The sequence below is a fragment of the Sitodiplosis mosellana genome, unplaced genomic scaffold, assembly GCF_009176505.1.
Source record: "Sitodiplosis mosellana isolate CC-2019 unplaced genomic scaffold, AAFC_SMos_1.0 Smas_scaffold_30, whole genome shotgun sequence".
Lineage (NCBI taxonomy): Eukaryota > Metazoa > Arthropoda > Insecta > Diptera > Cecidomyiidae > Sitodiplosis > Sitodiplosis mosellana.
Window position 1 is genome coordinate 1407532 of NW_022595272.1, and position 70882 is coordinate 1478413.

The window sequence follows — 70882 nt, forward strand, 5'->3', positions numbered from 1 at the left end:
TTGCAGGGCGAAAAAAAAAACACGAATGGAGAACGGAATTGGTTTCTTTTGTTCGTGAAGTTTGAGTAACGCAAGAAAAATAAGTAGCAGGTGTGAACATTCGTTCTGTCAATTTCTGGAGCGTTCTTTTTTTTCATTTTCGTTAGAGTTGCAATTTTATGACATTTCATTCCATATGCTGGCTGCTTTTTTTTTCGTCTTCCATTCTTCCCCAAAAACAATTCAATCCCCTTTTTGCATAAACTGCGATTGTGATTCAACTTGACTCCTCCACACATACACTTTCTCTCTTTCACCATATGTGCCACACTAAACACTGAAGGAGAAGACAGCCGAAGAACGTACACACAAAAAAAAAACAACACCATCAACAGCATACGAACGATCCAGAGATGTTTCGCACACGATTCTTGCTTGTTCGTTTATCACACCATGCTCCATCGTTCACTTCTTTCACATCCATCCATCTCATTTGCATTATACGTACATAAAATCACGGCATACAATGGCTAAAAGTGGATGCGTTCTACGATTTCGTTTGCTGAATGCTTCTATTGTAAAATCGATAACGTTTTCTCATTTCGCACTTATCACATTGAAGATTGCATGAATTTATATATATATATAGCGCTCGTACGCGTTTGCTAGTTTTCTTGTCTTGCTTCGGTGTGTCTGCATATTTTATCCAGCAATCTAATAGCATTCTAGTCTAGTGAAAAGCGAAAATGTATTGGATTCGAGGAAAATACAATAAAATAAACAAAATGCAGAAGCTGCCTCGGATGCAATTGTTTTTGTCGTTACTGCTTTTGTCTTCTTTTTTTTCTCTCTCATCTGGTTCGCTTTTTGCGACGACAGAAATGGGTGACAAAAGCGGCTCGAGAATACCAGAACAGTCATAAAATAGAAGCGACAAGATATATTCTCCATGATAAACACATTATTCGGTCGGAAGCGAGGATTCGGCATATGCTAAATCACAGCACACCGCTCCATGTGCACACCATCCACCGGCAGTCGATAACGCGCTCAACTGTTTAGCATATAAATGTTAGCATTTATACGACGAGCATTTTTTTTGAAGTAAATTTACGCAGTACGCATTTGGCTGGCAGTGAAGTACTCAATTTTTCGATTGCATCATTTGAATTTTAATGTGACCGCAACTTCGATCGCTTTGAATCTTCCACGCCATGGCTCCCTTGCACATCGCATTCGATACACTTTAACGACTTGCGAAAGAAAAAAAAAACAATGAAAATACTAACTCGTTTTCGATCGACTTCCTCTTCGCAGAATCCGCCGCTAAATCATTTCTCCTCGAATTTTCCTAGATGCTACGGCTTGCATTTAAATTCCATCATCTGTCGGATGTGTCATACATGCTTCAAATTCACTTGTGCCTCATTATATGTATCGAGGGATGAATTGGTTTTTGCTGCAATATTTTAACTTTTTTCAAGCAGATATTTTGAACGCGTGATATTGTCTAGTTTTTCAAAGCGAACAAGTACTTGAAATTATCAACGTAATCGTCTGGCACCTGTTATGCTAATGCACTAGAATGACAATTACATATCTATTCGTGAGACGTAAAAGAACGTATGTTTTTTTCTCGATTTATATTTTTGAAAAGGAAAGTATGTTTTCTGTTGATTCTATCTGCGTTAAAAGAAAGTATGTTGTAGTACCGTCTAGCCTCCGCGGTCTTCACGGTTTTCGCGCAACTGATAAGAGATATCAACATGGTGTCTTCGACAAAGTTGTAGTACTCGAGGTCTCCTATAGTATTGCTGAAGACAGGTAACTCTTATCTCTTATCAGTTGCGCGCAAATTGCGCTCATGAAAAAGCAAATTTTATATAGAACTTTTTTTTTCTTATCATTATTCGCGCTTTTCGCGGAACTGTTAAGAGATAAGAGATAACTGTCTTCAGCAATGTTATAGGAGAACTTTGCCCAAGACACCATGTTGTTATCTCTTATCAGTTCCGCGAAAACCGTGAAAAACCGCGAGGACCCACCAAAAATGAACATACATTCTTTTAACCATTTTTAGTTGCAATGAAACATACTTCTCTTTATTGCTACGAAGTTGGACAAACTTGCGTTCTTTTACGTCTCACTAATAGATATGAGAGTCATAAAATTCAGAAGAATTTCAGACAGTTTCGTAAATTAAATTGATGGGGGCTTTTTGACTTGTTGAGTTGCTAGCACATTGATCATTATCGGTGTCACAATAATTATTGTTCGTATAGGTCGATTATTTCTATACGGATTTATCTGGACATTATATTTGTATTATTAATAACAGTGGGTAAAAATATTGTCTCGTTCACCATCTATATTGCCAATAATTTGCAAATAATGCACAAATATATTTGTTGTCGTACTGATTCGCTAGATACACTGATACGGCAATAACCACGGTCATCGATAGCGTATTGTAATAGCGTCTAACACTATTCGCTTCGCTCCGCTCTGCGTTCTTGAGATTTCAGTTATTTATTCTTTTATTCTACTTTGTTGCTTCACAACAAACTACTTTTTTTGCGCACTACATGAAATGTATTTCATCTAAGTAATTTTGCAGTAATATATCATTAAAAGGCGTTGAATAATATTATGGATTAAAAACATAATACGAAAAATATATATTTGCAACAAAGTTGATACAGAAAAAAGATTTTCTCAGTTATCTCAAAAATGAATTGCAAGATCTTGGTTTGATTTCTTTTTTGAAAGATACTGCCACTGTTTTAAATTAAATAAATAATATGACCATAGAATCTAAATTAACTTTCATCATGCTCAAGACTCGGAGAATACTATACAAAAGAAGGAAAAAGTAATGTAAATTTTAAACAACATTTGATAATAAAAATTTGATTAGCGTTTCGAGATACTATGCACTTGTTTGTCGTTACTGCCACTAGTTTGAATTGAATACAAAATATGAGCATAAAATTGAAAACCACTCTAATTGTGTTCATGGCTCGAAAAAGTATTAGAAAAAAAAAACGCAGATTAGTAGCTCTACATTTCATGTAGTGCTAAAAAATCCATTCTGCTACAGTAAGTAGTTGAATTGGAGTCCAAACTATCGATTTTATGCAGCAGTTTGTCGATTTGGCCTCGTAGAGGTGGAATGCGGACGCAAAATTCACTTGGAAGTGACGATATACGGCAATCTTAGAAGGAAAAAAAAATTAGAATAATTATGTCGGGAAATCTGTAAAGCAAGCAGTGCGTTATTTTATCGTACTAGTATGGATATCTATAGTACAAAAACTATATTTCTGTTCTTATTTCGGTTCTCCTTCTGGCGCCTAGATCAATTCAATGGCATTCATTGTTCTTCAGCCTAAGATATTTGAGCGAAGAATTGAAATACTAGTAGTAATATAATCAAACTGAGCGAATTTTTCAGATATTATCTTTGAAAACAACACATTTTTGCTGTTTGTACAACTTGTCAAAATTTCTTTATAGCAGTAATCGATTACAAATCGCAATCCAACTTGATCGTCCACATGTCAAACAAGCTCCAATAATACAGTGAGACGTGTAAATAAATCAGAAAATGTGATCGATTGCACGCAAAGTAAATGACGGAGAGTTTATGATTTTCTAATAACACGATGAAATCGAGACAAATGTTAAATGCTTCCGTTGTTTACTTGTTTGAATGTCACGGTAATGCTGCAAACCGAAATAGAAATGATTATTGACGCTGCAGCGTCTAATGTAAATATGACGTTGGTGCTTTCAACAAGGTGTGGAGATCAATCGGATTTCTGGCTAAAATTAGAAGTAAATTACCGTCTAAAATTCAAGTGAAAGAAAAGTCTCTGTCTGAACATTCCCACTCTCTCCGGCTGTGTGTGTGTGTTCCGAAAAGGAGTGAAAGAAAGAATAATGGAATATACGATTTAAGACTGTTTTGTGTCTGACATTCAGTGGATTTGTGTACAGTCTATTTTTCACTCGAAACATGTAATATACAAGTGATTTTTCTGACGAAAAAAAAGTAAAGAAAAGAAAACAATCTCCTAAACATTCGAGCGAAGAACCGTTTTGTAAACAGAAGAGAGAAAAAAAAAACCTCAGCTTATACTAAAAGTGTTTATAAATAATGATGACTGGGAGTTGTAATCGTAATTCATGGTGTAGAAGTTCAACGGTAGAAGCGGCATCAAAATGTTCGCATGAAGGGCAATCGAGTTGAGTCACTTCGGCCAAGAACATTAGATTCATAAAAGTCCCATTCACTCAACGGTAGCGGATTCGTCTTTTTTGTTGCCGTTTTTTTTCTTCTTCTCTTCTACGCTGTTGCTTCTGTTGCTGTTCTGGCGGTCTTTTTCTTTTTTGATAAACATAACGCACTCTTTAAACACATATCAGCAGCAGCACATTTGTTTAACGTATACAGAAGAAGAAAAAAAAACGCGAGCAAAATGCTTTAGTCTATGTTTGTTGCGCGCGCAAAAATGTACACAAATCGAACGGCAAGACATTGAGCATTCTTAAAGGCTCAGCAGCCGAAGCAAGCAGGAAGATATGTGAAATAGCGCACTGAGAAGAAAATCAATGTATAAATAAGAGGCGACGAACAAACGCAAATAGACTCGAAACGAGTAAAGATTTTTGTTTTGTTTCACAAAAGAAACTACGAAAAAAGCACACACACACTCAAAACAGCAGTGCAACAACAAAACATATCCTGATCTAGCTAAAAAAAAAAATCACGCGTATTCTCTTTTCAAACTCTTTTCGTCTTGTACTCGTTGGTTTTGCCACTGCGTATGCTTGATCGCAAGCACCAATCGACCGACCGTCAGACGCACTGCACCGAACATGCTGCAAGCCTATGGCCGTGCTCTCGATCACATTTTCTCGCATTCAGTCTTCAGTGAGTTGTACTTGGTGCCGGTTGCGTTTGCGCATTCGTATTGATTTAACGTTGTTTGGATTTGCATCGGTTCTCGGTAGTGTACGGAATATGTGTCCTTTTTTAATCGTGACCGATCGATTTCGCTTCAAGCAAACTAAATTTATTCTGACAGTGGTTATAAAGTTGTTTATTTAAGGAAGTGGCGATAATGCGATAACTTGCGAAGAGAAACAGAAATGTGTTGCAAAATCATGTGAGAATGGCCCATTTTTTGGACGTATATCCTAGTGAATTCGAAGTGAATTCAAAGTGATTGTCAGTGCAAAAGTGAAAACACCTTGAATAGTGATAGAAATTAAGGAATTTTTTTTTCATTTTGAAAATATTATGAAAATAGCGTCGAAAAATTTTGTGTGAAAATAAAATGCATGGCTTGAGCGAGAAGATGTATTGGAAGTATTTTTTTGTGTTTGTGTGCCTGTTCGTTGGTCATTATTGTGAAAATTCGTGGGATAATGATGAAGTTGAAAATCAGCAGGTTGAAAGCCGTAGACTGAATGGCCATTATTATCGGCATAGTTTACGAAATGATGTTGAAACATCAAACCATCATCAACTTCGTGTGTTATCCGATGAGCCATCGAATGGTGAGTCGGTGCCTTTTGGTGCGGTCGATCGAAAAAATGTGCGTCGTACAAAACTTAGACGTCGTAAAATGGGTAGCAGCTATAAAAAAACGAACACATTTCGCCGGGGTCAACGTAACCGTCATAACAAAAATGGTAACTCATTCAGTCAAGACAACAAATCAATTTTTTTTTCTCTTTGCACTCTTTGCTCATTACACAATCAAAGGCAATAACGAACCGTTTTAATCTGCGCGAAATGAGTTTTTGTCCTTCTCTTTAACATTGTGTGTTGCTGTTTGTGACGATGACTAAGGAGACGGCAAAATCCCAATGCATCCAATGATTTGGATGTGCTGTGTGTGTGTTTGTGTTTAATTTCGCATGGGAGAAAATAAACTGAATTGTCGACAATATATAGTATGAGCGTGTGGAGCCTCGCAATTATGCGTTTTTCGTTCGGCATGTGCATTGTGCATTGGCCATATACGCGCGCGCACTATATATGTTTGCGTTGCACTTTCAGTGGTGGTACAAATTAAGAAAAGCGTATGTTATGTGTGCATATTACGTGTGAGTACTATGCGATTGCATGTATCTTATATGGGCACACGAGCAGACCAAGAACAGAGCAATAAGAAAGTACAAGTTCATCATGCCGGCTCCATAATCATAAATTCTTGGAACGTAGAAAAACCGAGTTGATTGTGAATTTGTTGTGCCAACCGAGAGTCGATTTTCCTCATTTAAGGCAATTTCTCTCTTTCTCTCGCTATCGCTCGCTCGCCTGCTCTGACTTTGTGCACTTTTGCTTCTGCAATCGGACACAGCCTCGTCTAATCGCACTGTTTTGCTGCATGTAATAAATAAATTGCATAGAAAATCTCAGCCGATTTTAGTCGAGACGTTTGCGTTTATGATTCTACACAATAAACATTCAAAGCACTAATTTTGTGTTTCGGCAAAATGTGTGCACCTTCTCTGTGTTCCATTTTATCTATCGATTCAATGCAATGCTTGCATCCATTGCAAGAGCAAGCAAGCGAGCGCCTTCAAATGCAACCAGCCGGCCGACCAGCCAGCCATACAGTTCGCTCGCTTGAACTTTCTGTGTGCACGCTGCACGATCCAGTTTCAATTAAGAACATTTCTTGTTTGACTTTTCCATTTTTGTATTTTATCAAGATTGCTCTTTGCAAGTAAATATTTACATATTAGATAGAAAAACAGTTGTTTGAGCTCGACAGAGAAAGAGAGAGAGAGAGAACCAGTTCACAAGAACTAAAAGCAAACAAAGAGCAAAACACCGTTTCACAGAGTCAAAACAACTGAACTCGATAAATGATTTAGAGACAATTCATTTTTACATATTTCTCGCATTTGCAAAGAGATGCAGAACAACCCGAAAAAACAACAACAAAAACCACTACGCAAAGAGAGAGAGAGAGAGAGAGAGAGAGAGAGAGAGAGAGAGAAGAATGAAAATTACATGCCCCGAACATTTCACAGTGTGTGCATTAACTATTGTTTGGATTGGTTTGCAGTTGCATTGTTTCTGAATGGTTTGCCTTCGCATAACACACATGGGCAAAAATGCACTCAAAAAATACCAAAAGGTAGAGAAGATGAAGTGTGTGTATGTTTGAAAGCCATAAAAGTGCTGTTAAAAAAGGTAGTGGCAATATGTTTTCGTTCCTTCTGTCCTTCTCTATTTCTCTTAACACCAATTACGGTGCGATAAGACATCAAACGTTCAAACAAAAAAAAAGTGTGTCAAAAACAGGAGATACAACATTCTTCCCATGTCTTTTTCTTCTTCTCTCTCTCTCTCTCACTCTTTCTTTGCCGTTCTATGTCGAAACATGGGAAAATTTCATTTGAAACTTTATTTTGTCGTCTAACAACGAGAATGCACTAGAGATGCGCAAAACTATCAAATTTTTCACAATTAGTTGAGTCTCTTCTAAATAGTTTGATCCCTTCTTCATACAAAGCGCTTGATAACGAAAGGAGAACAAAACAACTATGGATTGGTTGTCGAGGTAATCGAGTTAGACGCAAACCTGTAACGAAAGTGGCGGTGTGCATCTCAAATTTCATTGAAACTTCGGGCAATATTGAATAAACTGCGCAGCGAGAGTGAAAGAAAGAGAGAGAGAGAAAGAAGCGATCACCACCGAGCTGCATCACACAGTCAAGTCGACAGTTCGAGGCTCACTTCATCTTACTCTCTCAATTTTTGTTTTGCGTTCGTTATTCGTTTTTTTTTTGTCGATGAGTTTTTTACGCTCATCTTTTTTTCCTGTGTTACACCGAACGTATTCGGTCACTCTTATTATTTTTATTTTTTTTTCTGTTTGAGGCAATAAAAATTTCTATAGAATATCTTGTTCGGACCGATATAAAAGTGACGAGCTCAGTGGGTTTTCGTTGAAATTCTATAGACATACATGATCCTCTCATTGAGAGAGTCTGTGCCACACAAACCGAAAATGAGTCTTTATCCTCGTTGCGAACAAAAAAAAAAACACACATTTTCCAAGAGTGGGAGAGAGAGAGAGAGAGAGAGATCGAAGCATGAGATGCGTTCACGTGAACATGCAGTTTAAAGCAAACCGGTAATATTATAACAATAAATTGAACAACAAAAAGAAGCGCCAACCTTTTAGAACGAGACGTATGTCTAATTGATATTTATTACAATTATTCCTATCGAATTCGACATCTAACGACTTTTTGTGTACATTGGCGCATCGGATCGAATCTTCGGCACGAAATAGATGTTTACTATTTTATCGATTTTTCTCTGCCTCCGGAAATCGTTGAATGTTATAGGGATTCAGTATCAACGGAGCAACGTTCACGTGGAATTTCTTCAAATTTTAAAAGAGTTATTTGAAACGATCCAGAAACAGGATTTCGTTTCTTCTTTTCTCACTCTTTAAAATTGTCTTGTTTACATCGCATTCTATGGCATTTGATTTGCTCGTGTTCAATAAAATCGTGTGTTCATAGAGTGTTGCAGGATTGTTCATGCTTCCCGTAGATATTGAAGTTATAATTATAGAACACAAGGTGTTCATGTTGCATACAATCGCCAATTCATATTTATTGAATGTTCATCGTGCAACGAGGCAGAAGATTCTTCGAAGCCCTTTGGCCTCTGGCCATCAAACGAATTCCTTCCAAAGTTGTGATCAATTCAAGTGCGGTGTTCACCGCAATATTTGCGGCCAAGTGTGTTCGCCTCGGCGTGGCGGCACTCAAGATTTATTTTAATTGCGTTAAATTACATGATTGCGTGTGAAATTCGATTATTTAGTCAGCTTCAATCCATCATCAAATTTTCGTTTCACAGTAGTTTGTTCATAGCCACATCGTTCGTATGGTGGAAAAAAATAAGGCGCAAAATAAGTTATTTTTCATCCTCTTTTTGAAGTGCTAATGCGGCATATCGAAAATAACAAAAAGAATCAGAAGATGCCAATCAATTTAAAAAAAAAATGAAGTCAATTTGCATATCTGTAACATTCGGCCCGTTGATCTATAGCCACTCAAAACATTGAGACGTAACATTTCAAAGCGGAACAGTAAACGAGGCAAATGTAATGTTCTGTCGTGTTATTTTCTCTTTCGATACAGAGAAAACAAAAAAAAAAGAAGAAAATTCTCAGCGCTACATTCTCGAAAGCTGCAACAGAATTTTGATAAGATGTAAAACTTGAAACGGATTCAGTAAGTGTTGCACCAATGAATAATTTGTATCTTCATGTTTTCTTATTGCCAATTATCAATTCAACTTAAATAAGTTGAGAAGTGGAAGTTGGCATTGCGTTGAACAGCTTTTAAATAGTGATTTGTTAGCGCCGAGGTTACAAACACTCAATGCTCTTATCGACAATACAATTTACGGATTCCATTACATTCGACTCTGTAAATGTAAGACGCTTCATTTAGGAATCACAATTATGCTCATTTCCCGCATCTCTTTACCGTCTGTAATTTTGCTACGACTATCGTGTACTACTTGATCGCAGATTGCGATTCAATTATGCAGACATTTCAAGCAATTTACTTTAATCACAGGCATTTGCCATCGTTGTTTCTGTCTCTCTACCTCTTGCTCCTTCTCTTTGGCTCTTTATTTTACTAGTTTTATCTAAAATGAGAAAAATGTGAACGAAAAAAAGAAACCGTTCACGACTAACTATCTATTGAAATAAAGAAGGGATTCAATTAATTTTTACAGGATTTCAAGTAGTGTCCGACGCGGATTACACATCCGATGCTGATAATAATAAAGACGATGAGGAGACGAACGAGGCTGGCCTCTGGCCACCAGTCGTGAACGTTGCACCGAGAGCTATTCTACATGCGAATGCAACCTGTGGTCAAAGCCATCGTGAGGAATTTTGTCACACAATCGATGCACATCCCCAGCGGCAACGTAAGCCAAAATGCAGCGTTTGTGATTCGCATGACGCTGATCGACAACACCCAATTGACTATGTTATTGATGGATCACAGAAATGGTGGCAAAGTCCGACTTTAAATAGCGGTGCAGAAAATGAATATATTACTATTACGATGGACTTAAAACAGGTTTGTAGGGATCAGATTTTACATAGATAAATTGGATTGAATGCCAAAGCCCCGATTAACTGTATACCGTGTTACACGGGTGACGGTGACGGCGACAGCAGCAGCAGCGGAAGGTGAAAATAAAATAAATGACTGCATCGAAAAACAATCGAAAAAAAACAGCGTAGAATAGTCAGACAGAGAAAACCGAAAGACAATCTCTGCTACACACCGACTCTCGACACACCGCATCGAAATCATAACGATTTCAGGTTCTCTATTTCACCGAATGCTGCTGCTGCTGCTGCTCGATGTCAATGTGCAGTATCTGTGCGTATTTTAATGTTCAATCCGTTCGCCGGTTGCTGTTTATTTTTTCTCTCTGTCTTCATTCTGCCCATTTCGCTGATGTTATTTTCGTCTCCGTTTTTCGTTGCTGCTTCGCCATTTGATTTGCAAACGTAACATATATCTGAGAATTTGCATGTGTGTTTTTAGTAATTTGAATTTTTGCAGAGATTTCTATAAGGAATGGAGAACGGGCAGAAAAAAAAATTGCTTTCCGACGACCAGATGTTAGACTTCGCTTACTCATTTTCACAATTTCCTTTTACACCTCTTCTATCTTTCTCTACCGTGGACGAATTAAGGCACGCGCTTGCCATATTAAAAAAATATCAAATTGCGTGATTTCGAAATGTACGTTCATTCGTTTTTTTCATATAAACTCTCTCGATCCAGCTGAAATGGCCTATCGCAAATAAAATTACTCGTCACACACACAAGCACAGGCACAGCGGAATACGAAAAAAAGAACATCTGTAATGTTAAGTGTAGTGAAGCAATTGATTGAACTACTACTGAATGGGATTCATCATTAAAATTATCAGTTGTCGCATTGAATCACTCCCATAACTACTCTCTTGCTGATAGCATTTTAGTCGTTCACGATTGCATGAACATCAATTGCTTTTAAAATGAAAAAGGGTTTTCTCAACATGAATGCAAATGTAAGGTTTTGTTTTTTTTTTTTTCTCATTCATATGCAAACGGAAGTCGAAATACTTATGAACAATCATATGTCACTCATTTTATGCCGCTTTCATTCTATTCGAAATGCTTTTGTGCGCACAAGAAATGATTATTTCTTACACAAAGGACGCAAAATAAGTACCCCGTTGCTTTCAGATTTCAATAAATATTAAGACAGCCCAAATGATCATTTCGTCTGTTGACCGACGACTGAGGATCATGTGGCTCTGTATGTTTTCGGATTACCAAACGTTTTTAAGCGAATTTATTTTGAAATTGTTCAGATTAAATCTACAACCTCCACGTCGATATTCGTGAAATTGGAATTCTCGAATTCGAATCTCATTTCCAAAAAAACTGATCACTGTTAAATTTATTCGGATGAAGAGAAGATTGTGCGCATTGATATCGTAAGTCGTTGCATAAAAAGAAACACATTTCAAATGTCCATACAATGTTTATAAATACTAATTGCAAAATTTTACGGCTCTTGATCATTCATGGCACATAAGAGAGTAGGCATTCGGTCGTAAAATAAGTTTTGAATTGATTGCGCTGGTAATATTCCGACGTTTTAAATGCTTTCCTTCTGTATTGGACAGCGTGGCGATCTTGCAAACATTCGTATGGAATGGATGCCGGCCACCGGTACGACGTTTGAAATAAAGTCCCAGAGAAAATTTCCCAGAAATTACTACATATATTTTTAGAACTCAAATGTGCCCATTGAAGAAGTGATAACGCCAAATGCAAATGACACTGAACATACATACACTCGGTTTATACCTTCATAATATTTATGGTCATTGGCATATTTGTATTGAAGTAGGCAGTTTTTCAAGTAATTTAGACAAAAAAAAAACGCGAACATTATATATTCAAAATAGGCACAAATGGATCGCCTCGGATACGTTGCTATTCTCCGTTTGCGAGAGAGAAGAAAAGGCCATAAAAAAGGGAAATATTTCCAATGGACATTTATGAAAAACATATTTCTGCCAATTCGACATATTATTGCTAACCAGTAACCACATGCCAATAGCAACAATATGTTCTTGTTCGTTTTTTTTGTTGTTGTCGAATCGGGCCGTGAAAACATTTGTCGCATTCCGTCGAGCAGTTTTTTTGCTCTTTGGTTCACAATCTTCGTGCAATTGATATTATTGTTCGGTTTTTTCCCTCGCCATAATTCACATTTTGCCACATGTCATTTTTCATGGCAATCAGAACAATTCGAATGAAGATATCAGAGACATGTAACCATTCCATTTGGCAAACTCTAAGAATTATGAAAAAGCCGCATATTTTTCCGTTTTGTCGGTTTTCAGCCACTTCTGAGATGGGAATATCCCGGTTGATGTGTCGGAATTAGTTTGTCATCATAAAAATGGAATATGTGCACTTAAATCGTAAATTATTTTGTTTCAAATGAAAATCAGGCAATTTATTGCCCTGTAAAAATCCCGAGATTATTCTGGCATGGCATTTTAAATGAGTAAATGATCGCATTTGATATTGTAAAATATTCGTGTTCTTGGGATGTGATTACTATTGTGTGTTAGGCATTTAGAAAAATAGAAACATCTTTCTCATTCAATTCTATTTTATCTTCTCACCTCTCTCAATCTCTCTATCTCTCTCTCTCTCTTCCTCACGTCGCTCGGTAATTCAACAGACGGAAGATTGAATTATCTGTTTGTTTTCTTTATGTTGCCTAATATGGGCTACGTGAAGTAAAAATGAAACCACTTTTTTGATCTCTTATTCAGTCCAGACTCTTTCGTTTCGTGTTTATGTACGTGTGATTGTGTGTGTTCCTCGTTCAATCTTCGCTCGGCTCGAAATTCCTGTATGCCAATGTATCAAATGAGACCGCGCGCGGTCCAAATAACAATGCGGCGAACGTAAACGCCATATATGCACTTTTTGTCATTTCCCATTCACTGTGTGCCTTATTGAACTTTAAAATTACATGAATAAATACGATTGATGTGCTAAACGAAAAGCAAGCAGCACAAAAATCAACAAAACTAATGAACACAACGACGTTGCAAGAGACGAAAGACAGCAAAAGAAGAAAAAAATAAGACGAATAAGAAAAAAAATGCTCTTTTCTTCTTTGGCTGAATATCAAGCAAATGAAATGCGATGAATACAAATTTTCTCTCGCGAGCGCACGAGTACAAAAACGCTTCCATACAATGCGAGAGAGATATTTTCATGTGTCCAATACATCAATTGCATGTCGTACAGTAAGAGAAATAACATAAACGTGGACAATAACACAAGCGCAAATAAAAATAATGAGGAGAAATATATCACTGGTTTTATTTCATAAGAAAAATGCCGTGCACAACTATACCGTGCAGTGTGTGTGTGTGTGTGTGCACGTTCAGTTTGGCTTTTTGGTTTGAATCTTTCAGTTTCGTTACATGCGTCAACGACAATAACTTTTGAAATCACGTTGATTATGCTCGTTACATTCTGAATGCGCTGAGACATCGACTTGCGCGCTCGAGTGGACACACGGGCAAATGAAGGAAAATAAAAAACAGTTCAATGGTTTATATTTGGTAATGCAACCAAAAATGGTACCGTTCGAGACAAATAGTTTACTGCGCTTCATCGTTTGGCGACGCAAACACACTCAAAGCGAGCTGACGGAAAAAAAAACAAACAAACTTTTACAGTTGCTGTGTCCTAAGAAAAGAGGTGGATGGGTTTACTTTGCATTGGATTTGGTTTTTTATTCTGCTGCCACTGGCGGCAGTTTGCGTGTTCGATAATTGCACAACTTTATCGACGATTCCGTGTATTCCGAAATTGGATGTGCAATTTAATCCACTGCACTAAGATCGATCGTCTACTTTGGCCAAACGCAACGAACATTCTGAAGAAAAAAAAACATTCCATAAGAACAAAGCGCACGCATCGAACCAGAAAAGAAGCGAATCCTTTTATTAAAACCACCAATCCAAATAAATATTATAGGCAAACTAATAATACGCACTGCTGGAACGTCTCCGCTCTACTTACCTACGCTCTGGATCACAGTATGATAAAATACAATCTGAGATCGTTGCTTATATGGCGTTTCATCGCCGCCTAGTTTATGTATTGTACTTCAATACACATTAACGACGATAGCACACAATGTATTCGGTTGGATCCTCCGTTTTATATCTCTCATATCGACGTAAACAGGAAAACGATCTTCAGATCCAAGCCATTTGTTAAATTATTGGCTTATTCATAGCCCAACATAGTCCGGACTGAAGTGTAAGCGAAGGAATTTGTGTTACACGGTCAATTCATTAAAGTCGGCGTCTTAACAAAGCGGAAAATTAAAGAGTCACGTTCGATTATTATCTCAGTATAACAAAATTAATTGATCCAGCCGTACATTATTTCCCCATTTCTCTATCAACATCTTTCTGGCTGCGTTTGATTTGTTTTTTTTTTTCAAAAGGGGTTCCATTGCACCTTATCGCTGCTCATCCAATTTATACAAACGATCTAATAAATAACCAGTTTCAATGAAACCATCCGATTTCGATTGATTTGTATAACGAAAAGAAAAAGAGATCGGAGAAAGGATTTCATAGCTGATAAAATTAAATTGATTTGAGAGAAAAGATTTCATAGGAAATTAGTTATGTACACTTTTTATTGCTTCAATAGATTTATCGATGTTCAATAGAAACTTCGTGTTAGGTGAAAATACTTTAGTTTTACCACGAGTTTAACATTTTATTGATATGGCTTTGTTAGTGTTGAATACAGCCGGTGCTCGATAGTTGATAGAATTCACTTTCTGAAGTCGATAAACAATTTTATAGCACAAAGTTCTCAAGTCGATAAACACATCAATTGGGGAATTTGAATATATTCCATGAAATTACATTGTGAAGTAATAAAAAAACACAATCCACCAATTTATCTAAACGATTGAAATATTCGGATTTTTTTAAAATTTTGTATTCAAAACAACATTCGTATTTCCAGAACTTCCAAGTGATATTCATAGCGCTCAAAGCGGCAGTTTCTCCACGACCAGCGTCTTGGGTTCTGGAACGGTCATTTGATGGATATGAGTATTTTCCATGGCAATACTTTGGCGTGAATGACGATGACTGTCGAAAACGATACAACCTTCCGGGTCAAAATGAACCATACCAACTCGAAACAGATGATCAAATCATCTGTTCCACACAATTTTCGAAGGCGGTACCCTTGGAAAACGGTGAAGTATGTTTCGTTTTCATAATATTTCAACATTTTTTTTTTAAATAGCTTCAAGTCAAATAATTCTCATTGAAAAAAATTATTTTTGATCCAACTATTGAACTCAATAACACCATTTTTTTTTTAATCTTTCCATTCGATTTTTCTTGAAAACATTCTCATCAAATGTAGATTCACATAAAAGTACTGGAAGGACGACCAGGAACGAAAACAAAAGTGATACCAACCACTTTGCTTGATTTCACGTTGGCGCGATATTTAAGATTTCGTTTCCAAGGAATGCACACAACGCTACAATCGTCCAATAGCATTCAATGGCTTGTCGATCGCGATCAGCTGAATAAACGAAGCTTTTACTCGTTACGTTATATCAAGATCGGCGCTCGTCTTGACTGTAATGGACACGCAAAACAGGCGAAGCTATATAACGATGATGAGGTAAATATCAAAAGCCATCTTTTAAAGAGTCATAAAATAAGTTTTAATGAAAAATCCATCACTGCTAGGTAATTGAATGTGAATGTGCCCACAATACTTGTGGTGTAAATTGTGAAAAATGTTGTCCGTTGTACAATCAAAAACCGTACAAGCAAGGCACATCAACTGATAGAAATGCGTGCGAAAAATGTGAGGTTTGTAGTTCAATTCATATTTTTTTTCGTTTCAAATTAAGCAATCTGTACTTCATTGAAATTTTATTTATTTAGTGCTATGGACATTCCAACGAATGCTATTATAATCCAGAGGTCGATCATCGTGGCATAAGTATTAACACAGATGGCGTTTATAGTGGAGGCGGTGTTTGTCTCAACTGCACGGTACAACGGCTGACTAGTATAAAGCTTACGATCACTTGTCAATGTTTTTTTTCTTTCGTATTTTACTTTGTACAGGATTTAACGAGTGGAATTAATTGTGAAAAATGTATCAGTAGCTATTATCGGCCGTATGGAGTTTCGCCCAGTGTAAAAGAACCATGTATTCCGTGCGAATGCAATCCAATCGGTACGATTGGAACGTGTGCAGGTATCGGAGGCGCATGCACCTGTAAACGAGGTTTCGCGGGAAAAAAGTGCGCAGAGTGTGCGCCAGGATTCAGTGGACAAAATTGCACACAATGCCCTTGTAATTCTCGTGGAACAATGCCCGGCGGTGAATGCGAATCGCATTGTCAGTGCAAGGTAACTTAATTCTCATTAAAACGTTTATTAATTTGTTACAAAATTAATATTTCAATTTCGGAACAAATTTTTTTTCATCGAATTGTTGTTTCTCGATTTCAATAGCTCTACGTCGAAGGCGAACTTTGTGACAAATGTATGCCAGGATATTTTGGACTATCAGAATTAAATCCTGAAGGTTGTACGAAATGTTATTGCTCGGGTGTTGGTAATATCTGTGAAAGTAGTAACATTGTAACGAACACGGTAATTTAAATATGAGCCTATTCATTGTCGTTCACTACCGAGCCATCGAAATGATTTTATTTTCAATTCTATTTTTTCAGTATGAAACAATGGAAGATTGGAAAATAACGGACATTTCGCGTTCTTACATTTTGTATCCTTCGAAAGATAACGAAACCGGCTTTCTGGTGTTCAACATGTACGAAATGTCGGAATCCATATATTGGCTTGCACCTGATTTGTACTGCGGCAATAAGTTACAAAGCTATGGTTCCAATTTTGTTTTCACTATCTCTTGGGTAAGTTGATTTCTTTATGTAAATAAGATGTAGAGCTTAAAACACAAAAGTATGATTTAATTTTTGAAAAAAATGTAATCAATAAAATTTCATCATCGATCCCTCCCTTTTTCTATCTAGATTGTTGTCCGAGGAGACACTAGTGGAAAACCAACTTTCTGTCCCACATTAATCATAGTCGGTGTAAATGGCATGAAAATTGCCATCGGAGATGAAATTTTTTCGGAAACAAACTCAACGATCTCGATTCAATTAACAGAGCATGGATGGTATCAAATGCCACAGACAATATCGGAGAACAGCGGATTACTTCGACAGAATGAGTATCGTGGTGATCATGTGTCTCGATCGCAGTTTCTATCAATTTTAAGTAATATCGAAAGTGTCATGCTACGCGGATCGTTCCACACGGATCAAGCGGAAAGTATTTTGATTCGTGCTTCGTTGGAATTTAGCAAAGGAACGAAAAATGAATTGCGATCAAACTTGGTGGAGCAATGCACTTGTCCGCAAGGATACACTGGATTGTCATGTGAATCCTGTGATTTTGGTTATGTGCGGGCATATGAGAACACCACATCGATTCAACTGGGTATCTGTTTGCCATGCTCATGCAACGGTCATGCTGAATCTTGTGACTTGACAGCGAATAAGTGCAGCGAATGTACACATAACACAACGGGTGAAAGGTAAACTTGGAATTGCAATTATTAATTTGTCAATTTAATCATTTATTATTAATCAACAGCAATAACATTCAATACATTTCGATTATTCAATCATTTTGGCATTGAAATTTATTTTCTAAATAGATGTGAATCATGCGCATCGGGCTACTATGGTAATGCCAAACTAGGAACACCGCTTGATTGTAAACGATGTGCCTGTCCGTTGCTCAATGACGAAAATAACTTTTCACCAACTTGCCAACTGAGAGACTCTACGTTTGATCAACAGAACGAAGTTACCAGTGACTACAGTTTGATTTCCTATCAAAACAACGACTATGTTTGCACTGAATGTCCAGAAGGCTACATTGGAGACCACTGTGAAAGGTATACATTTTTCTTAAATTACGACTGGTCAATTGACTTGTCAATACAGTTGGAAAAGAATACATCTTTTAACATCACATTATGATCGCAGCTCAATCCGCAGCTTCAAATTTTCAATTCGACTTATTTGTGCTTTTCAGTTGCGCCGATGGATATTATGGAGTTCCAACGAAACTATCTTCACAGTGCTTAAAATGCCAATGCAATGGAGGACCTTGTGATCCTATTACCGGTAAATGTGTTACGTGCCAGTGAGTATTAATTTGACAAAGCTGTTTTAACAATTCTCAAGAATTTGTGTTATGAAATAACTTAATTAATCTAATTAAATAATAAATTAATTTCCAACATTTTTTCAATTATTCTCACAAAGTAACTGCTCAATTATTTGAATTGTATTTACTATTTGTTTCATTTGTGTATATTTTCAGAGGAAACACGGAAGGGTGGCGATGTGAACAATGTAAGTCAGGCTTCTTCGGAAATCCAGCAAAGGGATGTGAACTATGCCGTTGCCAAAGCGAAGGATCAGAGGATAACAATTGCGATAGAGAAAGTGGTCAATGCAAATGCAAAAAGAACTATGATGGATATCAATGTGACGAGTGTGCGGTATGTATCGTTTTCGTTCATATTATTGTGATGTTTTCCGATATTGATCCACACACAGATATCCTGTTGTCGATCTCATTTTTTTTCTTCAATTTCAACTTTGATTTTATCAATCAGAAATTTTCATGAACTTTCTTTTCTTTTATTAAAGCAAAATATTTTAAAATGACTAACGGCCAATGGCTAATATTCCCATAATTCATTTCTTTCACAGTTTGGATACGCAAACATCTCGCTTGGTTGCCCAGCGTGCAATTGCAATAGCAGCGGTTCGATTGAGAATTTCTGTGACACTCACAGCGGCCAGTGTCCGTGCAAAATGGGTGTCGAAGGATTGCGGTGTGACGAATGCGTGGAGGGATTCTATGGTCTCTCAACGGACGGATGTCAAGGTAAATTGAATATTTCAATCGTTTCCGTTTTAAAGCGAGCAACTTGTATATCAATGCGAAACGAAACCATACACTGAAATGAGAGAGACTTAATTTACCATCGTGATATACTGAGCTTATAAAACTGACAAATTTATTTGAGTGTATGACAAAAAAGTGCGGTTTTATGATCTGAGAAAGTGGAATCGATGCCACTTGAAAATAGCGAAAATGTTTGGGAAGCAACAAGAGCTGTGTGTGTGTGTGTGTGTGTGTGTGTGTTGCGGTAAATAAATTAAAGTAAATGCAACAGACGCTTGGATTCATGTAGTCAAAGACTGTCTAGAGACTGAAAACCGCTGATGCGTAATTCTATGCGTCGTGAAATGTGGCTGGGCTGTTGGTTGGCTGGCACGAGTAGGCGTTGTGATTTATTTTCGCATCCATATAGTAATGCACGGTACATGAATAACGATCGTTTCGTTGGCAAAAATTGCAATCCGATCTTGAATTACTTTTTCAGCAAATCGTATTTGTCGTGTGAATGAAAGCGAATTAATCGCCACGAACAACGAATCTCTCTCTCTCTCATTCATAAAATAATATATTTTTAAACAATTCTTTTCATTCATAATTGTCTTTTTCTATGAGCAATTTTTGCCTCAATGAAACAGCTGTGATTGCGTTTACTTTGTGCCCGGTTGACAGATGTTGGCTAGATCAATCGATGACAAAAATAATTGTTCTGCATGCATAATTAGACATTTCAAAACGCAGAAGCCCACAGTAATTTATGAAATTGGATTGCAGTATTTAAATGAATGTGTTCGTCATTTGTGACGATGCTTTGTGAATAGCGAACGGAGAAAATCCAGAAAAATGAGCAAAAACTGAAATTGCTCATCGTCTGAGTCAACAGTGAACATTTGTTATGCTTCATACGATCGAAGCATGAAATCGACTACTTACAACGTCCCGAGACTGCGGCTGCAGCACGCAAAAACTTACCAAAGATTCTAAAATTCGACCAAAATTCCTGTGTGAGTGAGAGAATCCGAATGATATAAAGGCATGAAAAGAAGTACGGTCGAATCGTTGTGTATGAGCGTATTCAAGTGAACATTCGTGCATGATTCAATACCCAGACACATATTTAAGCCGAGACCGATCGCCTAAAAACAACTACACTGAAACGCAAGCGAATTTCAGGCTGGAAACATAGGAAATGAGTGCAACATAATGCGCAAACATACTATTGAAATAGTTCGTGCTTGGATTTTGCCGAACGCGCATCGCGTTTCGCTTTGCACTCTTCGCGCTCCAATAAAAATGTGAGTCGACGTTGTTTTCGTGCGTGTTCTTTTCATTTCATACGTCGGCCGTTTCTCACAGTTTTTGACAATAGAACTGTTTTTTTTGTTTTTAAATTCCTTCTGTCGTCTTCATGTGTGCGACAAACGAGAAAATATTCGATTGGAATTCCGTAAAAGCAGCTAACATCGCCGATAAAGCAGCGAAATACAGCGAAACTGAATAGAATCATTCTTAAATGATTGTGAGACAAATAACACAATAAAATACGAATAAAAATAAAATAAAGTGAAAAAAAAAAACAACGACACATTCGATTACAAGTGTGCAGTTATTGAATTGAGAATAAAAGGTTATTGCCTTTTAATAGTTGTGATTTAGAGTGCAAACATACTTGAAGAGAGGTGCTCTGAAGTGTGTGTGATTTATAATAAGAATCCGAATGTACAGTTGTCTAGTTATAAGTGTAAACAGCAGAAACATCAAAGTGAACAACCAAAAAAAAAACGGCGTGTTTTCCGTGTCTAGACCAAATTAAACAGAGACAAGATCAATCGCAACAATGAAATTATGTTTGTTGGGTCAAAATTTAACACAAAAAACTGTATAATTAAATTATCGTGAATTATATGCATTTTTTCCAACCAAATCTCAAATTCAACCGGCGCTGCAATTTTGTTTCGATCGTGATTGTTTTTCGTCTGAAATTCAAAGGCGACCAAACGTGAAATTGTCGCGACGTTTATTCGCTTTTTTCTCTCTCTCTCTCTCTCCTCATTTTCCGCCGAAATTTTAGTGAACAATCGAAAGAGTTTTGCTGCAAGCTATTGAACTGTTTATTATTCTACAATGCGGCTCCATGATTTATATATATTTATTTATTTTTTTCGAGCAATTTTTGAGTTCATGCATTTGTTGCATGCGGCTATTGTTATCACTTACAATACATCTTCGCCTTAACAGTTTGCGAACGAGTTGCAAAATAAAACATGATTGTGTGAGGCAAAATTGGCGAAAACAAATCATTTGCATTTCAAGTTAAAAACCGAAGAAAATGAGATGTGTAATCTTGAACGCATTTTACACGTGGTTCAATCAGTAAAATGTTTTAAATAATGATCGATTGATCGTTTATTCAAATTTCGAAACAAAGTAAACAAAGTCATAAGAATCCCTGAAAGGTTCACGTTCACCGCAATAAAATTGATTTATTGTTCAAAGTAGGTCTTTTTTTTCTTAAAAAAAAGAAAAAATGAAAATCGACGCTTTGAATTCATCAAAGCATGAAAACTGGATCAGAACAAGTTCATGTTCACGTTCAATTTGAACGAACTACTACTATTGATGGCCCATCGTCATACATTTGCCAAACAACACTCTTTCTAACGACAGGCTTAAGGTACTACGTACTATTACATCCAAATGAATTATTGACGTCAGTTTTTTATTACGTCTTACGCCAGTCGATATTGACGACTAGACACGAGATTAGAATGATCGCACTCGCAAATCAGTTTTGTCTGAACGAGAGGGAGACGAATGGCTTAGGCTCAAGCACGGTTCTGAATGTAATGACTCCTTGTGCAAGTGAAAGAAAAAGCAATCTCGTTTCAATTGTTCCACCGGCAAAATGCTCTATAATTTATTTATGCAAACACGATGTTAGTGAAAGAGTGCGTGGTAAACATAAACAAATATCTCTGAGGTTCGTCATGACTTTCGAGTCTTGCGAGATTTTTCTCTCTTTTTCCTTCTCTCACTTTTTGTCCCATCTTCCAAGCAGCACCAGCTCGCGCGCCGTTCAACACGCTACGACAGTACAAGCGGGGAGTATAAGCGAACGGGAGAGAAAGAAAAAAAAAAGAATTCGCATTGGACGATGTAGTAAAGGAAGACATCCCACATTAATATTTATATGAGATGTTGTTGTTTATGTTGTGATTTTTTTACCACACACAGTGTAATATGGTATGAAATTCTTGGCTGCATTATGCAGACATCCGATGCTTGAGCTGTGCTGCATACGATTTAGGCTCTGTTTATCATCGTTTCATCTATATTTCTACGGACATGCAAGTTATTACCAGAGGGAAGAGGTAATGTGCCTGTTGCCGATGCCCGATTCTCTGATTCCACAGCAACCAACTCAATCGTCAATTTTGGTTAGAAATGCTCACAGAAAAAAGAACACAACTACCAAGACAACGACGAAGAGAGAAGCATCTATTTCGAATCAAAGTAGTAAAGTCATTTTATATTTTGTTTAAATCACTCAAGATTTTGCTGATTTATCAATACGAACTCCGCCTTTGACCGAACCAAGCATTAAACATGGGCAAAAAGTAAATATTTAAATGAGCCATTTCGGCACGAAATGTATGTATTTGCGCATAGCGCGACTAAAGACACTTTCCATGTTATTTATTCTGAAAGTATTTATAAATCCATGTTTATCCTATTTCAAAAGTGGTTTCACAATTACAGTAAGTGTTATTGAAGCGTAATTGCATTGGCGTGAACAGAGATTTTTCTCTCTCTCTCTCTTTCTCTCTCTTTCGAGGCTCTGGAGTAGCTAGCCAACGGTTTCATTTTAATTCGAAATGACACGAAGTGTTAAGAAATCTTCATTATGAACGTTCGATTGGCCAAAGTGTGGATATGCTGTGAGGGGAAACTAGAGAGAGAGAGAGAAAAAACAAGCGAAAAGAAAAACGTTGTAGCACATAGTAATGTAACATAACACCGTACGTAAATTCGTAATTCAACCTGAGTTCCGATTTGCATGAGAACTTTCGTGCTCGTTTCTGCGAATTGACCTCAGAATGAAACAAAAAACCACGGCGCACATTTATTTTACTATATTATATATGTATGTTGTTATCAATTGGGTATTTGAGCTGAACAGGAAACCCAGTTTGGCAACAACGAAATGCTAGAATAAATGGCTATCGATAGAAAATAAACAGACGATTTCAAATGAACCAATCCATAGTGTGAGAGTGTTAAAGTATAAACATTAAAAGTACGTAATGTATTAGATCTTATCGCGAATGAACTGAGTCGTCGCGTTTGCAAAGTGTTCCAATCGATAAAAGCATTCGCTGTTTTCTCATCGTATTTTGTTCACACTGAATATACATCTTGGTCGGCTGTGTGAAACTCTGTGAATTTCGTAAAAAAAAAAAAAATGCTCGTGTAAAAATAAAGGAACTGAAGAAATGCTATTATTGTTATGATAATAATTGAATAACGATGTTTTGCACTTATTCATTTCTGTTGTGTGCAAAAATAGCTAGAGTTTCACATCGATGATGGAATAATGGTGAAATGGAAGATTTAAGTAAACAAAGGCCGATGAGCATTCGGCTCGTTGCAATGCAATGCCGTCATCTTTGCACTTTAACGGCATTGATGGTGATTCTCTTAGTGTTGGACGACTGTTACGGTGATCAAATCGAAGGAGATCTGGACGATATAAATAGTGGCACAAGTCAAGTTCAATTTAAAAAACACCATCAACGTCAAGCACTCAACTTTAACGTGACATTGCACGACAACCGGCTACTGCGTGATGAAACTATCAAAAGTGATGAGGCGGCAACTGCAGCAGCATTAGAAGCATCACCCATCCAAAATGCCCATGTTTTAATGAACAAATCAGATAGACGCGTTGAAAGAAACGGCCAAACAACAGCAAGTGCAGTCAAAACAACAGCGAACAATCGATTCGATCCAAAACGTGATTCACATCGCAAAGCTTATCAATCACGTAATATAAATGGAAATCCACTGGCAATGGATCGTCAAAGGCTCGTACACGAATTTAAAAATACAAGTGACGTGAGTGGCGGTTCGAATCGTGACCATAATTCATTCAATCGACCACTTGAAAGAGTGCCCAACGCTAAACCAAAGATAACTTCCAAACTTTCCGACGCCCCATCGTACAATGTCCGTACAACAACTTATTTATCTTATAATTTAGTTCGGGATAATGTGCAAAAAACCGAAAGATTTATGCCAACTTCCTACCAACGGCCACAGCCCAACACAACGCAAATCAAACAAACTAGCACAAATTATATTTATAAAACCTATTATCGACCGACACAACGAAACAACTGCAATAAATGCCGAATCATACCAGGTGCACCAATACGCCATAAATCGTATTTTCCAACCAGAGTTCGATATCACGGTATGTAAAAGTATACAGTGTACACTCGACACTCGACACGATAGATGATAGACGCACTGACGCAGAAAATTTTATAATTCAAGTTATGTACGATACCAGTGCTGGTGTGATCAAACAAAAAGTCAGCCGATAAAGCTAATGTCTTTCAACAGTTTTGCATTTTCATAAGCGTTAAGTTTTGATGGATTGTATTTGAAAAATCGAAATCGAAAACGGTGCACTGCGATAACTCAATCGCGCATACTTGAAATCATGCTTTGATCTCTTGATTGTTTAATTAACATGTACGCTCAGCAAGTATTTCGAGCGATTTTCTGCTTTAAAGTCTGTAATTCGAAACGCATTTCATGTCCTGCTGTGTGCTCTGTGTATTTTCACAGCGTAAATTTAATGCGAATTGTCAGTATTTAGTATATGGCATATATAGTCTTCAAAAGAAATCGTCGAATTCCATCGAATGACTCAATTTATTGCATCGTTTTAAAATATGTACAACATTGTAAACATCGAAATCCATCAAATGTGGTTTAAACGACTTATATGGGTTTATTGACTCGTCAATTACTATGATAGATTCTAAAATTGAGCGTGTCAAACTAAAATCGTTATTTTTACGTCAAAAAGTATCTCTCCTTAACTCCATTTTCTTTCTCTTCGAAATATAAAAACATAACTGAAACGAATGGTCTCTTTCCGCACACAAATTGACCTGAATTTTACTCGAAACAAACATGTTTAATTTTGCTACATAAACATTTAACTAAATTGATTAGCAGTCGATAAATTCATGCAATTTATTCTTTATTAAACATTCTCGAGAGCTTGTTATCGTTCTTTTTGCCATCTCTGTCAGAAGCTTATTAAATCAATTGATTAAATTATGTAATTAAAGTAATTACGTTTTATCTTTTAACTTATAATTTACAACTAAATACGTGGATGGTTTTTGCTTTCAGAATGCCACTGCAATCCGTTGGGTTCGGTTGCGCAAAATTGCAACAAACACAATGGTCAATGCTACTGCCGCGAGAATGTAACAGGTCGTACTTGTGATAAATGCTCGGAAGGATTTTGGAATCTTGAATCTGGGAAAGGTTGTCAAAGTTGCGCCTGCAATGGCATCGGTAGCATCAATTTCAGTTGTAATGCATACACCGGCCAGTGTAATTGCAAGCCCGGCGTTGGTGGTCCGAAGTGTGATTCATGCCTTGAAGGCTACTATGGATACTCGGCGATTGGATGCAAACGTAAGCAGAATATTTTTAATTTAATCATTAAATTAATGTAATGTAACGGCAAGATTGGTGGAGGTGAAGCTATAGGTTGGCTTGCAGTTTTGATTAAAATGTTCATAGTTTTTAGCTCAAGGAAATATCTCTATTTTAATAATATAATCAAAACGAATCTTATCTCATCGAAATTAATCCGATAATACTTGCAGGCTGCGATGAGTGTTCAAACTCAGCTTATAATTGCGATCCAGAATCAGGCCGGTGTATTTGCCCACTGCACAGCAAAGGAATCGATTGCAATCAATGTATGCCAAACTCATACGGATGGGAGCACAAAAAAGGTTGCAAATTATGTGAATGCGATCACACCGGTTCGATTGGTCAGTCGTGTGACTTGTACACGGGCCAATGCTTGTGTCGTGAAGGCTTCACGGGACGTCAATGCAACCGATGTTCAATCGGATACTTTGGTTATCCAAGCTGTGAACGATGCAACTGTAATCGTGATGGATCGATAATTGCAAATGATACCGAACCAATTGCTTGTAATGAAGAAGGGCAATGCTCGTGCAAAGCATTGGCGACTGGTAAAAAGTGTGACCAATGCATCGAATCAACATTTGGACTATCGAAACATAATGCGGACGGTTGTACGAGATGCTTCTGTTTTGGTCGATCCAATGAATGTACGCAAAGTGACTTCAGCTGGGGATTGATTAGAGCCACCGAAACACGATGCGTGACCGTTGAATATCAGAATATCGAATATGTAGCACTTCAAACACCGGATAACAGTCTCGCAATTAACTACGAAACCAATTTTCAAACATTTGATGGGTTGTCGGTTATTCCTGGCACAAATGGTTTGTTCAAACTACTTTTATTTTCATAGATTTAATTCGTTTCACCGTCCAAAGATTTGAATGAAGTACAAGAAATAATTTTTTTCCAATTCTAATTTTCTCCATAGGAAATGTGTCGATGAAATCATCGCGTGGATTTGAGACGCCTCTCTATTTCGAAATGCCCAAGCAATTCATCGGAGATCGATTGCTGAGCTATGGTGGTCTTCTCAAATTCAACATCGAAATGATGGAGTGTAAAACCGAACTTGATCAAATAACACTGCAACACTTCCCATTGATTCGGATTCACGCCCATAACTCATTGAATTTAGACTATTTTGGGGTATGTAGAAATCAAAATACGAACCAAAAACGAAAAATTTTTAAAAAAATTCTTTAAAAATTAAGAAATTCATAAATTTTGATTTCCATTGTAATTGGAAAGTGTTCAATGAATACAAAGATAGACACGTTTTGAGAATATTTGAAATATTTTCTTCCCGCTTTAAGCCGGAATCATTTGAGACCACATCAAACATCACGCAAACAATTCAAATGGTTGAAAATAATTGGAAGCTGCATCCAAGCGGCGAAGTAGCTTCAAGAGGAATATTCATGACTGCCTTACAGAATATCACATATATTTTGGTTCGAGGAGCATCATCAGTTGCTTTCACAAGTCTCACGTTAGTATTTCCTCTAATATACTGTGTAAAAGTTGCAATTATTCTTCACTTACAATTAGACGTTTTTAAATTGTCTTTCTTTTAATGTTTAGTCTTAGTAATTTTGGAATATGTTATGAAATCGATGCGTTATGTTCAATATACGTGAAAAAAGAAGATTGTTATCAAAACCCTTTCTTTTAGATTATCAAACGTAACATTGGAAACGGCCATTTTCATATCGGGATCGAAAAATAATTTGGCCATTGGAGTTGAAATGTGTCAGTGCCCCGAGATGTATGAGGGATCATCGTGTCAAAATCCAGGTGATGGATACTATCGTTACAGAGAGACGATAACTGAATCATCTCATCTGCACTACGAACATTTTGTCGGAATATCAAAGCCATGTGAATGCAACGGTCGAAGCAATAGTTGTAACAAAGAGACTGGTTACTGTGAGGTAAAGAACGAAAAACATTTGTTACTCTTTTTCAATGAAAGACCTTTTTTCATCCTTTTCATTAGTTTTTAAAGACATTCACGATTTCTTACATTTTACTTCAAATTTATTTTTAGATGTGTGCCAATAACACCGGTGGAGCTAAATGTGAAGTATGTGCTGATGGTTATTATGGAGATCCGAAAGAATTCGGTTGCCAGTCATGCCCATGCCCAGAAACTCATCGCAACTTCGCTAAAGGATGCACATTTCGCCATGGAAGAGTCAGTTGTAGCTGTCGACTTGGGTACATTGGCGATTTTTGCGACAGTTGTGCACCAGGATTCTATGGATCGCCAGAACAAGAGGGAGGTGGGTGTATCGATTGCAAGTGTAATCCATACGGTTCCGTTTCCATTGAATGTGATGCATTCACTGGAGATTGCATGTGTAAGGATGGCATCATTGGTGAACGGTGCGATAAATGTGGTCAACCTACGGCAATTTTGGAAAGTGGCGGTTGTACAGGTGAAATCAAGAGAGTTTCCAATAAAATTTGTCCAGAGATGTGAAAGCTTTAAATTTGCTTTCATTTCTTTTTCAGTTTGTGACAACTGTACACTTACATTACTCGAGAGCTCAAACGACCTTGGTTATTACATTCAAACGGAAACTCGTCACATCGATTTGGACTCCATTCCAGCGCCATGGTCACGACTGTTATCGTACGAAAATACAACGGAGCATCTCATCATAAGGCTAAATGACATTACCAAATCAACGGAAAAAATAGAGAATTACAACGATTTGCAAATCGATAAGGTAAAAAAAAAGCATTTACCGCAAATTACTCGAAACTAAAAGTTTTTCTTTCGCTTCAGTTGAGTTCAAAGGGATCGAATTTGAATACACGATGGCAAAAAATGTTAACAAAAGCGGTGAAGCGAAGCCAAATATCGGATAACTTGAGAACGATTGCGATTACATTCTGGAACGAAATGGAATACGTTCAAAATGAAACGCAAGAGCATATCAATGTGCTCAACGTTTTCGGAATTGGCAGTCATCATGTCAATCTACCGATTGCGCTGGCTGAATCACAACAACTGCTGAAAAGTATTCTCGGTGTCGTCGATAGTCATAATGTCGCCCATCGTGCGCATCAATGTGCGGTCACTTTGATCGATCAGTGGTCCAATACGTCATCAATTTTAAGCGATCAAATGCTTGAGGCGCTTCAACTCAAATACGATATAATTAATGCGAAGAACCGACTCTATGATTTGATTCAAAATATTTATAAGACATCGGATACAATTACCAATGCAAAGGGCATTCATGCTGCTAACGAGAAAAACTATGGCAAATTGGTTCACCAGCAGCAGAAAATAATGCAACTGCACGGAAGTATCAATGACATTTACAAGGCAAATATTATACCTGAAACCGACACTGTGTTTAACATGATCGTTGACAACCATCAGAAACTGAGACAGGATCTCGGCACAATCATTCAATTGAAGACGATTGTTCGTGATGCAGACGCCAAATCCACTCAGCAATTGGATGGCATACGACAAGAGTGGCTACCGTTGGCCCAGAACTATTCGAATAGTTTGATGAACATCGCCAGAGAATACGTCGGCCTTTTTCAAAATACGAAAAATAGCGCCGAAGCGGCAATGGTTGCAAGGTAAAATTTGGTTTATTTAGAATTTCGGATCGGATCAATTGGAATTGAAGGATTCGTGTGGAAGAAAAATCCCATTTATTACTGTTTAATTCTACCAACTTTTAATTGCAGTACGGCATATAAAAATATCACCGACTCAGTTACAATGGCACGCGATTTAGCAACTCGAGCTAGACAGACAGCCATCGAAAGTGAGAATGAACTTTATCCAAAACAAGACGAGTCAATAATTGAAAAAAGTACAAAGTCATTGAAGAAATCGCAAAAAATCCACCAACATTCATTAAAAGAGATGGAAAAACTGGATGGTAATACCTTTGATATACGTTAACATAAAAATTTGACTTGAGTTGATTAACAAAAACATATGATACTTTCGTAGATTTGGAACATTCACTGAAATCACAGTGGCGCAAGGTCGACTCAATCAAAAATACCATATGGCAAACGGGCTTGAGAAACAATAACCTCTCACTGACCTTGAATTCATTTTCAAAGAATGACACACAAGAATTTTTAAAGCGTACTATTGAAGTAGCCCAAAGAGTATCGGAACAGATGCGTGAAGTACGTCGTAGTGCAATAGCAATTACCGGCACCGATATTTACAAATTGAAATTGAAACTGGCTTCGCTAGAACCACAATGGGCTGTCAAATTTGGCTTGGCTGAGGAAAATGGTAATATATTTTAGTTGAAATCATGGAAATAAGAAAACTAAAACGAAATTATTTGCAGTTTCGCAATCGATGAGAAATATCAAGGATATCAAAAACACTTTGAGCAGTATTGAGACGTCTTCAAGGCGGAATGATGAGAAATTCAACAAATGGAATGAAACCATGTCGGTGTTGATGCAAGATTTAAAAGCCAAAATCGCCAAAGCACGACACATTGCCGATGGAGTAAGTTTATTTTCAGTTTTAGCTTGCGTACTCTTGAGATCATCTTTTTATACTTACATCATAATCAGTCTTTTGGCTTGAAAAATGTTTTTCTATATTTCCAATCATTACATCATTTCATTTGGTTAAAGTTCATAATGAGAAAATCAGTTTAAAATGATTGCATTTTTTTGACCAGAGCTTAAGAATCGCACTGAGTGGACGCTGCGAGTAGCGCACACACTCACTTGAATGAAAGACGATAAATTCGTGTGCGCTGCTCGTCTCACGAAAATGAGTTTTTATACGCACGTTATACGTACACCGCACACTATGTTCTGCTTCTCCTTCTTCTTCGTTTTGTTCGTATCTGCTATAGCGAAAAGAAGAAAAAGAAGAAGAAGCGGAAGACTGGAGAGTGAGTGAGGCGCACATGATTCTTTTAGATGAGTAGAGTATCGCACAGAGCGCTGTGGCTCTCATTAAAATGAGTTGCACTGCGAACTGAGTGTGCGATTCTTAGCCCCTGTTTTTGACATTACTTTTCATTTGTTTTAACAAACTTTTAACGTTAAATGTTCCAAGACAAAATTACTTCGACCAACAGATGAGTGCCTTAAAAATTACAATTTTTTGTAGAAAATCTTCTTTCTATATAAAGCAATTTTGAAGTGTTATCAATAATTCATTTCTAATGTATTTTTCTACTAGATTCGCGTTTCACTGGCGTCGAAATCAGTGAAATGTATCCGTTCGTATTCGTTGCCAACATTGGGATTGGCTACGGCCAACAGCATAAAGCTATCGATTGCACTGAATTCAAAAATGGCAACGACACCCATCTTGTTTATGCAAGGAGAAGATAATCGCTACTTAGCCATTGAATTGGTAAAAAGGAAGATACGATTTGTATGGAATTTGGGTGGAGACACCGCATCCATAACACATCCAATGGAATTGCATAAGAAAGATTTGAATTACGATGAGGCATGGTATCAAATCGAGGCGAACCGAACAATGAACGTTGGCAACTTGATAGGTAAAGTGAATTCTATAAAAAACAAAAGAACTTGAAGACATTTAAAAAGAATGCGACCTGTCTTCGAGCCATTTTCTTCATTGCAGAAATATCGGTCATTTCAATTGATGAATTAAATTAGTATTTCTCTAACACTGTTGATTTTCTGCGTGAATATTCTTTTGTAGTGCGTCAAATGGGTACGGGCTGGACAAAGGCAACATCAGTACAAAGTACAGCATCGCAACCAGAATCGACTCGAATCATATTTACACCGAATAAGCGTTTGTGGATTGGCGGAGTGCCGGATGAAATTCGACCGCAAGAGCTGCTGGCACAGGAAGCTGGCCTCAACGCAGTCTTGAGTAATGTTTACATCGATGAAAAACGGATTGGTTTGTGGAGTTTCATGCACACCGAAGGCGAGTGTGATGGTGCAACGTTGGGCGCTCGCGAAATCACATCCATCGACAATGCGCGCCATTTTAATGGCCAAGGATATTCGGTTGTGAAAAAAGAGCGCTCAAAACCGTACAAGAAAAACTTTTTCGCCCTGCAGCTCACATTCAAAACTTTGGACGAAAATGCGCTACTTTTCTTGGCAATCGACGAAAAAAATGTAAGCACCATAGACTCTTTTTACACGCTAATTATTCCGCTAAATTTAAGCATCAACTTTTTTTTCTCTTCGTTCACAGAATCGGTCCATTTCGCTTACACTTTATGATGGAAGAATTATGTTCCGCATTGATTACGGAGGCACATCAAAGCTCGAGATTAGCACTGCCAAGAAGTACAACACGGGACGATGGACAAGTGTTGAAGTTGCGCGTGAATTTACATCAAAACGAAGTACAGAGAATGGAAACCTCAAAGTGAATAACGAAGAACCATTGACGGGCTCACCAACGACGCCAATCACGTCGAGCTTGTTGCCGGACTTGTCGCGAGCCGTTTACTATTTGGGAGGAATTCCGCCTGATTTTAAATCGGCCATAAGCAAAGCACCAGGAGCTGACAATGCCTATTTGGGATGCATGAAAGATATCCAAATCAACGGTGAAACATACGATCCACTCGAGACATCACTGCGCAACGGTGTCGAAGCATCTTGCCGAGAGACCATAACACGGTATGCCATTCGTCCACAAATGAAAAATTTATTTGCTCTTTTCATTCTAATCATGTTCCGTATTTTTTGTGCGTTACAGTGCTGGCTTTTATGGAAATGGTTACCTTGAACTGCCGAATCATTCGCTTCGCAAGCGGGCGAATGTTGGATTTGTATTTAAGACGTTACAGGCCGATGCATTAATACTGTTGTCGGTGGTGCCTGCTGTGGAAATAGCCAATAACTATTATGACGAAAAAGATTTGCGCTCAAATTATTCATTTGCACTTGTAAATGGTCGAATTGAATTTTGGGCAGATGCAGGCCGTGGTAGAATAGAGTTAAATTCGAATAACACGCTCAACGATGGCGAGTATCACACCGTGAATGTACTGAAGATGGGCCGGAAGTTTGAGCTACGAGTCGACGATGAATATCAAATGAGCCAATCTTTATCGGCACAACCGTTTGTAATAAATATGATTGAAGGTTCCGGTGGATTTTACGTTGGTGGCATTCCAAATGTACCGGAATACTTGAATTTACTCCAACGAGCCGATCCATTCCATGGAACAATCAAAGACTTCGTAGTCAACAATCAAACGATATCATTTAGTGATTTGGTGAATTCGACTTCGGTTGATGTTGGACGCGATGGACCGAAAATGGGTCAGCATGAATTGTATAATGAAATGTTGATGAAAACGGAACCGATTAGTAAAAGTTTCACTGCCGCGCCAGAGGGTTGCCATCGAGTAAATATTCCACATGCATTTCAATTGGAATTAAAATGTTTTGTTAATGTTTTTGCTTCATATTTTTTTATTCTAGGTTGGCTCCTATTCATACGAACCGAATGCATTCAAGTTTGGCGACACACCACAGAGTCACTCCATCATAAACATTGGCAAGCATTTGTGGCAAACAAACTTTGATATTCAGTTCGATTTTCGAACCTTTTATCCAAATGGCTTGCTATTCTTTGTGCCGGTAACATTTTCGAAACCCCAATCAAAATAGTTTTGAATCTAGCTTACAGCATTTTATATGATGTTTTTTTTTCAGGGTACAAAAGAGAAGCAAAAACATTTTTTCACATTAATCCTACGGAATGGGCAGCTTAATGTTGTTGCACGCGGTCGAAAACGTATTGAAACCATTATGTCACGCAAACTGAATGACGGTCGCTGGCATCGAATCACATTAAAATGTGTTAATAAGGTGCTGACAATCCGGATTCAGAGCGATGGCAATCTCAATGCGATTGATGAAGAAGTTTTGAAAATGCCGCGTCGCATCAGCGCATCGAATATTATGTACGTCGGTGGCATTGTGGACAGTATGCTCACATTTTCGGCCGAATTAACGTCGAAATTGGAACAATTCAAGGGTTGCATTCGACGTCTCCTCATGAATAATATATCGCAGGATTTGGCAAGACCCGGAAAACACTTCGCCATCGGCCAGTGCTTCCCAAATGTTGAGAAGGGATCGTATTTTGCGGGCGATGCTTATGCCATTTACAGTGAGTAAATTTTAGTGTGACTTATTAAAAACCAATTTTAAAATATTCACGACGAATAATGGAATTGTTTATTCAAATCTGCTTTTTATAGAACGCATATTCCACGTGGGAAAGTATCTTGAGCTGCGGTTCGAGTTTCGTACATCTGAAATGCAAGGCATGATTCTAAGTGTGGCCGAACCCGTTGGTTTCCCAGCCATTTCAATTGAACTACACAAGGGAAAGGTAACATGGATATAAAACTCATTTGCAATTGGATTTGTTTATTCTTATCTACACCCTTTTTCTCAACAGATCGTCATGTCATGTGATTTGGGTGATGGCAATCCATTCCGCGTTGAAAGCAATGTCCCATCGAAGTACACTCTCTGCGACAACAACTGGCACAATGTGTCAGCCATTTATGATTCCAATCAAATTGCGATCCGCGTTGATAACTTACCATCCGTCAACAAATTGAAGCAACATGAGACTTTGGGAAAAGTTCACACCAAGAGCCCATTGTACATTGGCGGCCTACCAGATACAGCGCCAAGTGGTACACTGTTGAATCGTGAAAACTTCAAAGGCTGCATACGAAATGTTGTCATTAGAAATGAGCTCAAAGATTGGACCGATATGGATGAAATACAAAATGTACTACTCAGCGAATGTCTAATTATGTCATAGAAGGGAAATTGCATGTGTTAAATTGCCATATAATATTACGTAGATTTAAAAACTATTTATCAGCATTTAGCCTTAACTTTAATTTATATTCTACTTAAGAGCAAATAAATTGATAAAAATCACAAATTTTCTTGTGTTTTTTTTCCCTTGAGGTTTGCATTCAATACCACTGTGAATGTGATGTGCTAACGAAAGCTACTTTTGAATTTTATGCTGTGGAAGTGACAAGTTATTCATTGTTATTTATAAAAACGCACCAGTTTTTGCTACAAAATATGGTTTATGATTTATTGTTCAAAGTTTTATTCCATTATGAATTAATGACGAAAATTCGATGATAGAGCAAATGGTTATTTTCAGAGAAATTGCATGTTCGACTTTTGAATTCTTCAGTCAACAGAAAGTGTTATTGCAAAAACTTATTCGAAACCATGGAACAATCATAAAATAAATTTGAAGAAAAAAAAACAAAATTCTCAGAAACTTCTACGTATTTCGAGCCATTCGCTATTACGTTGACGTACGTCTGCACCAATTTGATCAATATCGACTTTTCGAGGCAAACAAAGTAAGAGATTCAATTTGTTGGATCGTCGTTTAACCGTTTCCAGAATGGCCTGATAGTCAGCCGCACCAATCGCAACCAAAGCCAAATCAGGGTATGGGTAAGGTGTATGCAATGTCATTTGTGTCAAGCGTTTTGCGAAGCGTAGAACATCTTTGAGTCCTCCAATTGTCATGCCAGTCGATCGTATTTTGAGTTTGCTTAGTAATGGCAACCCTTTTGCTAATCGCACCAAATGTTTGTCTTCCAAAACGCTCTCAAATTTACATGACAATTCAAGAACTTTTATGGTTTTCAACTTTGTGATGGTGGAAATGATGTCATCAATCGTTTCTGGATCAAAACTGCACGGGCTTATGGCGATTTCTTCTAGCATAACGCTATTCAACCACAAGCCATCCAACAAAGCCTGTACTGCAATGTCTTGACACTCAATTTCCAAACGTTTCAGAGCCTTCAATTGACCCAATTGCTTCATGTATCGCTCTGTGAGCTTCTTTTCTTCATAAATGCAGAGCTCCTGCAGATTCGGCATCATTTTCACGAACAAGGCAAAAACCTCCGATGAGAATCCGCAATGAATCAAGCTCAATTCTTCCACACTCTGATTTGTTGCCATCGACAAACCGTTTGCTTCGTCATCGAACTCGAAACCTCCCACATCCTCCAGGTGAACGTTTTTCAGTTTGGACAAACCCACGATCATTGTATGCCATTTATTTGTATTCAAATACATGTTTTCCATTCGAAGCGTTTCCATATTTTTGCAATATTTTAGCACTGCGTCAAAATGTTGTTCATCTTCATCTCCAAAAAATTCGAGTTCTTTTACCAAATCACCAAAACGCGGCAAAACAGCGATAGTCTCGTCGTTCAGATGACATTCGTATTTGATGTGTTTCAGCGCAAATACACTTTTGGCTATATTATCCATACGTACACACGTCTCTGCTGCATGTGCCAAGTCAACAAGATCCAATCGTTTGAAAATGTTCAACAAAATTCCATCGCTCAGATCCAGAATATGGGCTGATTGCACGAGCTTCATTTTTTTAGTATATGGTTGCTCCGGTGATTCTTTCGGTGATTCAGTTGTCCAAATTCGATTTTCGATTTTGTGGAAACGCTTTTGCAGCACAGATTCAGCAACTTTTTCGTCTTTGAAGCGAACCAACACGGTTACGTTCTCAATTTCGCCATACTCTTCGAAGTATGAGATGAGACCGGGAATCAACTGTGAATTCGATTGAGAATATTTAATTGTGAACAATTGATCCAAGATGATTATCATCAGATAACTACACACTAAAAAATATCTGTAAGAATTTCCACGATAATAACAATCAAAATGGGATTTATATGACGAATCGTGTAAAACATTAAAATATCGTGTAATTATTAATGTTTCAAAGTTGACGCAAACATTTGACAGATGCGTATATCGGGTTATAATATTGACCAATCCATTGATTTATTTGAAATTACACGATATTTTATCGTTTTTGACACGATTTGTCATATAAATCCATATTAGATTGGTATCATCGTGTAGATTCTTACAGATATTTTTTTAGTGTGTAAGAAGAGATAATATTACTTACCGATTTTGTGACAGGAATGCGCACTTCACTGCTTCCTTGATTCGAATTGGAAATTGCCGTGTTTAACGAACGTTTCTGATTCAGCTGATCCGACATTTTGTGCTGGAATGGAAATCACCAAACAATAATGTATGTTAATTCTCATTAAACTAACTTGAAGATTGCACTGATCAACAAAACGTCAACCATAATATCCATTATCAAGTTATAAAAACACTATCTTTTTTTGAAAAGTGGAAAATTCACCTACAAAAATGCAACACGCAATATTATACAATGTGAAGCCTTGAAATACGACTTTTCCAAACTATCACCAATCAGTTGATGATGACCGAAAATGTAGAACTTTAAATAAACAATAGATTAGTTTGGAATGTGACAAAAACCATTTGTGATTGGCAAAACCAATTAAACATCTTGTCAAGAATTTGATTGTATCTGTCAATGCGTGGTTTTCGTTTGTCGATACCGATTTTGATGAGTTATTGCAATTGTTATGTGCAAATGTTGACCATAACTCTTTGTTCATGTTTTTTTGTTTGTCAATATTCTTTTGTGATGAATTTATAAACAGATTAAAATGAAATGAGCCGACAAGAGTCGCAATTCCATACTTCTTGGTCAACTTCGATCTCAATGTCTGAACGGTTTCTTGATAAATGCAGTGAACCGAACAAGAGCAACAACCACAACATGTTGTTTGGAAAAGAGCGTTTACTTTTTGGTTTTGCGTGTGCTGTGTGCTGTATGTTGTGAAAAAGAACGTTATAAAAGGCATGAAAGTGCGGATATATTTTTTTCCATGCAAGAGAAGAAAAAAAATGAACGAAAATTCCGACAATGGTTGTGCGCTATCTTTCCGTTTGCTTTCGTTCTTCCATTCAACTGCAAAATCTACTATTGTCCTGTCACATCCCACATGAATAATTTTTCCATTTATCAAACCAACGCCGCAAAATGGAATTTCGATTTTTAGATAGGGAATGGAGTCGGACGACGACGACGACAACAATCAGCCATCGCTGCTGTTATGTTGGTGCAGCTGTGGTTGCCGTTATTTTTGCATAGTGTCAATATTATTGTAAACAACGTAAAACCATTGCCGAGTCGAATGGGTTTGAGTGGTGGAATTTTCATCGGTGTGCATTTCTAAAGAGCGTTAGAATAAGCTGAACTGTTGTAATATCATCCACTTCATTTATGATGCAAAGCATTGATCGATAAGTTTGGCCGTTGTTCGTTTTTCTTCAAACATTTTCCCCAAAAAAAAAACCCGTATCACATTTGTGAGTATGTTTATGCTCGCATTGTTTTGGTCGTGAATGGGAAAATCCATGGCACGAATGACGGAGGCAGAGCGTGCAGAAAGGGAGAAAGAATGTTTCAAAAGACTCGAATCAATTCAAACGAATTGACGCTGCACTTTGCACGAATAAAATGTAATGTTGTTTCTTCCTATTTTGCATTTTCGTTGCAACATATTCGCTCGTTTGTTTATTCAGTGCTTGTTTTTGTCGACAGCACGGAACAAACTTATTTGAAACATATTCAAGATTTGTTTAAAATACAAACAGAGATTTACTCGACGAAATTGAAAATTCAATAAGCAATTTGAGCTGGAGCGCTTGCTGCAAACATGTGTTTTAAGATTGCTGAGCATCTCAGCATTTCGTAAGGCACGGATATATCCGAGCATATCGACGACGCATACAGTGGCGTGCGTTGCTACACGACCGGAATGTGTATGTTGTTGCTGCGAACACAATTCGGTCGAGTCGTTGCGGCTGCACGTAGCAACACACGCAACTGTATTATACAGTATGCGTCGTCGATATGCTCGGATATATCCGTGCCTTACGAAATGCTGAGATGCTCAGCAATCTTAAAACACATGTTTGGCTTGCTGAGATCCAAAAGAGCAGCTCAGGCACACTCAATAAGAGCGAGAGAGGGCGAGATAGAGAACATTTGTTTATTAGTTCCAAAAACCTCAGAACTTAGAACTTGTCAAATGGAGTAAATATGTGCAAAGTTTTCCGAAAAATTGAACTTGTGAAATGCGCTCATGTCGAGCACTCCACCATACATATCACCAAATGTTTGGCCAAAATGTATATTGTATATATTTCCTTTTTTCTCACAAGGATCTCGACATGTTAATAATAAATATTTATGTGAGTTGTAGATGAAAATTATCTTTGGCTTTTTGTTAATTAATACACTTTCCTATGGTGATATTCACTCGATTCATGTGTGCATCGGCTTCATCATAAAATGAGCACGAATACACACCACGTTGAATCGTTCATATTTATAATGATAAATATGAGGCTTTAACATTCAGTTCATGTGTGTGTGTTAGTCGGTTTTTCTATGGTTATTTGTTTCGCCGTACAAAAATACGGATAGTACGATACCGGGGTATAATCCATCCTAATTAAATGAAAAGACAAGTTTATAGAAACTGAGCGTATGAAGGTTATGAAAACTTGGGCTAATGAAAAACGTGACTATAATGTCGAATGCTTTCATTAAACTTCTACTCGGCGTGTAGAAAACGCGTTCGCATCGAGCAGTTGATAGCATGCAGTTTTCAGGAGGCGAAACATGCGTAACCCGAACATCAGAGATTCTCCAACGGTTTGGTTCATTCATTGCACGAAGACAAACGTTGCAAACATATTTCTTTAGCGTCTGTTTTGTGTCGGCTGGAGGTTTTTTCCCGATGCAACCTTATAACTTCGGATGCACAGCAGAGCAGAGCACAGCACAGCCCGGCGTTGTCATCATCCCAGCAGACAAAAGCACTTTATTTTTATGGTTCGTGCTTGTTTTTCTTATAAGCTCGATACAAAGGTGCAAATGAAACTGACAAATAAATGTAATGCGATACTTATCACAAGACGGAGATTATTACATTACCATCCCCCTGCTGTCACAACATTCTCAGGCAATCGCCTATTACCCCGTTTGCACAGCAAAATGATGATTAATGAAATCTTCATGAACTCATGAAAGCAAACATATCTTAATCAGAAATCTTCAACGGAGCAACTCGTCAATTCTTCAGAACAAAGGAGGATATACCGAGAAACATTACTGCAATGTATTTCTGTGCGACGAAGATAACACAACAAATTACGTGGGAAAATGAAGAGAGAAGGAAAAATAATTACAGAGATCTGTCGATATGGAATTAATGTAGCTTCTTACTCATGAGACTTTTTTTCCGGAAATTTGTTCCATTTTTACTTTTTCATTGTGCTAAATTCAATATTCTTTCAAAAAAAAAACGAGTTCTTTCTTTAAATAGAATCATTTGATTCGTTGTTTTGAGAAATTATTTACTCTTACCTAGCAACTCTTTCGTTATTTTATGTTGAATCATTTCTAACGGCAATTACCTTTGATTTGTTATTGTTGAAATGATAAATGTTTAGTCAACGTTGTCTCAAAGAAAATCAAGTGAAAAAACATTTTAGGGGAAAAATAAATCATTGCATTTCCATTTATATTTATGAGACCATTAATTTTTCTCTATCCGTCTCTCTCTCTCTCTTTCACACTCTTTGGTTCAGAACATATGCACTTTCAAAAAGTTATAGCACAATATGTGGAGTTTATAGTCGAAGGCTGTGTTTACAAAGCATAGAAACGATTGTGGAGAATTTACACATATATGACATTTCGTGTTGACAGTATTCAATCTATAAACAGTGCATCCGTATCGCTACAAGAATTATCTGTGAAAAATAAAAGAATCCATTGAAAAAAAATGTCTTATTTTGCTAATTTCAACAACGAAGCTGGTAAAACTATTCTTGGTGACATCATAAAAACGTGCAATCATCCCGATAACTCGAAGCGGTTGTCTGAAGCAAAGGCAGCGGCTGGAAAAGAAATGTTGCAAATGATGCACTTGGTATTTCCACAAGTGATGCAAATTCAAATGGACATAATCAAAAACTATGGATTCCCCGGCAATCGCGAAGGTTTGATACAATTTGAACAGTTGATTCGAGACTTGGAAAAGGATGACGCCGAAATAAGTCGACTTCGAGCTCAAATTCGTGCGATATACCTGCCACCGATTAGCATAAGTGCGGCGAAAGATGTTTTGATATGAAATGCCGGGTTTAAGTTAATAGAGAAACTATTCGAAAGAATTCCGAATATTCGATTAAGACCAAGAAACGACCATAGCCAACAGAAGACCGATTAACATAGTTTATTATAGCTGTTTTGTATGTGTTTCAAATAGTCAAGCGATTGCAATTCGATAAGAAAAATCCATAATACTAGTCAGCATGAAAATGATCGTGTCTAAGCTACAATGCGATACACATTGCATTAACAGAAGAGATTGTACGAAATTGTGTAATTTTCTTATGAAACCTCATCCATAACTTTAGAATTAAAGCCATTTTTTCATATACCAATAACTTAATAAAGATTCATAAGTTGAAAATAAGAAATGTTTCTTCCCTATTTATGAATACACGTATTTTCATTATCAGTGGAAATTTCCCGGAATTTGAACATTTTTAACTGTAGCATTGAATTGAGTCAACATATCTGTAATCTATTCTTCGCCAGAATTAATCTGTTTAAATAACAGCTGAAATTATTTTGTTGTTACTCATATGTGACATCTCATTAATGAAACACAATTCAAGTCTCCACTTGGTTTTGCATTCATCTAAAACCACAGAAAAAATGTCCGACAGATGTCACCCATGAGCCCTTTTATATGCAAACCAAAAAAAACCAAAAGAAAATCTAAATAAAGAAAAAAACTTCTTTTATTGAAACCAAATACTGTCTAACAATTGGATTGAAAGACGATACAGTGGTTTATTGCGTCTTATTTTAGAAAACGAATACACATTTTGAATGTTCATAAATTGTGTTTGTAATCGCGCCGTCATGGTTGCAATACAGTGTGACCAACGAAACGTACAAAATTCACGGAAAACATCTGACAGTACATAGGCAATAAACTTTAGTGGCATTCATTAGAAATCATTTTTGGATACAAAGAAAAAACCACAATTTTTCGACAATCAAAAACGCTCATTTGAACAAATTGTACGAAGTTACCTTGCATCTCGATTGACACGATTCGTTTTGTGTGACGAACAGTTTGGAAACAAGTTGTTCAGCTGTCTGTAAATACATTTGGCCAAAGTGAGTATTGAAAGCAATGACGGGAAAAAGTAAAATATTTAAGAAACTCCAGTTCGTATGTGACGTCACTTTCAAAGTCACTTAAAAATATGTCATTTTGAGTACTTCGGACAGAAAATTACACTTTATCGATCATCGATAGCTAGTTTTCAATTGTTTTTCCATTGTTTTAATGTTATTTCCGCAGGGAAATTTTGTGATTGAAACATGGACAATGATGGACTCGACGGCCTGTCACAAAACCAAACAGAAAAAGTATTACAATTCCAAGATTTGATTGGGATTGATGATATTATACAATGCCGCGACATATTGACACGACACCAATGGGATCTCGAGGTGGCAATTCAAGAGCAGCTGAATCTGCGTGAAGGACGACCCTCAATGTTCGCCTCATCAATAGAAAATAGAGAGCCACAAGTCATAAATGATCGTTACTTACAACGAATCTTTGTTAATAATCGTGAACCGGTTCCACCGCACGGCTTCACTGGAATCATAGGATTTATCTTTAATTATGTATTCAGCTTTTGTTACAGTACATTGTCGTCGATTCTGTCAGTGCTTCGTAATTTAGTGCGCGGCAATGAACGAAGTAAGTTGACAGTTGGAATAAGTGGTCATTGATTAAGTGACTTTTTATGTTGATTTCAAACTAATCACATGCAATTTTTCAGCGGTTGTTACAGATCCATTAGCCGACGTAATAAATTTTATTCGAGACTATAACGAGAAATATCCAAACCACCCTGTATTCTATCAAGGAACATACGCTCAGGTTTTGAACGATGCAAAACATGAATTGAAATTTTTGGCCGTTTACTTACATTCCGAAAGTAGTTCTGAAACGGTCAATTTCTGTCGAAACACATTGGCCGATCCAGAAGTTATTGAATATATTAGTAGCAATATGCTGTTTTGGGCATGTGACATCACGACACCCGAAGGTTACCGAGTGTCACATTCGATTAATACGCGATCCTATCCGGCAGTTGTTATCGTTGGCGTTCGAGAGCATAAGATGGTGATCATGGGACGAATGGAAGGTTTTTGCTCAGCACCCGAATTCGTTCGACGGCTGCAATCGGTTATCAATGACAACAAAATTTGGCTTACTCAAGAGAGACAAGAACGGTATGTACAGACCAAAGTGATGAGTATTTTGAATGACCAATCGAAATGATTGTGGTTTGATATTATTCATTAAGTTTGGACATAATAAAATAAAAATCCATTTCTTCTTTTCAGTTTTGAAAGGAAATTCGTGCAAGATCTCAGGCAGCAGCAAGATGAAGCTTACGAGCTGTCATTGAAGGCTGACCAAGAGAAGGAGCGATTGAAGCAATTGGAAAAAGAACGATTATTGCAAGAACAACAGCAAGAAGAAGCTGAACGTTTGGAAAAACAACGCCAGAAAGAGGTAAACTCCAATCAAATACTTACTATTTTATCTGTATTCGGCTGCTCATAACGGAAATGTCTAATTTTGTTTTCAGGATATTGCACGGCAGAAGATTGAACGAGCATTAGAAGTGCCAGCCGAACCGGATTCCGAAGACTCGGACGCCATACTATTGTTATTCATTCTACCCAATGGAGCACGCTTGGAACGAAGATTCCGTCGTTCGGACATGTTAAAAGTGAGCGATTCTTGCAAGAATATTGCGCAGATTATATTCATTTCTCATTTTCTGTAACAATTCGATACTATTAAATGTGTGCTTCTATTTCCAGGATTTGCACACGTACGTGTTTTGTCATCCGCAGTCACCGGATCAATTTGCGATAGCGACCAACTTCCCGAAACGAACGCTTGAAACGGAAACATCCGAAGTCCAAATCAATACAGCCGGCATAAATAATCGTGAAGTTCTTTACGTATATGATTTGGATGCATAAAATTCTAAAGTGGCCTATGAAAAACATTCAAGAACATTAAAAATTGAAATATGCACGGTTCTTGTAAATTCGGACACAAAGTGCTAGCCCTCCTCCATTTTCAGTTTTCATTTTTTCATAGTGCTTTTCGCTTTCATATTTGGTTATTGAATCAATTTCTACATCACCAACTGCGATTGAATCACATCGGCCAAAAGAAAACAAATGTCTCGAAACTTTGTGTCCCTGTTTCACCAAATCAAAAAAAAAATAAGTTCACCACAGAAACAAAAACGAATTACTTGTTGTGTTTGAATAGCGTCATCATTTTAGGGGTTTTCATCGCTCTGTTGATTGGAGCGACGAATTCCAAGCAATCTACTTTTCAACTTTCATTTGCAATAAATATTATTGATCTGTCTCACCATTCAAAACCTGCTATAAGCGACTATAAGTACGAGTACTTAGTCCACATGAACTAGTTTAATCGATAACAAACAAAAAACAGAACAACTCTCGTGAAAACAAATTGAAATATACCGTTGATCTATTGAAATGTTTTTTTACATATCTTTTATAAGATACAAGTTTGAATAGGAATGAGAAGATTGGAAGAATGAAGAAAAAAAAGGAATCAAATAAATGGAAATGCTTTATTTCACACCAACTATTTGCGGCTTTCTATTCTATTGCGTCATTTTGTAGCTTCGTTTCCAGTGCAAACAGGCATTTTAGAAGAAAATAGTGAACTCCATATCAACGCAAGCACGCATGATTACATCATCTGTACCTTCAATAGGTTTGCGAACCTGTCCATAAGTCAACGATTGTTCAATATTCTAAATTCTTGTTTTTATTTTCATAGGTTCAACTGTAATTTACCATGTGAATCATTCGATGGCGCGGATAGTCAACATCGTGAACCATAAAATTTGTCAAATATTCTGGCTTCAATTTCGCATTACTCAATTTGAAGTGCCCCTGTAAATTCAATTATATTCATCTCTATGGATTAACTTCTGGGAAAATGTTTGAAAATTTATTACACTTTGTTCGCCACATTTCGAATCACTATTCATGCCATCAGAAAGCATAAACCATGGACCAGATTCGTCTTTATGAAATCTCTCGCAATGTAATATTTCATAAAAGTGTTCTGGATTATCCGAGCATCTTCCACTTCCTTCTTTGCATCGCATCATCGTGATATTCATCTAGAAATTATTATTTTTTTGTTCAAAAATGTTTATAAGAATTTTGTTTAAGTTTTTTCTTCAACGTTTTTCCCTCTATTAGATAAAACGAATGCAGTATTTGTTGTAAAAACCAATATACCAATTTTTCTTGAGTGTTGACCGTTGGGATATAGTATTCTCCATGAACAGCATCGTATAGTCCATCGCTGTTTATTTCGTACGTAATATCAGTAAAGCGTACGTAATGTTCCAAATTTTCGCTTGGATCGAGAAAGTCACAGTTTCCAAAATTGGTAATATTCACTTTCTAAAATTTTCAAATGGATTTAATAAAGAATTTCAATGCAATTTTGTCCTTCACAAAATTTTTGAAATTAAGCACCATCTTTAATTCCAAAAATTTCATTTTTTGAATTGATATCGAATTCGAGAAATTCATACTAACAATAGAATTCACTGGACATGTTATTCCAAGTAAAACGGCGAGAAAACTTATTTGAAAAAAGGTCGTTGAAACCATCTTGGTGTTACACCTGGATATGACAGCACCAAATTCAATATTTGTATACCACTTTAAATCTACAAACCCAAATCGAATGCTCCCGTATCAAAACTAAAGTGAGCAAATCGTTGGTTGAGCTAGCCTTATATACACATGCTATTTGTGCAGTCCAATGTTATGGAAATAAGGTGTATCATTAATTCGGCTGACAATTGTCTGCTCAAGCAAAATGTTACTCGGAAATTATGATCATTAACAAAATATGCTAAATCTCACAACCTTTGCATTATTCTGCATTTTTTCTAACTGAATCACGTCATTAACTAATGTCAAGTTGGTAGTTGAATAAAAAAAAAAAAACTATAAAACAAATACATACATTTGTACGCGATTCATATTTTATTTTGCATTTTCTGTGAATAACAATTTTGGAAATATAATTTCCGATTTAGTTTCAGTTAATTTTGTTTTAATTTTCAAAAGATGGCTTCGACATTGCATTCAACGAACACAATAAAATGAATTGTACAATACACAATATTTAGCGTCAAACGTCGTAATAACAAATTCCGGCGCCGACAAATGAAATCAGCTTGCAAATGTCCCACTGTCAATAGATATATTCGTTGTAGACACATCAATTAAACTAATAGCTATCCGTTTTTATTTACACAGAGATTTTCGAAGCGTTGCAGTTTCGTTTTAATAGATATTACATGCAGTTTTCTTTTCTGGATGGTTATTGCCGTGACTAAAACAATTGAAAACAGGGCCATCATTATATGCTTTTTTTCTAAATAAGCAGTTTTTATTTTTTGTACATTTAAAATGTGGTGGTAATATTTACTGTCGCATTTATAAAAGCATCGAGTGTGGGTTTTCTAAGAACTTCTGGAACCATTGTAACCAACGAGCACCCACTGCACCATCGACTGTGCGATGATCACAGCTTAATGTTACTGAAATGAAATCGCTTTGTTTGAATCCTTTCTCCGAATCTTTGTCTGGCACGATTCTTTGTTGCGTTCCACCAACGGCCAAAATACACGATTGTGGTGGATTGATGACAGCACAGAAGTGTGTAACGCCTGAAAACAAACCGGAAGAATAGTATCATTATTAAGATTTCAATAAAAATCATTCAGTACCAATTCCAATTGTTCAACAAAGACAACTTTTGTCACTTACCAAACATTCCAAGGTTTGATACGGTGATGGTACCGCCTTGGAATTCATGGGGTTGCAATTTTCCGTCACGAGCCTTGGCAGCCAGCTCTTTAATAGCTTTGTTAATCTCAATTAAACCTTTGCGGTCAGCTTGTGAGACGATTGGTGTAATCAAACCCTTGTCAGTTGCAACAGCAACCGAACATTCGACAGAATCGTATCTAAACATTGAAGAGAAAATAAATTATTTTTCCCATGTACAAGAGTGTTTGCTCAATATTCAGTGGCATTACTGTCGAATGAAGCTGCCGTGCCATGATGAGTTGGCTTCAGGTACTTTCTTTGATGCTAAAGCGGTGGCCTTAACAACAAAGTCGTTGAATGACAATTTAACACCTTCCTTTTCTAATTGCTTGTTGAATTCTGCACGGACTTTTGACAACTAAGAAAAAAAAAAGACAATTTGGTATTGGTAACTCGTTTTCGCACTCATTTCACTTATATAAAATAACTTACATTATCCACATTGATGTCAACAGTTAAGTAGTAATGTGGGATTGTGACTTTCGATTCCAACAAACGTTTGGCAATAACGGTGCGTGTGTTTGAAACTGGAATATCAATGTAAGCAGCACCTGCGGGAATCGAGGCTGGAGCTGGAGCAGAAGCAGCTCCACTTGACAATGATCCAAGATCTTTACTTGTGATTGATCCATAGGCACCGCTACCTTGGCCTTCCAAGCGCAATGATTGTGCTTCGGCCAACCGTTTTGCCATGGGACTAGCATAGACTCGTGGGCCACGTTGTTCGACAGCAGTCATTGGGCGTGGAGCGGATGGTGCCACTGGGGCAGCAACGATTGGTGGTGGTGTTGGCGTTGGTGGTGCGGCAGCTGCTGGTGCTGGAGCAGCGGCTGGAGCGGCAGCAGGAGCACCTAGATAATTATCAAAAATTACAACCCAAATTAAAACCAATTCACAAATAATGTCGAATGGTTCACATTGTTTGTACCGGTATCTTTGAAGTCTTTGAATGCAGCGACATCGGCTTCATTTTCAACGATAATACACACTAATTTGCCGATGGGTACATCTTTTTGGCCGGCTTCTATGAGAATTTTGGCCAAGTATCCTTCTTCAGGTGTTTCGAAGCCCATTGTCGCTTTATCGGTTTCGATTTCCGCCAACAAATCACCTGTTTTGAGAATCCATACAAAAACACGCATTCGCATTACGTAATGACATGAGATAATTGGTTAAATGTTTTCATTAAGTAACTCGCTTCGTTTACATATCGCACGACTCTATGGTCCGATAAGCGAACGAAAAGCACGCATCGTGTTATTTTTACACGCACGTCTTATCAACTTTTCGGTTATAGTATACATTGATCAGCGTTATTGAGTGATTGCCAAGGACTTATGCCGTTTACGTACCTTCATTCAATTTGTCGCCTACTTTCTTCTCCCAGCTCACAATTGTGCCTAATTCCATGGTCGGTGACAATGCCGGCAATGTAACTCGGGTGTGCGGTGGGAGATTGCTGCAGTAGCCACGGCAAAAATTCACCTTCCATACTGATGGCTGCAGATTCCGACTTTGACTTATGCTTGAAGCGGCTCTGCGAAATACAATTTAAATGAAACACACATCATTCACGAAATCAAACATAGGCGAACACATACGCTTATAAATTCTAAGCTGATAAGAATGTGCGGCAAAATGATTTACGTAATCACTTATTGTTCCAAGGTGAAATATGAATGACTCGCGTGCAAAGTGCTGACCGAGTGAATGACTGCGATATTGAAATTGTGTTAGCAAATCGATCATAACGAGAACATAAAGAATATAGTGTTAGATGATGTGAGATGCTATAAATGGCCGATTAATTGATAATATATGGCTTCTATGGAAATGAAACGGGGCTGGGCTATAGGAAAACCTATCACATGAATCACGCATATTTTATCGTAGTTTGCCAAGAGTTTTAGCAAGCTGAGAAATACTGTCAATCTCTCTCTTTCCCTGAGAACTCTTTTTTTCATATCGCATTGAATCGATTGGATTATGAGTTCGGTTTTATATGTGACCGATTATTTATTCGCTAAAAATGGGTATGACAACTCAAATGTTCAATTGACAGAGTGGATCACATGCGGTTAGACGTCAACGATTCACAGTTCCTTAACATGATTTACGTCATCAATAGATAAACAACAACAAATTGCCAACAAAATGTAAGAAACTAACACATGAGTTGGCGATTCAATTTATACGGGGATTAAAACCATGCCATTCATTATCATTCAATATGTCAATTCGGCTCTCTCTTTGCTTATATATACATACACATTGTATATAATGCAAAATAGCACGACAATTTCTGACGTTTACACACTGCACTGCTGATTATGATTACACAACCACACATAACCTCAAAGCTATGCAATTTTTTTCTCAATGAAAATTTTCCAATCGACCAAATAGATATCGATTGAGGCAGATGAAAACTATTTTTTTCTTGACTCTTGTCAATGCTCACCTGTGCGATGTGAATTTTTCGGCACAGCGATAGCTCAAACAACGAACGGCATTCAGTTTGGTGACTTTTTTCAATGAGCCACGGAGAAGATTTTCGTTTCGTGCAACAATTGTTCGCAACATTTTTACGGCTGAATTGTTCTGTTATCGACAGAATCAAAAGTCAATTGTGTTCAAATGTTTTCTTCGCTGCGTATATCAAATACACGGAATTTATGTTGGAATTCAAAACGTTTGAATTCTGCGAAAAAATAACAAAACTTTACGAGCTGCCTGCCAAAAGCAGTGTGTTTGTAGCGACCTTACTACTGTCTGGTTAGGTCAAACAAATGCAAATTTTCGTTCTGATTCGATTTTTTCTCTTGCTCAGCCACTTGTCAATTTCAATACGGTGTGTCCAGATTTCAACTGTCACTGTCTATATATAATGACAGTTTGAATGGGTCGTCCCAAGCAGCAGAATCGCATCGACTCGAACATTGTTTTTTGTGAATGGGATAAAGCCATTGTGAATGGTTCACATTATTGTTTTTTTTTTCGTGTGTCGCATGGTTGAGATTAAGATCAAGGCAATTTGGTTGTGATAAAATTGACGAGAATATTTTTTTTCCTTATCATGCGAGGTAGCATTTTTTTTTCTTCCCACGAAATCTCAGAATAATCTGTATTTGCTTGGGATCAACTTCTTATTCGTAGTTTAAGCAAAGGATTGTTTGGAATTCGGTGAAATCCCATGAAAAACCGCTTATACGTGATAATTCACATTTCATCTTCTTTTGAACTAAAATGTTATATTGAAATAGATAAGAATCAAAAGTCGCCGAATGCTCAACATTTTATCAGAAATATATTTAGAATGTCAAGTGGTCTCATTCATAAAACGAAATCTTTATAGCAGTCGATAAATAGTCTTCCATTTGCAAATAGAAACAAAATGCGGCTTTGAAATAAAGGTGACCGTTTTCGGCCAATTATTTCGTTCAGAATGGAAGAAAAATACTCTTTCGATAAAATGTTTTGCTTCCATTGTTGTCTTGTTCCATTGCTATTTTTTTCTCTCATCGGAGCAGTTTATTGGTTCGAAAATTCGAGCGCCGCAAAAATAACATTTTTCATTTATCATCACAAATTGAATTGTGGTAGGTTTTTAAAAAACCTTTATTGACTTTGGCTTTTTTGTTATCTTCCACCTTTTCCCACTTGTATTGTTTTTGTGTTCATAGGACAATCTGAAAAACCATAAACACCATAAACCATAATCGACGTGTTAAAATGTGTTGCATAACAAGTGGTTGAACGCTGGTTTTTTTTTCGTTTCTTTCACATCAACACCAAAAACAGAACATTTTATGGCCTTTACTATAATGGAAAACAGAGTGCGCCTCGAGGAAGTCATCATTTCATTTTCGGACAAATTTTCAACACACAACGCACACACAAACTGCAAATGAATAGAAATATAAACAATAAAAAACCCTCCGAAAAGATGAAGAGAACAAATCGCTTGAAAACCAAAACAAACCGAAAAATAAAAATTAAAAATACAGGCGCTAATACTGCTGCACCAACTGCCAACTTGCAAGCCAACAGTTCAAACGTTAACTCGCTTCTGCACATTAGGCGATTCGGCATTTCACCTTTTTCGTATTGTTTTATCTTTTGATTTGCCTCAAAGGATAATTATGATGGTAACTTGTATGATTTTCGAATCGTATATTTTGCGGCCGGCCCACTTGAATGCACCTAACATTTAAAGAAAAAAAAAAACATAACAAAAAAAAAACTGAGGAAGCAATTCAGTTGTCTTAACACTTATCTGAAATTTTGGCCCGCAACACAGAAGAAAAAAGGGGAAATAAAAACATAGTGAGAAAAAAAAACGGGTCTCAGCACTTAACCGAATATTCCTTTCATTAGAAATGGATTGATGCAGTTTCATTGAACAGAACCAGGAAGAATATGATCGAAAAAAAAATATAATTCTGCAACAACACGTATTTACGAGCCGTGAATGCCATAAAGACTGCATAATGTTTCGATAATGGCAAAAGTTATCGCGGTAATTTTTCAATAAGTTGTCGTTTTGAGCAAAGCATACAGCGTTGATTAGTAAAAACAAGAAGCCTGTAGCGAAATTCCCATGCCATGGAGAGTCAGAAGAAGAAGAAGAAGAAGAAGCATTCTTGCCTTCAACTTGATTGCTGCACCACCGTAGTCGATAGATTTTTCATTACCACTATATCCGATCGATTGACTAATTTATTTTCAATAAAAAAAGAGATAGAGAGCCGATGACGATGACGACAAAGAGAGGTAAACAAATGATAGAACGCTATTCGCTAACAAGTTTGTGTGAAATGGTCGGGCATGGAGTCGCATAAAACTTTTTAAGGTCTTTGTTTCATGGTGTTCAATGCGTTTCGATTTGATTGTGTGATATACAAGTAATTTTCTATCGTTTATGTGGCTCTTTATATATCTAGTTGCGTTTCGGGTCGTGTAGTCTGTGTGTGGTGATGATGAGTCTATTGGACGTTTTGTCGGTGTACGCGCGCGCTCGCGTTGACTTTCGGCAAATGTTCGAGATCTCCACACAAATTGGTGTGTATGGTGTATGCGCACGTCACATCACACAGGCGGTGACATCAAGAAAACCAACATGAATGGAAAAACGAACGAAAAATAAAATTGATGATTGAGAATGAATTGTGTAGACCGCGTCATCGCTGACACAAATACACATGCACACGAAAAGTGACTAACTGACTGACTTGAAGTATTGGAAAATTTCATTTTATCGCATTTTATCTCTAGCTATTGTGTGTCTTTTTCCTCTCAATTCGTCTGTTTATTGTGGATCATGAGCGCTTTTCGTTTGTCTTGAGTTCGTGAGAAGGGAACGCATGGATTGTGTTTGATTCTCTGCTCTTTTTTTTCGCTGTTCGTTTCGTTGCTTTGCTTTCATTGATTCACGATCATTGATAAGTTCACCGCATATTATTGGAAGAGAGGTAATATTCAATACTTCAATTAAGGTGGGGTTTTCTGTGCACTGCGAGTGGAATGAAGCACAAAATCTGTTTTTCGCTTTGTACCGGAAAAAAGAATAAGAAGAAGGCATGACAAAAGACTCTCGGCACTCGAAAACAATAGCAAGCAATATTGCACGTGAAAAATCACAAGAATGCCCATATTTATTTTATATCTTAATACGTATTGTATATTCTTTTTGTAAATACTAACTCACTAATAAATATTCATTGTTGCCATTTCGGGCCCATTGCACACGCAACCCGAACCAATGGAATGAATAAATTAATGAATTCCATCTCGCAAACAAGTACATCCAGGGCATCTTGCGAGAGGGAATCAGCCAATGCGACCAATGCTTCGATGTAATTTTCGAGTGCAAATACTTTGCACAACGGCAACAACAACAACCACAGTAACAGCGACAAACCGAAACACGGGCAACGCAACGAAAGACAACCGCTCGCCATGGATCGCAAAAGTTACAAAATTGAGAGCTGAAAATTTCTAAATGCTGAAGCAATAAGTTCATAACTCCGCCTTGCCACAGCAATTTAACGTTAAACAACTACTGTTCAATTCCCACGGTTACGGTTGATAGTTGTTGTTTTTTTTTCTTCTTCTTCTTCTCCTTCTTCGCGGCTTTGGAACGCAACAACACACAACGAACGTACAAATATAACAATAATAAGTAATATCTCACGCTAGTTCGCTTTAAAATCACATTCCAACAAAAGAGCGTACGTGAATTCATGCAATATGTGTGCTGTTGGTTGTGTGTACGACTTCTTTAATCCGTAAGATCGATCGCGCTCTTTTCACATTTTGACTTTACATTATTTGCCGCAGGCGCTGTGTAATTCTCATATTCATTTTTTTTTCTGTTCGCTTTACCGCTGATATGTATGTTTCTTGTTCGGCTCGCATCGCGCACTCTCTGTATCTCACTCTGTCTGTTGCTCTCAGTCGGTTGGTCGTTCCAGTATGTTTACTTGTACTTTGTGACCAAAATGCGCTATTTTCTTTTGTGCTTCTCTCTCTGGAAATATGATTTTTCGACTATTATATTATTATTGTCGATACAGATATGTGAGTGCTGTATGGCGAAGCGCAGTACCCGCTCACACACCAATTCGACTGAACAGCGCGACGAGCGCACGAGAGAGAAAGAGAGAGAGAGAGAAAGATGGAGAGATGCATAATCATATTCGGTGGATTTTTGTCGTATTCATTACATACATATTACTTTTCTGTTAAACCACTTTTCGTCTTATTTATTTTTCTTTTGTTCTGTCTCATTTCATTTATTCCTTCGTTATTTTCATATTTTCTCATTTTCAAAATAAAATAATAATCAAGAGTAATGGACTCGTTGCGTTGTGCTGTTTATGCATGATTCTGGTAAATGCATCAGAGGAAGAGGGAAAAAAATTGTACGCCATACGAACGAAGCTGAGACAACGATTTTAATTTCGTTGATTGCGACTTATATGTGAGAAAGTAGCTCTAAGAGCTTTGCGGCCAATTTGATGATTATCAGTTCTGTTTGTATTCACGAAGCATTTTCTTTTCGGAATATATTTTGATCTCGAAAATCGAATTACTTCTTAAATAAATATTCTGATCTTCGGTGAGTCAATAGATGGGCAATAATGACTTTCTCCCACGGAAATCTGTCTCAATCTAATACGATTAAGAGATCAACTACTTTTTTTTTTTCCTCTGAGATGCGTTTAACTCAAACATTTTATGGTAATTGTTGGTGTAGTATATCATAAAATACAACGCAGAAAAATACGTAATGTATCACAAAGTTTTCCATTCGTCTTCCATTGTCATTATTCTTTATCGAAAAGCGTCTGCAAAAAGAAATCTCGGAACGAAAGCGTCTCAAGTGTGTGATTCATTTAGTTTTTTATGACATCTGCATGCTTTAATCCGAACGCGATGGATTTAGTGTGAACGTATTCGATAAAAGTAAAAATTTTTTTTAATCTCTGTTTCAGTTTTATTGTGCGAGAAAAGGGATAAAGCTAAACTGATGTCAATTAAGTGAGAAAATTTTTGAAAATTCCGTCATAAAGTTTATTGCAGTAGCCGAGTCGATCATTGTGTTTGATCAACGATTTTCGAAATGGGCAAATTGCCTTGGCTTAGTTGTGATCGAGAAGAAGCGCTTTTTTTGTTTTAATTAGTCCTTCTTAAGTTGGCGCTTTTCGGTGAAGATGTGAAGCTCATTTTGTGATCTGATATCACTAATTTTGCACTTTTGTCGCTACTTCTTTGACTTCTTATTTCTTTAGATCAGCATCACTGTGTGTATATCTATATGGATATTTTGAATTGTCTACTAGAAGTCATCGCAACGATTATTATGCATACAGATTATCATAATTAAGCATCGACAAACTTCTGCACGTTCGCGTCAAGATTGTGTGACAATGTGTCTGTGTGTGAGTGTGTTCTGTTTTTGTTGTTCGCGACGCACTACAAACCCAACAAGTTTATTATCCGTTCCTATTTGCTTGGATTCATTTCTACAAGAGCCATTCAAAGACGGGTCATCATCAATCTTCCATTTATGATTAAATAGCTTTTTGTTTCTATCAAAAGATGCGTGCTACTTATTCTGCGGTTCGATTATCTACATCGATCTATCTACTGGACCAGAGAAACAAACTGAGAATGAGAGAGAAAATGTCCACGCCTTGCTATGGCAATAATCATAAAATCGTAAAGGAATAAAACTGGTCATTATAAATGATTGTAGTCAAATAAATAATAAGTCGTTCTTTTTTTGTGTTTGTCTTTAATCTTGAAATTGGTGTGTTTCAGTTTGGCGTTACAGTAAAAAAATGCCGACACTAAAAAGCTGATGAACATGTGTATTGATGATTAAAATCAAAGAGAGAGAGAGCGAGAGAGAGAGAGAGAGAGAGAGAGAGAGAAAGAGAGATAGCAAAGCCAACGAGTGCTGTTCGCTCTTGTACAAGAAGAGGCAGCCAATTGTGACCAAAGTTGGGATGGCACATCGTATTACAAAACAATCAACAGTCACAGAATGTTCAAGTTGAAACGAAATATTTTCATTTTAATTGTGTGTATGTGTGGGGGACACATCGATGAGTTGATGGAGTTTTATATGTTGTTTTAACTGCGAAATGCGATACACTACAACTCGAACTAAAACACTATATTTTCATGTTATTATTTATGAGCGCGCGCTGTGTGTGTGTGTGCTGGGCTGCGATCTTTTACGGAAGATATTAATCAAAAAAATTCCAAAAACTGTCATCGGTTACTGAATATCAAGTTCATCATGCACGGCGATGCTATTTTTATTTCATTCCAGCCATGGAATGAATGGGCATGTCTTGAACATGAACGATATATAGAAAGCTACACCAATTTATTATATTGAACAGTGTGTTTTTTTCCGGGCAGAGCTTGGTTTACCCTTTTCTGCGCGTTGTTTCGATCGCAAAGGATTCGTTAAATTTGGACAACGATATAAAGAATGACCATTGTCATTAAATAGATATAATATTGGCTTTAATTTGATGTATGCTCTATGGATAATATGCGCCAACGACAGTCACATTCACAGCACGCTTCAATCTGCAAAAAAAAGGCGAACAAAATGTGTCTTATTTATGTCTATAATATGCAATTTTTTTTTCAATAATGCGGTATGCTTGCTTAAAAGCCAAACGAAAAAAAAAATCACACAATCATTTCTTTTGTTTGCTTCTTTTCTTTAATAAAGACCGAAGAGACGAAATGCAAACAACGAATTTGTGTCTCATGATCATCGCGATGTCTGAATGAACCCATGAGAACGATACGACAAATAAATATAAAAAAATTAACATGCTGATTATCGTTATTCGATCATTCCTTCTTTGCTGCGGTTCTGTGTTCTTTCTCTCACTGTGTGTGTGTGAGTGTGTGTTGTTGTTGTATTCATTCGAGAGATATTCTCGGATTTGGAGCTTATTAAAAATATTATGAATGTAGATATTGTTAATTTGTTAATAATTTATTTCGGTATTCTCGGTTAAATTCATAATTAATTATTCAGCTCCTTTTTTGTGTGCTGTTCTCCCCTCTTTGCGCCACGCATTTCGGCTTCGTGCTGCTGTGGCTGTTGCTATCGTTGTGCTTGACATTTGAAACCCTTGTTCGCCCAAACAGACATTTCGCTGAACCGATAAAACTTCTGTTTGATTGAAAATCACTCTTGTAAACAGACCCAATAAAAAGCATTTGAAAGTTAATTACTTGTGTGGTGAAACGGTGATGTATTTTATATAATTCGAAATGAAAAATAATCCAAAAACAAAAGCAACTTGCTTGGTTGGACTTTCCTTTATGCGCACACAGTGATCACACTGTAAAAGAGCAAATTATATTCTCTCTTTTCTTCTGAATGAATGTTGTTTAATCAAAAGCGTTGGTTAAATTTCAGCAGGGGATCTTTTTGGAAAAGCCGCCTCTTAAGCATCTAGATACATACGGTCGTTCATCGTCAACGGTGTTGCTGTGTGTATTTTTTTTTCGCTGTTCATTTGTTCTCTACTATTATCCTATAGCATCGAGCTTAATTTGCCTTTTCTTTCCACATCTCACTTTTTTCTCTTCGATCGTCCAAAACTGTTTACAGATATTTATTGCGATTGTCGATTGAAGTCGTTACTTTTTTCCCGTTGGTTTTTTTTTTCGCTCATTCTTTACCACTTTGGCAGCAAGTGAAATTTGACCAAGGTTTTCAAGCTCATTTATACAAATCTTCGACATATCCATTTTTCTGCATTCTGTTTCGTATCAGAGTGAAAATTAATGGAAGGAAACAGGGAAAAAATGCATACGTATATGCATATGCTGAAACGTGAATGCGCATGAATCATAATTTACAAAAATTGGAAGCTAAAAACAAGTCAATCTAAGCATAAAACATGTGTAATACACACGTTCGTTTCAATTCTTTTTTCCGTCGTTTTCTCGTGTAATGATTTCAACTTCATTCATATCGCAATGTGATTGAGGTTTTAAATTAAATTATGATTTAGGTTTCGTTGTTTTGTTGTTTGTTTCCAGCACAAAAATGCATGCTTAATTACAGCATCGTATATAAATTGAAATGTTCTGAAAAGGCGAAGGGAATTTCATTAACAATAAAATATTATCGTCTTAATGAAGGCAGACCGTACGTCAATTTTTCTAATGAAGCGCATGGCGAGCACTCATTCGTTCGTTCGTTCGTATAAAGTTCATTCACGAATACCGTGTGGCTGGAAAGTACACGCATATGGGTTGTACGTAATTTAGTAGTCAAAAAATTCTGGAATTCCATGTATGATCAACACAAGTGATCAAGAAATGTGTATATAACAGCCAAACAAATACATTGAAAGCGGTTGAAATGCGCCAGTAAAGCACCGAAGATAAACTATAAAGTTAAATAGATATTTTCATCGTGTATTTTGTTAGCTGTTGTTGTTGTTGTTGCTGTATTTTTTCTTCTTACTGGTGTAGCTGCTCAGTGTTTGCAGCTCAGCAATTTATTTAGGTGGAGTCAAGCCGCATGCAGGCACACTGATCACACGTTATCTAAACGCATGGATCAATTCGATTCATTTAGGTGTTTCAACTTGCTGGGTGCTGCTTGGTGTTCTGCTGTATGTGTGTGTGTGCTGTGTGCGGATGCATGAAGCGAATGGGGCGGAGTTTGTCGCTAGCGCATTCGCTGCTCTTCACCAACTACTTCATCGGCAGCTGAGCTACACGTCACAAATGTTACCATTAATCCATTGAGATTGCATGCGTGCTATAAATGGTAAAAACTCATACAGCCGAATGCATTCCGTTTCGTATCTATGTGAACTTGTTCTGGCTCTACATAAATTCTCTCTCGATTGCAAATAACAACGAAACGAATCCACGGCACAGAAACAGCAACAACAATAACAACAACAAAGAAACGTATAAAGAGACAACCGAGGAAGAGAAGAGAGAAGAGACAGAATGAACGAACGAACGAACGAACCGAGAAGAAAAAAACAATTGAACGAACGAAAACCGAATAAAACAAATAAAAACGTTCATTTGGTGGGGATATACCAAACATACACAATACACATATTTCAAAGCGACATCGTATAAAGTGAAACAAATGAAATAGACAACGACAACGCACACAAGATGAAAGAGAAAAAATCGTCAGGGGTCTTCGGGCTACGAGAAGCTCACATTTCACATAGTGCGCTACTTGTGATCGCTTTTTATTCATATTTCGTTTACGAACCATAATCGTCTCTTTATATATATATACTATACGACTACGACGAAGACGACGACGGCAACGACGACGAATGCGAGAGATATACATACATGGGTTTTTATATGCGTGGAAAGTGCTCTCTTACCGTTGTCGCTGCCGCACTGTTGTGTGCCACGGCTGCTGCTGTTGTTTAAAACACAGTAGAACGTTCAGCAGTTTCCAGTTCGGCTACTTGCCAGAAAGTCTTGACTTCTGTTACCAACAACTCACCATTCATTCATTCCACATCTAGCGAGCGCACTAGCGAGCGAACCCGAAGTTTTGTGGTAGCCTGTCCGTGTTATATTCATTGTTGTTGTTGTTATTGGACTTTATTTTTTTTTTATTAAATTATATTTTGGTCGATCTTACGTTTCACCAGTGTGAGCAGTAGTTAATTGTGCACAGAAGCGTTCGGAAGTTCAGTTTATTCGCCTGTTTTCGAACATTTAAAATATTAATGATAAATAATTCATCGATCGCGCGAATATTTGTTGGAAAATTATTTAAATAAATTGATTTTTTTCTGACGTCGAAAAGTGTTCATCGGATTTTATTTTTCAACTTTGCCTAACTGCGCAATATTAATTTCCACGTTTTCCTGAGAAAAACTAATCCACAAATTTTTGATGTAAGTACACATTTCGTTCATTTTTTTATGGTAGAAAAATAGCAGACAAATTATTTTATTGGATTTTTGTGATTGGTTTTAAGGGCTTTTAACTCGAAAAAAGTGTGTTTTAAATCTCAACTCATTTTATTTGGTAATTCTTCCACTCCACTTGTGCTTTTATTGATTTACTGGAAAAAAAAATTAAAAATAGAATTTTGCACAAAGTCGCGCATAATTTCATAAATGTTTTTTTTCCTGCGAAATAGTTTGGACATACCGAACTGAAAATTTTCTTGCTCTCGTCGGCCACACGTAGTAATAGCTAATAGACGACTTTCCTTTCGAAATTTCAACAAATTTTTTGTGGAAACTGTGTGAATGCAATAAATGCTGGCACATTTAATTTCAACATAAATGAATATTTAACTAATTTGCCGGTAACTCTTCCCTATGCGATCGTATCTACTTCTATGTGCAAAAATCGATATTCGTCACAGTAGCAAACAGTCTATGAGCGCTTTTCGCGCACAAAAACTGTGATGTATGACAACGAGATCGTATTGATCATAATCGAAATTATTTTAATCATGCGGTTGGCGATAAACATCGCATAAAGTTTCATCATGCGGTTTTCACATTTCTAAAATACTTTCATCGCATAAAATAGTTGATGACTCACTTAAAATTTATTGGCCCATACGGTCTACGTTCCATTTGATATAACATTCAAATTTTTGTGAAAGGCGAAACTAAGCTATAAACATGCGACGATTATTCATGCAAAATCATATCGAAACTATTCCATTTTTCTAACGTTTCCAAAATGATGATGCCTAATGAATAACATTGGTAGATAAACGTGGCAAACCCTATGCAAACGACTTGAAAAAGACACACACGTTAAAAGCTACTGTGAATATTTAAGCCAATCAAATGTTAAGTCGATATCAACAGCAAGAATACAATAAAGTTTCTGTTCACCTTTTTGTTCACGTGTATTTTTTCGCCCAAATAAGGTGCTACCGTTTCGCTCGTACCGCCCTTGATACTTCAGTGTAGAGTCAATAGCGTATTGAAATGTGCCGTCGCAATGCGCAACTCATGCATGATTCGTTCTTCACTCCATTGTTTGCGTTGAACGAAACACACATTCACGACGTTGAAACACGCATAGTTCTTCAGCTCGAATCGTTAATACTGAAACAGAAATCTTTTTCATTTCAATGTGGATTTCTTCAAGGAAATATGTTCAGCTCGAAAAAAAAAATCCAGAAGCTTTTCAAAATTATCTTCGGCGCCTCTTCATTCTAATTAGAAGATTGCATTTAATTTCATAATATGCGATCACTTTGCTGCACGACAATGTTTCAGGCGCTTCGTCGCTGCAAAAACATTTTCTGCATCACACTTCATCGAGTTCTCTTTTCAATGCAACGCTTTTCCAACAATGTAACAAATTATAATGAAAACACCGGCGCTGCTGCTCACTTTACCTTATGTTGTTACAACATAATAATCTAATGTTTCGTGTTGCTGATTGGCGGCACGTTCCGTAGACTCTCCACACACACACTTTTTCCACACTATTCGTTTTACCATCAAGTATGATTGTTCTTTTTATTCGTTCGTTCATTCTGTTCCGTCGTGTAATTCAAGCCAGTGGGTCTGATACACACACACCGGAACATATTCAAGCACAGAAGCATTGCGTTGCAGTAATTGAGGCGATAACGTGCTTGTAATAAAATCCATTATGAAGTTTCCAGTATGTGGTAATTGTTTGGACGGTGGGTTTTCGTTCTTGTTTTATTTATTTTTTGTTCAATTTTGTTTCGTTCTTACTGCCTTCATTTTGCCGGCTCGTTTTTTTGTATATTTCCATGCCACACATACACAAAATTGCCGATGCTTGAAGCCACCAAAGCACACGATCAATACGAAAAGAGACGGAACGCTAGTCACTGAAGTGTGCTCAACAAGAGTGTGTAACGCTTAATTTATGTTTACACACACAATACATACCCATATTTCGACGACGAACAGTTTTCAAACACACACTGGCTACCAGTGTTACATCGATCAACTGGACGCCACGATCAACGGCAACTCGTTGTTTGCTTGGGCGATTTGAACTCTGCATTGAGAATGCGCACGTGAAAAACAAACGGATCGTTCAATAAAATTGCGCATGCCAAAAGCCAAATCATGTTTTAAATTACCAAAATCGACTGATTAACCGTTTCGGTTTGATTTTTAGTATTGAATTTTATTTGGAGCTCAATTTCACGTTTCTATAAAAAAAAATTCTATTTCAAATTCTTATGAAATTCTATGATGATCGTTTGCAACCCACACAACAATCGAAGATGCATGTCACACCGAGACTCGTTCCGCTGTTGTTTTTAATTTATTAGTAAACAATAGTGTGGACGACTTTTTGAAATAAGCAGAAAGGCAATCAAAACCATACGCCATCGAAAATTCAGTTCAAATCTGAAGAGAAATGAAAACGACACACACTTGAAACATGCCGATCATTTGCGATCGATGTGCCTCACGGCGGCGCATAACACATTGAGTCACACACAGTGGTACTTAATTACTGATTGTGTCCCGGTATCATTCGCTTTATTCTCTTTCTCCCAATTTTATTTGACCAAAGACAAAAAAAAAAAAACAATATTTTATTCTTTTATTTTGTGCTTCCCATCGCGTTAAAACAACCGAAAGCCCCAACACAGAGAGAGAAACAAAAAAAGCGCGTCTTCAAATTGGGAAGCGTATTTTTCTTTTGGAATATCATAAATATTTATTGCTCTCAAAACAACGTTCGTATATGAATCCACTTTTATTAGCAATAAAATTTGATTTATTAATCGGTTTTTCATATTTGAATGAATTTGGTGAATTGATTTCGTCTACTCAAAATGAGAGCTGCACAAAGCGAAACCAACGTGTGTTTTCCCGTCTTTGTTCCTATTCACGGTGAGGCGCTAGTTTCATAGATTTTCGATTGCGCTTGTTTGTTCTTTTTGTTGTACCGATTATGTTGTTGAAAAACGATGATGTTGCAGCGACAATAAATACAAACACACACTCTCTCCCTGTGTCTCTCTATCGCTGTCTCTCTCGGGGCGACAGGGTTCGGTGCAACAGAAACAGGGAGATCAATGGTGCAGTGACATTGGAATGCGCCGAAGTGAATAGTGCGGTCAACAGATAACAATATGCATATATGCGAGTAATTCGATACAAGTGATCGTGTGTGTCTGCGCCTTCATGTTAGAGCCTAGCGCAACCAGTCAGCGCGCAAGCACACACGACACAGTATAGTTTTGGGTCATTTTCGAATCCACAGTGGGTATCCACATTCTTTGATTTCGTGATATTATATCATTTTGTCAAAGGCACGGCCAATATCGTATGCAGCGGGCTCGCGCACGCCTGATTTTTTGTGTGGTGTGTCTCGCACCAGCGAGAATGCGCATACGCCAAACATATTCCGAATATTATGTGTTGTATTCAAATTTACGGGCCGAGATCAATGTTATAGATAGCATAAATATGATTGGTATTTTTTCGTTATAGTTCTGCGATCATTGCGATTCTATTGCCGTTTTTTTTTCCCTTGACTCATTCATTCTCCGGTGACTCCAGAACATTTCTAAAACAACGATCGAAAAAACAACGGGAAGAGCTGAGACCAGAGAAGAAGAAGAAAAAAAAAAACGTCGACTGCAAAGCAAATTAATGTGAAAAGGGTGGACCGACGTGGCCAAATTCTTGGAAACTTTCCGACGATTTGAAGTACGAAATATGATTTGTCGCTATCGCATTGCGCACACCAATGATTGAACGATTTTATTTGGAATACTGAACACACGTCGTCGTCGTCGTCGTCGTCGTCGTCGTCGTCGTCGTCATCGTCGTCGTCATCTTCGCACGATTTGGTTGCATTTTTGGGATTCCGTCACAGACGACGCATTGTGCATGCATGGAAAAAATAAATAGCCAAACGAAAAGTATAACAAAAAAAAAGATGAAAAAGAAGATTCAACTGCATCGTCAAATGCTTCTTTCCTTTAAATTTCATATCTATTACTATAATCAATGTGTCGAAATCCGGCTGGACTCGCTAATTTTACCGGAGTGAGAGGAAGATTCCATGGCAGGTCCAAATGCGAATGAAACAAATAACCAAAAATTCGGTTGGAAAATTCAACAATATCTATCATTAATGTGATTATCGAAGGAAGAGATGAAAACGAAATATTGAGAACTAAAGCGATCTCGACTCGACTTTGATGGTTGGTATGTGTGTGTGTATTCGGACAGCGCATCCTCTATTCGATGCCGTCGCATCCAGCAAAACCGTACGCACCATTAGTTAGGAGGATTATGTCTTACGCTTTGGCATTTCTGTTGTTTAGTCAACGCATACCTACGGACAATTATATGAATTTCCTTTTTTTGTGAAAATAAATATTGCTCACACAAACTTCGTGCAAATGAATGTATCTTCAATGCGTGCGTACCTTTCTCCCCTGACTGCATTTTGACTCTATTTGACGAGTTTTGTGCATTTGTTCGTAGTTCGTTTGTTCTTAAAGTCGTTGTTGCTGTTGCCCATTTTCATGTTTCGGCCGTTGTTGATCAGTCTTAAAGAGCTCCCGTTGACACGGCAACAATTAGGCGTGAATTGATGTAGGTTCATGTGTCTTGTTTATCTCTTATTTTGCCAGCCCCTTTGTTCCGGCCAGAAGAGCATTGAAGAAGATGTAATTGCTGAACAAAACAAAACACACACCCGCATTCACATCGACGTATGGCACCCCTTTGCGCATAATCTCAATTCAATTCACCATTCAATGTTTGTTTTCAAATGGTCAATTTGGTGGAGAATAAAAGTCAAGCCAAGCCAAGCCAAGCCAAGCCAAGCCAAGCCAAGCCATTCTTGCCAGTTTCAATTGCATTCGAAATGCAATTGTTTCAAGTTCGCTTTTTGTTGTACGTTTGCCAAATAGACGAAGAAGAGATGAACATTTTTAATAATAGCTATCCAATTTCAAAGGTGTGATCGGATGATTCCACAGAATGTCAAAAAGCCCAAATTGATCAAGGTATTCGATTTCAAAGAGAGTGCCGAAAATAATGTTCAGAGCTTCGAAAGATATTGTCTGATATTGTAATAATTGTCTCTAAATCGATTTCGTGCAAACCACAAAGCGTTTTTTGATCTCCAGGTAGAAATCGTTTTACGATGTGTCGGCGTCTAGTGCACTTTTTTTTTCTCTCTTTCACTGAGCAGATGCAAGTGATTGAAAGCGATAAAATCCGATTATTGGTTCGAGTTCAAAGCGCCATTACAAAGGCATATCATCGTGCAATACCATATGTGCTCGTTTCACAAGCACAAAATAAAAAATCATAACTGAACACGCCGTCGTAATCATCGTTGACATCGTCTTCGGTCTTCGTCGCCGCTGCCACATAATTCACAGCATAGATAAAATCCAAAGTTATGATAAAAAACAAACATGCATTTCTTTGAATGGGGCACTCATCTTATCCATATCACGTGCGAGCGTTGAACAAACGATAAATATTACCAATGACTAATACGCGACGTCGACTACGACCATGACAGCATTCACACACACACACACAATATTCCGTCGAACGATCACGATGAGTGTCAATATTTTTATTGCTATACATTAAATATTTACATGAGCCCAAATGGTATATCGGAGTTCATTCGACGACATAAATCTCGTTATCTGGTCAAAATTTGATTTACTCAACGCTTGTTCTTCTGAGCCAGCACACTCACTCACTAACTCACACACATTGGAGCACGCACGTACAAGCGACAAGAGGAAATGAAAATTCACTAAAAACAAATCGTGTAATATTTTTAAAAGCCCATTCATGGTTAGAGCCAGAACCGAAGCACATAATATACTTATAATGTAGAACATGTTGTGAAATGAACGAATTTTTTTTTTGTTCTTTTTTTTTTGCTAATTTCTTTTTATGCTTTGTCCCTTTTTTCTGTTTCATATTTTTTCATTCGATGTTTTCATTTTATTTCTCTTATTTCCAGACTACGGTACAATTGTCAAACGTCGTCGCGTCAGTTGATCACAACAAAAAGAAAGACAAAAAAACCATTGAAACATCGTTTTATTCGTTTGCAAACGGCGCACAGTCCCAACGCGAACGAAACAAATAAAAATCATTACAATACGGCTTAATTCAGCACTTCATTGATTTTGTTTCGTCAACATACAAGAGATTACAGCAGTATATTTGCGGCAGTAAAGTGAACACACAAATTCGGAAAGGAGAAACCAAAAAAAAGGCAACAAAACACTTACACACAGGAAGAGTCATCGTTGAGTCAGAAGAAGAAGAAGAAGAAGAAAAAGTAGTTCCAAAATGTTTACCGTATTGAAAATTGAGAGCGATGACTTTCGTCGTAAAATGCGCCCAAAATGCGAATACGTCTGCAAATATTGCCAGCGAAGATTCACGAAATCATACAATCTGATGATCCATGAGCGCACTCACAAAAGCCCAGAGATTGCCTTCTCGTGCGAGGTGTGCGGCAAACATTTCAAACGTCCGGACAATTTCCGTCAGCACAGGTAAACACTAATGAAATTTGAATTCAATTAATTTATCACTGTTCAAACCATTTTCAATCACCAAAGTAAATAATTTCAACGAATTTCGATAACGAAATCGAGAAAAAAAAGCAATTCAAAATGAATGGAATGAGACATCATGACGTTTTGTATGGTTCGAAAGTGTGTTCGCAATATACGCAATATACACACATTGTCACACATGTTTATACTGATTGTTTTATGTCAACGCGACCGATTTATTTGCAACTTTATGATTGGCAATAACTTATTCATCGGCAAACCGCTAAAGACCCCATAATGCACGTCGCTGTGCAAAGACCGAAAATGTGGTTTTGGAGACATCGTCTGGCACACATGCACAATGCACATACACACACAGAAAAACTCAACATCATCATCATATATGTTCAATTGGCGTTAATAATTGTTTCGCATTTGTGATCAAACCCAAAGACATGTCGCCGAAAAAAAAAATCCGACTTTTTCATTTGAAATTTTCATTTTTGCGAAATAAAATGCATGCGGTTTATTCTCTCTTTCTTCGCCAAAGAAGAAAAAAAAAACACAAAACTCCGAACAATGACCACATTTGTTTGCATGGCGTACAGCCACACAATAAACAATTATTATTAGTTTGTGATGAAAACATTTGAAGCTCTGTACTGCTCAATTTTCGTTTCCCTCGGTCTCGCTCACCTTTTGTTTATGTATTCATCTTCGTTCATAATGAAATTTTCGCATATCATTCGGTTGGAATCACAGCTTCCTATGGAGTCGCATTTAATTAAAATGAAAAATTAATTTTGTAAACAATGAAACAACGGCACGATGATAAAGTCTTCACGATAGGCGCCATAGTACTTGCTCGTGGCTTGTATCATAATTTACTTTGATTTTTTTTCGCTCTCTCTCTCTCTTTCTCTCTCCTTCTGCACACTTTAGTTCTCAATCGGTTCGTTTTTTTTTTTTCGTTGTGAAAATTATTGTAATTTTTATTCGGTCGCGCCGCAAGCTTCTCCCCTTCAACATATTGTAAACCATAAAACATGTGTCAAATGATGTCCATTCGCATTATTTTATATTCTTGAAATCATTGTGGTGAGATCATATTGATATCATTAGATGTTAACCGATTTTTTTTTTTTACTAATAAAACCAAAAGTAAAGCCGATAAACAAAAAGATACCGGGATGAAAAAAAAAAGTATGCATAAATATATACGAAGAAGCGGGTGCATGAACGCGGCATAATAAAAATGCCAATCTGTTTCTTGCACCAGCGGTACATCTTCCTACATACTTTTTTTTTTCTTTCGGCGATCTTCCACAAAATCGGTATTGAAGAGTACACATTTTTTTTTTACACCTAAGTGGATTTAAGGTAAACATCACCAAACAAGCTTTATTTCTCTTCTCTTGTAGATGTAGTCAGTGTGTTTGGCGATAAACTCATTTAATAGATTACACACACAAAACAAAACAAAAAAAAAAAATCAATAAACATGCAAGCGCAAAAGCAATACACTGATGGTGAGGGGACAAAATCAAAGGCAGCAGCGAATTGTATTTTAGATGTCCATATTATTGCAGCTGTTGTCTTCCATCGTATTTGAAACCTAATAATCAATACACATTTCTTTCTCTATCTCTCTTCAAAATAATAAAACAAAACAAAATAGAAAAACACAACCAATAATTTGTCAATTGAAAGATTGCTAGTTTTTTGCCACAAAATAGCATACACTTACTTCCATTTACCAGACATAGAAACAATAATCGAAACTATTCTCTTTTCGTTGTTGTAACTAAGGAAAAGAAAATAGATCAAAAGACAAAAAAAACAGTATACACACAACATGCAGAAATGATAAGCTAATAGTAGCACTTAAGCGCACTCGGAATGCAATTACTCAACTAATTCCATATCATTTTTGTTGCGATTAAGAAATCGTTTTTATTCCACCAGACACGATCCAAACGATCTATATTAAGTGATGATCAATCTAAACAAACACCTTTACTAATTGCATTAAACAATAAACGGTATTCAGAAGGGAGCTCACACACACAAACAACTATTGCACCAACCATACAAGCACTTGATAATTTTGGTTTTCGAACTTATGACAGAAATAAACAAGTCGTCTTGTTCTTTTGGCATTTCACAAAATTTCTAACCAATCCAAAACAGAAAAATTCACCTCACATTTTGGTTAATAAATTACTAACATTACTTCAACAACAACAAAAAAAACAGCAAAGATAGAGGAATGAGCTGGATCTCACATCTAATGAATTTCTAATTTGAGTTTTGTGTTCGTCTCAAGTCTCTTGAAAAAGAAAATGACAGAAAAAAAACTATAAACACTCATCAAAATTCGGCGATTCATTACGACTCTTTTTTTTTCTCTTTTTCTTTTCTTTTTGGATTTGTTATTTTCTTTTTACAGAGCATCGCACCTCTACTCATAGATGAGCTTATTAATGCGCAAAACAAAAAACGATCTTGAGGCAACATTTATCCGCTACACCTCAATTCAAAAAAAAATAATTTCGTCTCCTCCTTTTCGCATCCGCATAAATGTAACAAATTATCAAATTTAAAAGAAAGAAACACCCGTTTTGTATCAGTAAGAAGCTTGAATTGGCTTCATTTCGAATGGTTCTGCTAATGACTAATATAATCACAGCCAGTATCGATTTGGTTTGCCTACATCCGCATATATTCTTTTGAACACATTATTTTCCACCCCGATGAAATTCAGTGAATGCATGAACAAAAATGCTATCGAAGGATGTTGATCGATCGCTTCGGAAAAATGCTCAACAGGATTTATCCCAAATATAGACGGCAGTGTGCAAATCACCCAAATATTATTTTTTCGTTATGATCTTCAGCGTCGTTATTTCCACGATTTAAGAATTTAAAAAAAAGAACCACAAATGATTTTCAAGTTCCTTAAGCCAAGGAGGACATTGTATGTATTCTTTGTGACTAAAATTACCTTGCTTTTTGATCTGACATATGAAAATACGCTACATAAAAGTTGGATTTATTGATCTAAATTCAACTTTTAGCCCGGTAGCACACCGACCGCAAATGACATCGATTTCAATTGATTTAAATCAAATTAAATGCAAATTGAATGACGGTTGAGAAGCACGGTCCAGAATCGTCCACAAAATGATCCCAGTTCAATCCAGTTTCGCGTATGTGTGTGTATATTTAGATTCATATCAAAATAAATGAAAATAGTTCTGATATCCGTTTTATCACTTGTTCCCTCTCAACAACATATTTTTGTAGCTTATACGTAAATGAAAAGTTTTTCCATCACTTTGACCAAGTAAATGATGTTAAACCACCATAACATATGCGCTTGAGTGGTTCAAGTGCCTTTTGATTTTGGATTCCATTCTCTGAACAATAAAATAGAACGATAGCTGTGCTTATGAAAGCATTTCTTTTTTCGTCTTAAAATTTCATACACATAAGTCGTACTTAGGATAGATTCTAGTCTACCGCAGAAACGATTCGGAGAAATTCAAGTAACAACGAGGAAAAAAAACAATGCTACGAAATAAAAAAAAGGAAAAAAAAAAAAAACGAAATCGAAATTTAAATCATAATTTATGTACTAAGATTTAGATAATCTTATTTGAATATTTAATTACAAGCGATCTTAGTTTATAGTAGCATAAAGAAATTGTAATTTTAAGCATCCTCGATTTGATTTTAGGTATAGGCGAAAAAAATATCCGCTCAAACTATGCATTCAAAATGTTTTCGAAACAAATAGTTCTTTATTTCTTTGCTGAATTGTTTCTTCTTTACCTTAAGACGATAATCACTTTGTAACATGTCGAATAGATCAATGAATCCAAATTTCTCTTAATTTAACCCTTTATAAAAACATATATATATATCCAAATAAATATCCGAAAAATTCATTAATTTAAATAAATTACACGAGTTTTATTTCCTTCCATTTTTGATAAACGCAATTTTCCGTTTTACGAACGCAGATGTATTCGATGGATGATTTCTTTTTTTTTTTTCTTCTATCAAAAGGTTGAGGTTGCGGTATCATTTCAGAATCACTCAAGATATTGAGTATGCTTTACTAGTAAATGAGAAGGAGCGCACAATCAACAACAATGGTATATTTGAAAAGGTAAAACAAAATTGATGTTCATAATGTGCTTTAATAGCTCTTAAATTAAGACTTCAGAATGGTTGAATGGTAAGACTTTGAGCAGGCCAATTAATTTGATCGAATATTGTTGCTGAATGAAACAAAACACAACGAGCAACAAATTGAAACTGTCAAAGTCTTCCTCATGTGGGTAATATTTGCTTCAAGCGATATCGGCATTGCTTGAAACATTTCTGTAACAGTTGTCTGTTTCTTTATTAAATGTACGTAAGTATCATGAGAATGTGTGCGAAAAAAATAATAATACGAATTTGGACAAGACTTGCTCATACATGCTATATGTATGTCATGCTTGGAACCTCATACATTACTGTCGTTGTGAGTATCCGAAGCTGCTTCTTTTGCTGTCAAGCCGATGTTCGCGATTTAAAGATCAACGGCTTACATTTAAATGGACTCAACAGCCAAAAATTATTTTCAACCAACTTCGACTGATCTTTACAATTGAGCGAATGCGCTCTGCGTTACTTAACGACTTTTTGTATTTTTTATTAAAAAAAAATTTCGTGGCTACTTCTTGATATGGGTCATTCGAAGACTCCGTTTCGGAGTGAGTGAGTAATTTAGAATAATGAAATTACAGCGATTTATTTTCGAGAAGAAAAACGATGTGGAAGAAAACAAAAATAAATGCCACACGTTAATGTGTATAATGAATACGGGCTCTGTGAAAATTGTCACCCACAACGTTTTTG

At 36.9% G+C, this 70882-nt stretch overlaps 7 protein-coding genes across 11 annotated transcripts in view; 4 read left to right on the plus strand and 3 right to left on the minus strand.

Moving 5' to 3' along the window:
* Window positions 1-4907: 4907 nt before the first annotated feature.
* LOC129569247 (laminin subunit alpha-1) lies at window positions 4908-34842 on the plus strand. The gene is made up of 33 exons (XM_055447918.1): window positions 4908-5679; window positions 9773-10125; window positions 15142-15384; window positions 15553-15819; window positions 15888-16013; window positions 16089-16199; window positions 16275-16562; window positions 16668-16808; window positions 16889-17086; window positions 17207-17775; window positions 17899-18141; window positions 18282-18392; window positions 18573-18753; window positions 18968-19145; window positions 25590-25880; window positions 26075-26728; window positions 26836-27053; window positions 27221-27396; window positions 27580-27838; window positions 27955-28345; window positions 28422-28639; window positions 28699-29510; window positions 29622-29818; window positions 29893-30189; window positions 30248-30414; window positions 31105-31432; window positions 31600-32030; window positions 32110-32543; window positions 32623-33277; window positions 33354-33512; window positions 33588-34047; window positions 34139-34272; window positions 34342-34842. The coding sequence occupies exons 1-33, from the start codon at window positions 5322-5324 to the stop codon at window positions 34714-34716; spliced, it is 10023 nt and encodes a 3340-aa protein (XP_055303893.1). The 5' UTR covers window positions 4908-5321; the 3' UTR covers window positions 34717-34842.
* A 134-nt stretch (window positions 34843-34976) lies between these two features.
* LOC129569248 (uncharacterized) lies at window positions 34977-37126 on the minus strand. The gene is made up of 2 exons (XM_055447919.1): window positions 36883-37126; window positions 34977-36515 (listed from the first exon to the last, which is right to left on the minus strand). The coding sequence occupies exons 1-2, from the start codon at window positions 36976-36978 to the stop codon at window positions 35193-35195; spliced, it is 1419 nt and encodes a 472-aa protein (XP_055303894.1). The 5' UTR covers window positions 36979-37126; the 3' UTR covers window positions 34977-35192.
* Window positions 37127-40657: 3531 nt separating this feature from the next.
* LOC129569252 (protein C10) lies at window positions 40658-41008 on the plus strand. The gene has a single exon (XM_055447926.1). The coding sequence runs from the start codon at window positions 40658-40660 to the stop codon at window positions 41006-41008; it is 351 nt and encodes a 116-aa protein (XP_055303901.1).
* A 395-nt stretch (window positions 41009-41403) lies between these two features.
* LOC129569250 (FAS-associated factor 2) lies at window positions 41404-44614 on the plus strand. Its single transcript, XM_055447924.1, has 6 exons — window positions 41404-42069; window positions 42257-42664; window positions 42747-43203; window positions 43318-43489; window positions 43566-43709; window positions 43804-44614. The coding sequence occupies exons 2-6, from the start codon at window positions 42277-42279 to the stop codon at window positions 43966-43968; spliced, it is 1326 nt and encodes a 441-aa protein (XP_055303899.1). The 5' UTR covers window positions 41404-42069; window positions 42257-42276; the 3' UTR covers window positions 43969-44614.
* On the minus strand, window positions 44588-45847 carry LOC129569251 (uncharacterized). The gene is made up of 5 exons (XM_055447925.1): window positions 45589-45847; window positions 45283-45450; window positions 44994-45161; window positions 44830-44928; window positions 44588-44756 (listed from the first exon to the last, which is right to left on the minus strand). Exons 1-5 carry the CDS (start codon window positions 45661-45663, stop codon window positions 44679-44681), a joined length of 588 nt encoding a protein of 195 aa, XP_055303900.1. The 5' UTR covers window positions 45664-45847; the 3' UTR covers window positions 44588-44678.
* A 174-nt stretch (window positions 45848-46021) lies between these two features.
* Window positions 46022-49778, minus strand: LOC129569249 (dihydrolipoyllysine-residue acetyltransferase component of pyruvate dehydrogenase complex, mitochondrial). 3 transcript variants are annotated; one of them, XM_055447923.1, is made up of 8 exons: window positions 49358-49776; window positions 48249-48433; window positions 47825-48007; window positions 47329-47747; window positions 47106-47254; window positions 46834-47033; window positions 46467-46733; window positions 46022-46396 (listed from the first exon to the last, which is right to left on the minus strand). In XM_055447923.1, the coding sequence occupies exons 1-7, from the start codon at window positions 49477-49479 to the stop codon at window positions 46501-46503; spliced, it is 1491 nt and encodes a 496-aa protein (XP_055303898.1). In that variant the 5' UTR covers window positions 49480-49776; the 3' UTR covers window positions 46022-46396; window positions 46467-46500. The 3 variants fall into 3 exon arrangements, with proteins under 3 accessions (XP_055303898.1, XP_055303896.1, XP_055303897.1); XM_055447921.1 differs by having other exon boundaries at window positions 46493-46733; window positions 49358-49761; XM_055447922.1 differs by having other exon boundaries at window positions 46022-46733; window positions 49358-49778.
* A 9045-nt stretch (window positions 49779-58823) lies between these two features.
* LOC129569261 (protein drumstick) overlaps window positions 58824-70882 on the plus strand; it is a 141439-nt gene continuing 129380 nt past the window's right edge. Inside the window, exons 1-3 of one of the 3 annotated variants that reach the window (XM_055447939.1) lie at window positions 58824-59336; window positions 65425-65968; window positions 68421-68471. In XM_055447939.1, the coding sequence (XP_055303914.1) occupies window positions 65760-65968; window positions 68421-68442 (231 nt within the window). In that variant the 5' untranslated portion in view covers window positions 58824-59336; window positions 65425-65759 and the 3' untranslated portion in view covers window positions 68443-68471. Of the gene's footprint in view, window positions 59337-65424; window positions 65969-67392; window positions 69936-70882 lie in introns of those variants that run through there. The other 2 variants (XM_055447937.1, XM_055447938.1) reach the window with 2 other exon arrangements.

What these genes read in the sequence shown, in the direction of transcription:
- LOC129569247 (XM_055447918.1), top strand. Translation starts at nt 5,322, where the DNA reads ATGCATGGCTTGAGCGAGAAGATGTATTGGAAGTATTTTTTTGTGTTT. An exon ending in GGAAAGTGGCGGTTGTACAG is followed by an intron (nt 28,346 to 28,421) that starts GTGAAATCAAGA and finishes TTTCTTTTTCAG; the next exon opens with TTTGTGACAACTGTACACTT. An exon ending in TGGCTTGGCTGAGGAAAATG is followed by an intron (nt 30,190 to 30,247) that starts GTAATATATTTT and finishes AATTATTTGCAG; the next exon opens with TTTCGCAATCGATGAGAAAT.
- LOC129569248 (XM_055447919.1), bottom strand. Translation starts at nt 36,978, where the DNA reads ATGTCGGATCAGCTGAATCAGAAACGTTCGTTAAACACGGCAATTTCC. An exon ending in GCATTCCTGTCACAAAATCG is followed by an intron (nt 36,516 to 36,882) that starts GTAAGTAATATT and finishes TCGAATTCACAG; the next exon opens with TTGATTCCCGGTCTCATCTC.
- LOC129569252 (XM_055447926.1), top strand. Translation starts at nt 40,658, where the DNA reads ATGTCTTATTTTGCTAATTTCAACAACGAAGCTGGTAAAACTATTCTT.
- LOC129569250 (XM_055447924.1), top strand. Translation starts at nt 42,277, where the DNA reads ATGGACAATGATGGACTCGACGGCCTGTCACAAAACCAAACAGAAAAA. An exon ending in AGTGCGCGGCAATGAACGAA is followed by an intron (nt 42,665 to 42,746) that starts GTAAGTTGACAG and finishes GCAATTTTTCAG; the next exon opens with CGGTTGTTACAGATCCATTA. An exon ending in AAAAACAACGCCAGAAAGAG is followed by an intron (nt 43,490 to 43,565) that starts GTAAACTCCAAT and finishes TTTTGTTTTCAG; the next exon opens with GATATTGCACGGCAGAAGAT.
- LOC129569251 (XM_055447925.1), bottom strand. Translation starts at nt 45,663, where the DNA reads ATGGTTTCAACGACCTTTTTTCAAATAAGTTTTCTCGCCGTTTTACTT. An exon ending in CATGTCCAGTGAATTCTATT is followed by an intron (nt 45,451 to 45,588) that starts GTTAGTATGAAT and finishes TGAAAATTTTAG; the next exon opens with AAAGTGAATATTACCAATTT. An exon ending in CGAAATGTGGCGAACAAAGT is followed by an intron (nt 44,929 to 44,993) that starts GTAATAAATTTT and finishes TTGAATTTACAG; the next exon opens with GGGCACTTCAAATTGAGTAA.
- LOC129569249 (XM_055447922.1), bottom strand. Translation starts at nt 49,479, where the DNA reads ATGTTGCGAACAATTGTTGCACGAAACGAAAATCTTCTCCGTGGCTCA. An exon ending in GAAAAATTCACATCGCACAG is followed by an intron (nt 48,434 to 49,357) that starts GTGAGCATTGAC and finishes TGTATTTCGCAG; the next exon opens with AGCCGCTTCAAGCATAAGTC. An exon ending in AGGCGACAAATTGAATGAAG is followed by an intron (nt 48,008 to 48,248) that starts GTACGTAAACGG and finishes TTCTCAAAACAG; the next exon opens with GTGATTTGTTGGCGGAAATC.